Source organism: Anser brachyrhynchus, assembly GCF_964034855.1.
Source record: "Anser brachyrhynchus genome assembly, chromosome: 8".
NCBI lineage: Eukaryota > Metazoa > Chordata > Aves > Anseriformes > Anatidae > Anser > Anser brachyrhynchus.
In genome coordinates, this window is record NC_137702.1 from 13,055,086 (window position 1) to 13,127,174 (window position 72,089).

A 72,089-nucleotide genomic window follows, 5' to 3' on the forward strand; every position below is an offset into this window, starting at 1 on the left:
ACAAAAACTTTTAACCTGGTATTTGTTCCAGGTGAAGAACTGGAAAGGATCACAGAGGAATTAATTTATGAGAACTGATGGATTGTAAAGCATCTCACTGGAGCTGGCTTGAGTTTGCTGAATTCAGGCTAGCATTACTGATTGACTTTTTCCACATACTAAATTGGGAAAAAAAGGATGAAGTAAAATTAATCTGGACTTCAGCAAGATGTTTTGATCTAGTTGCAATCAGGAAAACCACTGAGATAATGGAGATGAATTGCTGGCTCAAGACGATGATATGCTGGATGGTGATTAGTTTTCAGATAGAGTATTATCAGGTTGAGTCATGGCTCAGCTCAGCCAGCACTGTACTACATAATCTCTAATGATTTTAAGGCAGTGATTAATTTGGCCTTGATCAAATCTGCCATTGGAATTAGAAGCAGCAATAAATAATTATTTACTTAGAGTTGATGTTATATACATTAAATGCTTCTGAGGAGAACTCTGGATCTGAACTGAGCAGCCGTTATAAGCTCTTTTGTCAAGGAATGGAAGAAAAGGGTGGTGAGTAACAATTTATAAATCCATTTTTAAGTGTTATTTAGAAAATAATTGCAAAGATAGTGATGGAGGGAAAAGCAGTGGATAAAGTAGGGGAAGATTACACATAAAAAGGCCATTGAAAAGTCAGTTTTCTCCTGGGAAGAATACATGGGGACATATCTTATGTTTATAGCATAGCAATCCATACCTGTGTGAGCTGAGTACAAAATGCTACCAAGCAGGAGCAGCTGCAGTTTCTAAACACTTTCTGGAGTGTGACAGACCGCTAGTGATATGGAGTGGGAGAATCAGATCAGCAGCATTCCTGATCAAGAGGGAAGCTTCAAAGCAGTTCTGAATTGCCTCAATTATGTTTAGAATACCACAGACTATGAATTTTGTCCAAGTGGAATTTGTTGTAAATGACATCACAAGAGGAGAAGCATTTCATGAAATGCAAATTTAACATGAAATGCAGATTTCCCTAGTCTAGATGGAATTGAGCCTTCCTTCTCCACAGCAGCTCTACAAAAGCTGTACTGTGCCTGCCAACAACACCATTCCACATAGTCCTATCCTTTATCCTCCATTGCAATGCCCAGGCTAGGATTTCATGATGACCAAAGTGTATAACTACTTGGAGAATCAAATAATTAATTTACACTTGTATAGCGGGAAGGTTCAACATTGCCTTTTGCAATTCCCTGCTGCTGTCTCTGCTTCTGTGGATTCCAGGTGCTTCTCTCTAGGTAAAGAACAGCCTTCTGGCCTGTTGGTCTCATTCTTTCCCATACTGGCCACTGTTCTGGTGTGCCGGGTACCCCTAGAGGAGCAGATAGCAGCTCACAGGAGTCACTGATTATTATATGAATATTCAGAACTGGCCCTGCTGCCTTACAATTGGATCAGTTTGGTGGAGGAAGAGCCTTTCAAAACCAGAAATGTTGTTAGGAGCAAAATCATGCTGATGTGCCTCGATATGGTCATACAAATCTCAATCATTCTAGCTCCAGTGCAGATCTGCTGGAACTAGAATACTAATTTTTGTTTTATGTTACCTTGATTTTTTTTCTTTGTATATACAGAATTTTTTATTCCTATCCCTCTAACAGGATATGGTTTTACTTTTTTTCCAGTCTCCTCTGCATGGCAGGAAACCACAACAACCTCTGTATATTTAGTGTAAAAAGAGATTAAAGGGTAAACACTGTGGCTTTGGCCAATATTTTGCCATGACTTATATTCTCAGAGGTTGCTACTCAACTGTAGGTACCATTTCCAGAGTATTTCTCCCTGTTCTCTTTAGTGTCTTTTCTCCAGGACAATGAAAAGGAATAAAAACATTTCCTTTTGGAGTATCTGCCATCCTGACAACAAAAGAGAAAGAAACCAAGCTGAGTTTATTTTAGAAAATTAACCATATGCCTGACATCAGTGGGAGATGTACCCCGTTGAGAGAAAAGAATAGCCCCTGATTTTATGGAGATTTTTGCCAGGCTACAGGCTTGGCTTCTGATTTGCTCACGAAGTTTTATCGACACTTACAGATTTGTCTGAACATTTCCTCTATGCTTATGCTCATAAATACCATGACAGCTCAGAAGAGGAAGAAACATTAGCTTATCCATACCTACACAGAAGGGACCTATAGTATAATACACTGTTAAAAATCGAGTAGCATTATAAACATGATGTTACAAGAGAATAGATTATGTCATGGTTAATAAGTTCCAAAATATGGTAATGTTCCACATTTCTTGACACAGCTGAAAGACAGAAACATCTCCTTCTCCTACCCTTGAGGACAGATAGTCCAAAGATTTTGACCCCAAAAGCACTTGTGCATGTATTCAACTCCTTCTACTAATAGTGATCACTCCTTTCCATTGGCCTCATCACATATTTAAAGTTGAGTACAAGTCCAAAGAATTCACAAGGCCAGAAATATGAGTCAGGGTTTACACAGAGAGAACTGAGGTCCAGAGGGATTAAGTGAGTTGCCAGGAAGTGACTATATATCATAAGTAAAATTGAATTCAGACTGCTGAGACCCAGTCATCCAACTAAATCACAAGAGCACATTTCCTCTATTTAATCATTAGATTAAAAGTGAGAATGGAGAAAAACTTAACTGCAATTTGTTTGGAAAGATTTTTTTTGCCTCCAATTTTTGGGCCAACTTTCAAAAGTAGTATATTTTTTTCTGTACCTAGACCTATCAAATTCAGAAGGGTAAATGTGCATGGCAAGTGTCAGTGGAAGACTGTAATTTTCTTTCTTATTTCTTCTTCCCTTAAAAAAAATCATAAAAAACCAAAAATTTCTGTTGTTTATATCTGAAGTAGACAATGGTTTGAAATATGCATACATGTTTCTAGCTAGTTGGTATCACAATGTAGCTATGATTTTATTACCATATCTTTTGTTCTCTGTGTTTCTATTTCAAGGGGTTGATCAAAATTAATGTGGTCTCTCTACCCAATGGCATTTATTTTGGTTATAAGATTAGAAATGTAAATTTGCAATAAAAGAAGAAAATAGGAAGCTGTTTTTAATGAATATTTTACACATGACTAATTAACAGAATCCCCTACAGGAATTTGGAAGTAATAAGGAATTGACTGAAAATAAATTAAAAATTAATAAAGGGGTCTCCAAACAACTTTGTTTATGAGCATTACCAGTTGCATTCTTAGTTATGAATATTTCAAGCTGCTTTGCTATTCAGGATGTTTTATTCTTGGAGTGTTCATAATTTTAGAGGTGATTAGACAAAAAAAGAACAACACAAAACAAAATGTCTTGAAATGATAAAACCTACCTGGGGAAAACTTGCTAATGTACAAATAATGGCTTAATATCCATTGTTTTTGTCTAATAATACCTGCAGTATGATGCTCCTCTTAATCTTCAGCTTCTAAAGGGAGTGAACAGAAATGCTCACTAATTCATTGAGAAAAATGAAAAACTTTTCCAAGACACTATCTTAAGAACTGCAGACACTCAGCTTAGCAAAGCCATTAATACTTGTTAGCTGAGCCCAGAAAGGGGCTTTGGGGCATATATGGATGGCTGCAGCAATCAGAGCTCTTCCAACAGCAGGTTGTGGATGGGGTGCAGAATCAGAGCTTAGATGCCAGGCAGCCATGGATGAAACCTGCATGAATATGCTTTGCTAATGGCAGAAATTGTGGCTACCACGTAATTAGCAATTCTATTCCCATTTTTTTTTTTTGGTAAGTCAATACATCAAAGTACCTTCAAAAGGCAATGAGACTAAAAAAGTATAAATATATATATATATATCTTCTCTTGTTTACAGCATATCTTTAATTATATCAGTGTAGCAGAAATGCTACACAGGGGAAAAAAACACATGAATTCCAGTTGTTTTCATATGTCTATAAAATTTTATCTTGCTAAAAATCTGAAGTAAAAGTGAGGTGAGTAGAATTCACAGGTATTGCCTCTGATATAAAAAATGATATAACATTTTCTTGGAGAACTTAAGCTAAACCAATACTATACCAACATTAGTTGTGGAAGATCAGAACATGAAGAATAGAAGAGGAAACAAATGACCACTTCAAACTAACTAAAGGTCCACTTACCCATTAGACGATCTGAGTGCAGAGAATTGAGTTTCAAAAAAGCAACACAGAGGATATTGTTTTTCCTAAAGTAATGATACTTCCTGAAGTTATCACATGTTTATAGTAAAAATAGTTGGGGACATATTTTAAGAAGTAAAAAGCCAATACATTTTAAGGTGATCTGTGAAGACCACATGTATTAAGTACCCTTAATGACAATGTGAAGCTCACTGCCTAGAATAAAATGGTTGGCATAGTATTTGTGTGAACTTATATCTCCAGAGTAAGTATTAGTAAAAACTGTAGTAGTAGTGGTAATGACAGTACGGATACAGATGTAGTCCCATATGAAAAAGAAAAAAGTCACTCATCTTAAAATAAGAAAATTTCACTCCTCATATCAGTGGCACGGTTTCTCTGTAAAACAGAACTAGAATATCTTTCCCAGCTAAACCTCTGTAAAATATTTGGGCATATACCAGTCCAATTCCACTTCAGAATTCTAGGCAACTACAGCTGCCAGAGGGTGCATGTCACTAATGTTTGATGGCTCTCTTCGAAAGATGTATCAGACAAGATGTATATGTCATCTCAGCTTTTTCTGCCCACCCAGGTATATAGATGAATAGCAAGAGGATGCTGCTACCTCCCATGAGAAAATTACTTTGACAGAAAACAGGATTAAAATATATATGTACAGGAAAAAGCAATTCCACCTTCTTTCAATTCACTAATTGCTTTTACATTTTCACTGCCACCTGAGAAGTTTAAGGTAGCTTAAAATCATGAATTAAAACAAAGGGTATGAGTTCTTTTCTTAAAGAAATCTGCAGATCTCTTGAGAATAAAGAAAATGATGACTCCATTGTGGCTGAATGCAAAACTTCCATAAAAGTCAATAAGACCCCATTACATTTCAGGCACGGCAGTACTCATCAAATTGCAAGTTTCTGGTCCAATGCACGGAGGCATTAGAACTTCTCTGTCACATAGAAGACCATATATTTCCCTGATCAACAGCACAGACTAATTAATTTTGTTTAAGCTTTCTAAAATAGACCTAGAACTTGCCTGTGCCTTTCAGGATGAAGCATACAATAATCATGGACATTTTACAACAAGATTTAGCTTTAGGTGAAACCTAGAAAAGCTCCTTAGACTCTGAATTCCTACCTGAGCATCATGATCTTTGGATATCATGTATTAGTAGCTGGAAATAACACTATGTATACTTGAAAAAGCCAAGGAATTCTCTCCACATGTGAGGACACAGATTAATCTCTGGTCTCTTTTTCCACTGTCCTCTTCTAACAAAGAACCAACTAGGAAGTAAGTGTTTGAACAGTTTTCACCAATCTAGAAATGCAATAAGGCTGATAAGGTCTTTTATTAAGGACTTCTGAGTTGATTTGCTATTTTCGTTTAAAAATAAGCTCCAGAACAATACTTTTGGATATTCTTTATATTTTCCACGGCCTCTAAATCATTTTTGCCCTTCCTAATGCAAATACTCCCTTTTTTCTTATCATGATTTATTTTATTAAAGGTAGGAAATCACCTTGAGTGTTTCTGACTGCTTTGCAAAGACAAAAAAAAAAAATGGTTGACATATAAACATGGATGCTTGCCAGTGAAACATTGGCAGGAATTCCAATCATTGGCAAGTTTTTATTGAAGAAATAATACTCATCTCCTTGTTGGGAATTAAGGCCTGTAGCTGTAGTAAGAGAGGAGTGGTGTGGCAGGAGCACACCAGGAGCACAGTGTAACCATCAGTGTTAATAGGGATGTGGTGCTAGAGGAGACGGCAGGTAGTGAATGAACAGCTGGGGAACAGTTTGATTCACAGATGCTTCAATATTGCTAGAAAGGCCTGCGGTGAAATTCATGGATGTTTTACAAACAACAAACCCATAGCTATTCCAGCTGTGAATAGTCAAGTTGCAAATAATAGTTTGAGGGTCTAGGCCAATTTTCCCCAGAGCTACAAGATATTGGAGTGGATCACTATGGGGCTCTACAGTACATTTTCCTCAACAGGAGAGGTGGAAATAGGGAGGTGCAGTCTCTCCTCCTCTCCAGTTAGCACCCCAGACCATGAACAGTCCCTGTTGCATGGCAGGTAAGTGCTGAAATCAACTATATGTTTACACAGCTAAATGTCAAACAATAAACATGTTGAACATCAAACATTTCAAGCCATTTTACTAAAGAAATAATTTTTCTTTTAACTAAAAGAAAAGCCAAATGAAAAGATCAAATACAGTTCCCGATTTACACTTTGTGAATGGCCATTTTTCAAAACAAAAGAGCAAATTGTATATATTTTCTTAGGTTTTGATGTATAAATTCTTGAGAAAACTCTGGCAAAACTTTCTCAGAAGAAAGGTGTAACAGAGAAGTGAACACAAACCAGACTTCCCAGGCAAAATTGCTTAACCCAAGAAGACAGGAAATACACAGAATAAACACTGAAAAGTAAATGACATTTTTGAAATCTCCTAGGTATTATTTCCTCAGGTTCTCATCTTACAATAAGTCTGCTTAGCAGATATTAAGGAGTCAGCCTCCATAATTTGTATGTATAAAACAGGAGCAAGTAGGTGATCAGTAGAGGTAGTAGTAATTTCCACTAGCCATTGTGGTAATATTTACAAAACATAACTGTGATGTTCTTTTGAGCAAATTATTAAATGCTGGAAAATGGCATGCAAAGCAGGCTTATAAGAACATGCTAACCATATATACACCAAGTCATGCTCTATAGAAACAACATAATTCTTTGCCTAAAAAAATAAAAATAAGGAGTAATAGTGATTTGAAAAGCAGAAACCTGCCTGTGTATAAAGAGCTAGAGAGTATCAAAAACAGATTGAAAAATGTGTTTAATTGACATTTCTAGCATCTGTTTTATTTTTGTCTTCATTTAGGAGCCAAATCCAAAGAAAAGAAGTATTTGGCTTTGAGTCAAGTTAGATTTTTCTGGCTTTAGTTCATTTTTATCAAATGTAAGTTTACTGATTTCTATTTATTTATTTATTTTTATAGCCCACTGTTTTAGTAGCACATTTTTATCTTCCATATGTGGGTGAATTTTTTATACGTATTATGCATTAATATTTCCAGCTATAGAAATGACATGAAACCCTGACATTCCTTTCACCCGTTCCTCCTCAAACCCCAAAGAGCAGTAATTTATTGCAATTATTTGGATCTGTTCTTTCTCCAAAGCATAAAAAGTCTTCAGTGCTGGCAAGAGTGACAATAAGAAATAATTAAGTAGCCCTTTACTTAGTTGCCCAGCAGAGCTCTCCCTACAACAAAATGAACATGATTTCCTTCCATATTATGAATCTAGCCCATAATAAGCTGATATCTCTGCAAACACAATCCATCCTATCTTCCGTTCTTTCCCCAGAAGTCAAGATCAACCATTCAGGCTATTTCTGACCCAGGGGTGATTTAATCTTCTAGCTAGTTTTCTTAAGCTTTGGTCCACTCACAGACTTCTCTCCCTAAACTTTTGGGGATTCAGGTGGTGAACTGCCACTGATCAGGGTGGTGGCTGTGATGGAGAAGCGAGCCTGACAGCTCTCATTTCAAAACTCTCTGGAACTCTACAGATCAAAATTCAAACCTTGAATGAATTGAGGAGCCAGTAAGAAGCCAGCAGCTATTATCTCATTAGTACCTGGAAACCTTGCTAGATAGGCAGCCTCCTGTACACAGCAGCTTGTATATGAGTTAACTAAGACAGATGTATGATGGTTCCTTGCAGAAACTAAGGTTGGGATCTCAGAAACAGGATCTTTATTTGAAAAGAAAAGGTCATAAGTTATGAGAAGGTGCCAAGCAATTTTTGTCTTTAATCACAGTATAGTGACAAGGACAGAGCTCTTAAACCAAAACCAACCATTCAGTGTAGCAGTGAGTTCAAACAACCTGTATTTTGTTGATTATTTTCCTTGTTGCATTACTGTAATGTAATTTGCTAGTGTCACCCGTCCTATTCAAATACATTAAAACAAGGATTCTTTGCTGTTTTACAAAGAACATAGCCACTTTGTCCTTTGATCTCAAACTTTTATTAAAAATCATGTTTGGGTATTGGAATTGTTTTTACAATGAGTAGGCAGGCAGTGTTTTCCAGTGGGTTTCCATAATCAGATATTCACTTCTATCATTCACTTTTAAATAAAGGATAAAGTGTTGGCATGGAGGGAAAGTATAAAGCTATTTTAAAATGAAACACTGATTAAAAATGAATAAATATGTTCAAATAATGAATCTGACTACAAAAGAAGCTGAAATCTACATTCCAGTACAGTAACAGAAACGTTCACCTTAAGTTTCTATTTAACTCTACTAACAGCTTTTCTCAGTACTATTGAAATAATGATAAACCCCTTTAATTCTTTTTCCCTTATACATGTGCATATCTATATATACACATACATACATACATATATATATATATATAATGGAAAGATAGATACAAGTAGTGGTATCTCTTATAAAACCTTAACTGAGATTCAAACCTCAACCCAGTAGCCTGGGAAACTGAATTATCTCACATCAATGTTTCCAATGAACATTACTTGTGCACTCACAGGAGCTGAATCCCAGGAATTAAACTGAGCACGAGGTTAAGTGCTTACACCTGTCTTGCCTGGGACCATACCTCTTTGGTACTATATTTAGCTCCTTATAAGAGAGAATTAAGACCCAAAGGTATTTTCATGGGAGACCTTCAAGCATTCACGTACATCAGATCAGGTCTGGAATATCTGGCTGGCTGATTGAGTCTCTTCCTTTATCTCATAACATTATTATGATTATTTTTTTCATGAGCAGTTCTTGAAACTGCTCCTCTATTGCCTAAAAACTATAGCAGAGTCCATTAGATTGTCATATGAAATTGATTGGGCATTAAACTGAAAAATATACTTTTAAAGTCTTCAATTTGTGCTGGTTAGCTTTACACCTGGACTGACCTATAGCAATAGTCAAGACCCTAAGAAATGGTATAATGGACCATTGTATAAATAGAAACTTGCAATCAAGCAGAAGAATTTGCACTTCATTGATCAGCTAAAATGAGAAAAAAGATCTGTAAGTGCAGTGATGAAAGTCAGAGGAATGCTCCCATGTCTTGTTTACCTGAAGTAGAACTTAAAACGCCTAGATCCCTCAACACTGTAGAGCTGAATTTAAACATTCAGCTAACCAATGAAATACTGCCCTAAAGCAATCTGTAGCAAAAAAAAACTCAGACAAAAGAAATAGTTAAGCATCTGACTGTCCTGAGCATTTCTAAACTGTTACGTGTTGAAGAAAACACAGCTTGCATTTCACACCAAAAACTGAATTACTTTTTGCATAAATATTGGCAATTCTAAAACTCTAGAATAGATACAACTGCTATATACTTGCCAGCATGAATTATGCTTTCAAACATATATAGCAGTTAAAATATATCTACCAGAGGAAACAGGAGAATTTGTTAGAAATCCTGTATAAATGATAAGACTGGGGTTTGGCCAGTAGCATCTCTTATCCAGCACCTCATCAAGTAGAAAGCTCTCCTTCCTGGTGACTGACACATTCTGGGAGGAAGGATGGTAGGAAAGCTGAGCCCTGTAAATACATTGAATGGTTTATTTTATAATGGTGTGTTGCTAATATTTCCTGAATTAAGATTGGGTTGAGATTTGCATTTAAATCAAGGCTGAAATCCCCTTTTTTCATATTTTAATAGTTGAGTAGTCTCTAAATTTGACACAGCAAACTGCAGAGGAGAATTTTCCTTGTTATTTTCTTTAGTAAATATTTACTACACAGTTATTAAATATTTGCAAAGGAAAGTCGCAAAGGAAACAGCTTTTCTTTTGTGTCTTGTTTTCTTAGCCTTACAGTCTTCAAGCCCAGCAAACTACAAAAATACATGGGTGCATTTATGCATACATCCCTTCATGTCTCTTTTACCTTGTAGCTTACTGTCTATACAGACCATTCTGAATATGAACAGCTGTTTTGCTAAACCAAGCAACCTACTGGAGCTGTACTTACAGCAGACCCTTCATCCTGCTCTTGTTCAGGTAAAAATAACTCCTGTATCCTCTGGGTTTGCTATTTTTGTTTTGCCTTTTTTTTTTTTTTTCCCCTCTGTGTGGAGCTGAGCAGCTCATCATATTTATAATATTATTTTTGCATTAAAGTTTGCTGTTATAATCATGCATTTTTACGATTGCTTACTTTGATCTATAAAAATGGAGCAATCCTAACTGTCACGGGAAAATAACAATGTTTTCTTATACAGACGCATATCAGGGTGACAGAATTAAGAGAACTGACCCACAGCTGATCACAAGGACTGTAAAAGTTGGTTCTAAAATTGGATAAAATCTGAATCAATTATGTAGTTCTTTCATTCCTGAAGTTGTTTTTGCAGACCTGCTGTTAACCTCATAACTCCTTAACTTATTTTTCTTCTTTATTCTAATGGGCAGATTCCCCACTGCAGGACAGTTCCTGCCCAATGGGTTTTGTCACTGTGATGTGAGTTGAGTTTCCTTTGTACTAAACTGGAAGAGATTCTCTAGGCTCAAGCCAGGCAAGAGCTGAGGAGAAGAGTTAGACTAGGTTAAGAAAGGTGGGGAGGGTTAAGGATGAGACCAGGGAGAGAAATAATGAATAAAATGCCAGCAGAATATTAGGTAACTTCCAAGCTTATTTGCCTTTCACAGCTTGCATTAGTGGGATGTACAATCTAATAACCCCATTCATGGCGATATATATATGTGTGTGTGTGTGTGTGTGTACTCTATATAGTATAGCAAATATTTGGCTTAATGTATAATGCTATAATTGGATTATGAATGAAGAGTGGAATTTCTCTTTGATTAAGTAGAGCTGGATTAGTAAAGGAATAGACTCGGATCAAAGAGCTTGTGGAAAGACTTAACACAGTTCTTGAGAAGCATAGCAACTAGCAAAAAATGAGAGAGGAACATTTAAAGAGCACAACAAACAGTTCCTGACTTCAGAGGGAGACAGCCAGCCTCCAAACAGCAGTGAACCCGGGGTGCAAGAAAGAGGTTGCCACATCCTGCCCCCTGAGAAGAAGCACTGAAAAGCTATGCACTGGAGGGATTTTCCCCTGAGTCCATTACATTTCCTGCAGTTCTTCCAGTGTTCTTCTGTGTCAAAGACCCTTTTTTTCAATTACATAAAAGGACAAGAGGAGATAAAAGCTGGGTTCAGGAAGTTATGCTGCCCAGATAATGACCCTTTCTTTGTTAATTCCTAAACGTGAAATCTCAAAGAGAACAAATTCAGACTCTCATCTTCTATTTCCCTTCCTCCTTTTGTTCATGTTGCTGTCAGTCTCTTTGACACGTTCTCCTTCAAACACTCCCTGTCAACTGCAATATTTCCCAAGAAGGAGGCTCTTTTATGTTCTTCATCATCATGGAGTCACCATACATTTCTTCAGGTCAATGAACAACTTTCTTTCTGACCATTCAACCTGACTAATAAATTATACTTAGACTTCAGAAGAAAATAATACATCTATGACCAAGATCAAACAAAAAAACATACTAACAGTATATAATTCACCATGAGACCTTTACTCATTTCAGTGTTACTGGGAATATAACTTATTAATGTTAACTAAACTAAACATTTTTGTGCTTTTTAAATCAAAGAAATTTTAAGATATCTGTTATCTCTAGTCTACAAAGCCTTTGATTTTTCATTACAGCTTCCACTGATATAACATTAAAAAAAAGCTGCCAGGCTAAGCATAAAGCAAATGAGTAACATATACTTATCCATCCAGGAGCCTTAACTGACCGTGTAAGAGACACCACCAGTGCATGTTATTTGTGTCCAAGTGGCAATGAAGAGCTGCAGATCATGGAAGGGAAGGCTGGTGACTCTCAGAGAAGAGACTGATGATATAGCATAGGCAAAGTGGTAGACAATGGAAGCAGTGAATATTTAGACACAGGACTGTAAATAAATATTTCCATGGTAATTTAAAAAATCTTTTAAAAACATTTTTTTTAACTATTTTTTTTTAATGGAAACATTTCAAAATTATTACGTTTGCAACAAAAATTGCACTGCAGGTTTTTCTTGAAGCCTTTATTTAGGCTCACAGTTAAATTCCTATCCTGTATCATATAACAAACAGACAGCTAAAGCAAATGTGTTGCATGCTTGTCTTAATATTTGAAGGATTAGGGCTATAAATGGTGTGGCATACATCCTTTCGGTGGGAAATAATATGAACTTAAAAGGGTAAGGCTAGTTGTATGTGGGATTTTTACAGCCCGAATAACATTTCACTGAGACGTGTATAGTTTACCCAGTTATTCTACAGTATTAAAAAACTAACCAAATTTTCAGATACCATTTTTCATAGTCTTGTACAATCCTACTGATAATGAAACATTTTGTTTGGTTTACAAGAACAACTGTGTTAACCTGTTACCTGAAAATAGTTTCTATGAAATAATCAATGTAATATCATATAAAAACATAGAATGGTTTGGATTGGAAAGGACCTTAAAGACCATCTAGTTCCAACCTTGCTGTCATGGTCAGAGACACCTTCCTCTAGACCAGGTTGTTCAAAGCCCCATCCAACCTGGCCTCTTACACAATTTGTAAACTGAACCAAAAAAAACCAACACCCTGTCAGTTAAATACAGATATTTGCATACAGCTAAAACAGGCAAGTGGAATTCACAAGATACTAGCAAGGACTTAACATTAGATTTTACATCTTCTTCCACAACAACAATCATAATGAAACAATACTAGTGGTCCATACAATCACTCAGAGAGATACTCAGCTACTGGGATTTCACTGCTAACGTTTTCCCTATGAAGATTCTGAAGATGTGAATCTTCATGAAACATTTTAACTCCTGGGGATTTTCAGCAAATTGTACTAAAAAAAAAAAAAGTTTCTGTTCATACTTTGATAATCAAAACATTCATTTAGCGTATCTCACCTATTGTCTTTTTCAGATCAAGCTTACTAACTCTTGATAGCATGTTTTACCTTGTTAAGTAAAATAATATTTTCCATACTAAACGTCACATACATGGAATCAAATCTGGAGTTGAAAAGAAGTGTTGTATAATAAATTTGCTAAAAGACAACAACAAAAAAAACCCCTTCCTGAGTAGGAAAAGAGAACCCGTTAGCAAATTCAGGCTGAATTATGCAAATAGTTTTAGCCAAATAATGATACATTTTATTTTGACATCTTTTGAAACTGAGATGTTCCATTTTGGAAATGCCAAAAGCTTTCACTTTGACATTTTCTAAATGAACCTCTCTGAATTTTTATTTTGAAGTTCATTTTTCATTTGAAACTAATTAAAATACAGCATGGATTAAATAACTTGGAAGGGGGAGCAGAATATTTTGCTGACGGTAAAAGAAAAGTAATTTTTTTCTTACTCAACAGAAAAAAATAAAGGAAATATTTTTCATTTTTCAGCTTTCCTGGTCTTATACTTTTTCTACTTTTTTACATTTACTATGAAATTTACATTGTAATCAGTTATATTCAGAATCTAAAATTAATACTACAGTTCAGGACCAGTGACTTTTACTGGGCTCTGTTTTTTACTTCAGCTGAAGCTCTGGACCATGCTGTTTTTCAAATGAGCAAAAATTAGGATCCTCTCTATTCTCTGTTTAAAAAAGAGAAGAATTCAGAGAGAAAAAGACTGCAGAGAAAAAGGATATGTTGTCATGTGTGTGTGTCCAACTGTCCATCCATTCCTCTCTCATAGCTGATTCCCCATTTTCCATCTGTTTAATTTGCTTAAGCAGCTAATTATGTTATAGACAGCTTCTGTCAATACACTTAGTTAGCAAGTAGTTGTCACAGGAGTATCCCATCTTTCTAAAAATGCCAAGGCAGCCACAGATTAGTGGGAAGCTGATTTTTGTTCAACAGATGAGGTGAGAATTTAGTGATGTAAAAGTTGGTATTTTGTCAGAAATCTTCCTTTGAATTGTGGTAAGAAGCACAAGATATTCTATCTAACTTTTGTTTATAGGAAATGGATAGATAGTCATATCCCCACGGGAGCTGCCTGCCAGACAGGTGAAGTGCTCTTTTCTCAGTTGGAAGGCCTCCTCAAAGACATACCTGGGCAGGTTTGTTGCTGTTTATACTTTTTAGAGAACAGTCCTAGAAACTGTCAATGTCCTTTGTGAACTGAGAGTTGTTTCCTTTATGTTTTTACAGCAAAAGAGAAATTCCCTCACTGATTCTCTTAAGACCTTTCCTCCCACTGAACTCTGCCCCCATTTGATATTCCATACTTTCCTATTTCACAAGTATTTTTTATTCTCTCACTAGAGTGGGCCATTCATGCATGGAGACATTTATTGCCAAATCAGGCTTGAAATGCCACTGCGCTTTTGCTTTTATTAGCTGCCTTTACATGATGATCATCATCTTGCTCGCTGTGACTCAGCACTGCGCATTAGAGATCTATGTGCAGCAGTTCACCGCAGTTGGTGAAAGATCTGGGCTTTTTCCTTTCCTGCCTAATAATTGCGGCTTCACTGAGATAGAGAGAGAGAAAATATTAACACCTGGAACCGAGGAAAAAACAAACAGAGCATTGTTGAGCTTCACTGTAACTAAGAGCTTTAGTAAAGGGAACATCAGTGCAATTAGGGTGAAATCCAAAGCCCATTAAAGTCATTGGGAATCAGTCCACTGACTTAAATGGGCTTTGGATCAGGCCCATATTGCATATCAGAAGGCAGAGCTATCTGAGAAATATTGCATTTCGACGTGTGAATAACACTGCTGCACACAGCTTTGCTGTCAGAAATTCCAGTTCTGTTACATTTTCTGTTGCTGGCATCCTCCTTTCATCAACATTTGTCTTGTAGCAGATTGTGGTTATTATTCTCAATCCAAAATGCTTTTTGAAAAAACACCATCATCAAGGCAGATTTGCTGAACAGTTATATAACACAGTGGGCATGGCCATGGTTGACACAGCGTAGTAATAAAAAGACACCTTGGAAACACGTCACTTTAATGTCCTATCAATTGTATAGACTTCTAAAATGTTTTGTAGATCTGACCAAAACCAACCCTGTATGCAGAAAAACAGGATGATTGTGGTTAATTGTTGAAAATGCCTTAATGTTTTGTAGAAGTGCAGTGTCAAAAGGCCTCTAAATAACCACATATTTCTCCCCATGATGCTGCCAGGAGAGGAAAGGTGGCAGAAAGTATTCTAATCAATAGTAACAACTTTGTCCCTAAAATCATTACTAGTATTGATTACTGGCCCAGCTAATTATGGTGTGTCAAGACAGGACGGAACATTGCATTTGCCAAATTTAGGACAAAAGAAAAGGGAGATTGCTAAGGGAGTTAGTGGTAAACATAACCCCTTTACCAACTTCTAGCACACACCAGGGTGGCAGCTTTCTTCTTTCTGTTTCCAGGTAGAACCTATAGGAATTATGTTCTCTGCTAGCTACACTTACCACCATCCACGGGTAGGAGACCTGTGCCGAACTATCATGGCCAAGGAGATACTCAAGGCACCCCTTCAAGTTGTGGTAGGGAACTTTGATTTCTGTTATACACCTTTATGGCTAATCCTACTTTGAACATGGGAGTCACTGTGGGGAAGAAAATATGAGTCTAGATGGAACAAGTAACTTCAGAACAAATTGAGGACAGTTTTTTCCCCTCACTGGGCACATTTCCAGGAGGGGTCAAAACCAAGAAGTGGTATTTGTAGGAGAGGTGCCATAAAAGTAAGAAAGCAATGCTTATTGTATGTCTGATAAGGGACTAGGGGATGCATGAAGGAACACTTATGAAAGAGAAGCAAATATGGTATCGGAATAACTAAGGAAATTCATGCAGCTCACACGATGAGGAAGTCCTCAGATAGGGGATGTTATACAAGTCTTCAACAAATTAACTTTGATATTTCAGGCCAAATGAGGCTATGTTAATATTACTACCTAATTTTCATTGTTGTAATTATTTATTCATAACTTTAAAACAGATTTACAAAGGAGATCAGTATCAATATCTAACATACACACAAAGCAATGAAACAGTACATGAACTACACTTGAAGAGCCTGAACACAGTTTGAACAACCAGGAATAAAAGAGAGAAATAATGGGAAATATGTATTTTTTTTCTTTTCTTTTTTTTTTCCCCCCACCCATTTATGACACAATTCAAAATAATTATTAAATAATTATTAAATTCATTTTAAAAGCAGGGAATATTGCTTTATCAATTCCATGATTGCAGTATTAACTCTAGTAATATGACAGCTTAAAAAAAAAAAAAAGAAAACCTTTGGAAACGCTGCTACTGAGAGCACGAAGTACTTGTAGCAAGCAATAAAAAATGGGAGGCCAGCATGTAGAGAGTTTGGTATTTGTGTTATAAATATGCATCTTCCTTCACCCAACAGAGGAGACAAATTTAAATTCTTAGTTCTTCAATCCAGCTGCATTATTTGGAATTAATTTCCCCAAAGAAAAAGCAAGGGATCATACAAGGTTGATCTCTGTTACAGTCACTGAATAAAATTGAACTTGATGCCAAATATCAATAATCCTTGGGCATAACCAATGGTAGCAACAGTACATTTCTGACTCAAGGCAAAATGTGTTAGCCCTTATAAAAAGTCTTGGATTAAGACTATGATCTGATTTGCATATGAAACATCTAACTCAATTATATTCTGATGATCTCACATGCAGAAATAAGCTATCTTTTCTGTTATCAGATTGTTTTGTCATGGTACCCTCTGTCCTTCTTGGAAGAAGATAAGAGTTTGTACTTCTGTAGCTACTTTGTTTTGAGAACACCAGTATGCCTTATTTATTCAAACAAATGAAGAATGGAAAATTCCAAACTGAAATAAAGCTGTACCTGGTGTGAAAATCAGAAACACACCACTAAATGTGAACGGGGGGAAGGTTATTCTCCAGTGGAAACAGAAATTGCAGTTAGAAAACACAGTCCAGACATGCTTACTTTTATGCAAAGTGGTCAAGACCTCAATTTCCCATTTTACATTAAGATTCACATTCAATAGCTTATTATCCTGAATACTTTCCTGTATCTTTAATTTAATGATAACCAAATACCAAAATGATGCTCATTGAATAACCAGTACCACTTCCAACAGCATATTTCTATGCCCATTTAGAGGGCCTGATAGAATTACAGTAGAACTAGCATAACAAAGTGTTATCTTATTGTGAAGTGAAGGAACAAATTAATGCCAATAAAATTTTGAATACAAGTGTCCACAATAGGTTCTTAAAGTGATTTAGCTCCACTATTTTAATGGATAATTCAGACTAATTTTCTGGTAATTGTATAGATAAGCTCTTATCCAGTAGTATTTCAAGGACAATTTAAAAACAAGAAAGGTGTTCATTAAAATGTGATGTATGAAGAAAATTTGGTTATGCCTATGGCAAAGCTCTGGAGAGAACTGATTTTTGTTACTGATAACAACAACAAAAAATCAGAAATCCTAATTTCATTGGTCAAAGACATGTATTTGTGATGAAAAAAGACAAATAAATTGTCAGAGGATGAACAAAACATTTTGGTTCTATTGAAATGGCATTTATAACTCTGAATTTTCTCTTTTAATAAAGAAATTTTCCCCTCAAGGACACTGACATTTTATTTTTAAAGTCAAAGTAAAATGATACAGCTTTCTTGGAATTATTCTTTTCTCTGAACATGGAAAATTTGTTTGCCAAACATTTGGGTTGAATATGGAATTCTGTAAGAAAAAAGCTGCAGCTAAATAGAAAAGTCTACAGTTCCAGGTTGTGCAAGAAGTGTTGATGAGAGTGAGCAAGGCTTGCACCAGTTACCTGTTTTATCTATTAACTGAATAGTTTATCTAGAACGAGGCAACAAGGAGACTAGTCCAGCTTACTTTAAACTAATGGTAAGTTCCCCAGTCACAGGCAATAGAAAAAGTGGGTGAATTATCACGAGCTTCTCTAACTTGGAATAATAATAAAGGCAGGGAGTAAATATGTCAACATCTTTGAAGTATGGTTGAGTCAGAGAGATCATTTTGCAATTTTAAACAATTTTGGTTTCCATTAGGGGCAGCTTTCGTCTTTTATTTTATCTACTCTGAAATGAGCTATTTGTATCACTGTCAGGCATTGCCCTTTTAGAAATTTTATCTGTCAGATATTCGTGGAGCATTAGAATGTACCCACATTCTCACACCACATGCATACTGACATCTCAAAATGGTTTCACGAAGAAAATAATTTAAGCCATACTTAAACAGAATAAAATAAAGTGATCTTGTATCTATTCTGTGTATAACACAAATTCATTTTAATGTTACTTTGAAGCACGTACATCACTTCCGTGTAGTGCTTCCTTTGGATTTTCACCTCCAGCAAAATCAACAAAGACAGAATAGTGCTACCCATGGGTGATAAAAAGTTGTGTATAATAGACATAGGATTCATTTTCAATGACTAAATTGTCATACTTTAAAGATATTTTTGGTGAATACTTTTAATCACTGTGCTGTGCTATTAACATCTTTTGAGTTTTCTGTCCTCCCAGCATTTTGTTTTTAATATTAACAGACCTGAAATAAATTACCTATACTTATCTCCATAAAGACGTGGTAAAGGGACTAAGGTGGAGGTAAAAGAAAAACAAACCAGGCAACTTTCATTTGCTGTTCACGAGCATTTCAATTTAAGAGGCCTTCACTGTATTTCAAAAAGGCAGTACTCTTGCAAGAATGTATAAAAAGAAAACTTCATCTTCTTTCTTTCTTAAAATGTTTTCCCAAGGCAGCTGAAGGAAACCAGTGAAGATAGAAATATAATTGTTTTGATTTCAATAAAAGTAACCAATTTCACCTCTCAGGTCAGGTGTTATGGTGTGATAATGTCATTTAGATGCAGAGTCATTTGTAAAGCAACAAGCATTTTTATAGCCTAAGGAACAGTGGTCCAGCTCTTTAGCTGGCATAAATCAACACAGTTTCACCGAAGCAAATGGAGCAACTCTGATTTACATAAGCTGAAGACATGGTCCTTTATTTCTCAGAACCACATTTCATAATATCCTGAGGATATGGGCTGAAATAAATAAATAATTGAATGCTGTGTTATTCACCTGGCAAACTCCACTCTCTTTGCTGAGCTAACTCTTGAACACGTCACCCCTTAGAGCAGGCAGGTGCTCTTAGCTGATGATTTCACTGCAATATCAATAAATCTTCAGTTTGACTCACAAATATTATGGATACCATTTCTCCACCCCAAATTTCTCTTATGGAAGAAAATCAAATGAGTACTTAACGTGAGGGTTTCTTCTGAAGACATTAGACAGTGGATCGACATCATTTCATGGTTGCAGAGAGCACAAGAGTCAAAATCCTACTGCAATTAGTGTTTGATGAAGACCGTATCCCCAAAACAGGGCAAAACCAAGGGAAAACACAACAACAATTTTATAAATAAAACTAGTTTATCCTTGTTATCACATGCTACATTTTAACAATGTGAGAATTTTTTATACATAACACCAGGAAGTATATAGGAACCCTTAGCAATTCCCCTCAGGCCCACCTGTATCCCATACTTTAAATTAAAGAGAGAGAAAAATACATTGGTTTAAATTTTACAACAATTTTGGCCTGAAGCAAACCACACATTTTCCCCAACACAAATCAGCTGCATTTAATTCCCCAGACAGCTGGCATGAACACAGCCTCTCCACAGGACACCTGAATTACAAAATTAGCACATTCAGAACTCTAAATCACATTCCATTACATTAAGCCCTAAGGTCCAACATTACAGAGAACGAGAATAAATTGCAGAACTTCTCCTGAATTAACCCTCTTAGCACACTCTCGAAGTTATATTGCCCTTTCCTCCCCTTTAAAGAGACATGGAAACTTAAACATTCCCTCCTGCCCTTTCTAATCTATTTCTCTTCTTGCCAAGTGGCACAGTTTATGGAATACAAATTGAACACTTTGTCAGAAACTCACATTTGTAAATTAGACCATCACAAGCTGTTTTGAGTCACTTAGAAAATTTACAGTTTAATGTTTATGTCTGGTCCTTCAAACAACACTGACCCATCTACTTCTCTCTAGCAGCACACTATATTGCATTGTGATGGCATGCCTCGCTAGAGAAAATGTACTGGTCGGTTTTTGTGGTGTGCAACCTGCTGCCAACAAAGTAGTAATTCCTGGGAGAAGTGATGCAAATTTACATGACAGTTTTGCTTACAACTATATAGCAGTGACTTGATCTGATTAATGCAAATTTGCCAGTTTTTACTATTTTATTATTATGTTATAGTTCTGTTGCAATTAGTAGGAATTCTGAAGTTAGATATTACACACTTAAAGAACACAGTGTTTAAAAGCTCAGCTCTTAAACCCATAGATACTGATGATTAAAAAGACAATGAAATAGTAACAGCAGACCTTCAAAGAGGAAGCATAGCATCAAAAAAAAAAAGAAAAAAAGTCAGCTGTAGTTTTGAACAAGCAGAGTATTGTATTTTGAAAAGAATAAAAGATTTTTTTTCCTAATTTTAGAGATTCTTCCAAACATTAATTACAGAATATCAATACAATGCTAAGATATTTCAAACTAGTATAAAATCGTGTGCTGTCTACTCTAAGTATGCATTACCAAAATGCTGCTGCGTGATTGAATGTGCCTTGAGCCAGCAGCATAATCAGGATTTACTGGTATTTGCAGGGATGTTTTGTCATTTGTCTGTTCCCTTCTTCCAAAGAACTCAATTTGCAGTGTGATAGGGACAGGACCAAGCTGAATCATTACTGGCACACCCGATACTTGTTGCTTGAATGACCTTACATCAAAACATTGGACATATCTGCACAGAAATGCTACTCTGCTCTTGAATCTGCTCTCCTCCATTTTTATTGCATTGAATTTCCATTCATACTTGACTGTGACACACAAGATAATTTTTAATGGTGGCATTCATTATTTATCTGCCTGATATGACTTGTGCTAACCTCAGTCAGTCAATGCCGTCTCTGCTCTGAAGCAAGATAACATTATGTATGCATTTCTACAGTACTCTTTCAACTTCTTTAATCACTTAAACCAATCATTTCTGAGGAGCTTTTGACTAAATAGGCATACAATGCATCTTTTCTTCTTATTTCTTGCTGCAGATTTTAAATTGTTGTTATATGACATTCCAGAAATTCACGACAGCTATGGCAATGGACACTACCTTGAAGAAACTTTCAGTGCTTGGTGAACGAGAATAAGCAATAACCCAGTATTTATCACCAGAGTCTCTCTGGATACATCTTTGTAGAATGCATTTAGAAGCAAATAGCCTGTGTATTTTAAATTCTGTTTTAAATAGTAGATGCAAAGCTTGTGATAAACAGACTGAAAAGAATTGTTTATGCTAAGAAAAAATCCTGGCAGGTCAGCAAGGAATTTTGATCTTTTGTAAGATTGGAAAGGGAGCTGCAACAGTTAACTGAGTCATTTCTTTATAGATGTCTGATTCAGGAACCAACTCTTATGTAAATGCCGGCTGTTCAGAAGAGACTCCTGCTTGAGGAGGTCTTGAGTTGCAGCTACATTTTACAAGGCAGGTGGGATGCCAGGAGCCTTGTATTACACTTGTTCAAGAAGGTCACTAGTTCATCAAGCTCTGGAAATCAGGGTTTTTTGAGACGAAGAGTTTTGCAAGTAGGCAGCAGGTGTATAAAGGCCCATTATTTCAACAGAAGATGGAAGAGACTGTATAGACATTTATTTTACACAGGCAGACAGTGATAGGACAGGGGGGAACGGTTTTAAACTATAAGAGGAGAGATATAGATTAAACGTTAAGAAGAAATTCTTCACTCAGAGGGTGGTGAGGCCCTGGCACAGGCTGCCCAGAGAAGCAGTGGATGCCCCATCCTTGGAGGTGCTCAAGGCCAGGTTGGATGGGGCTTTGAGCAACCTGGTCTGGTGGGAGGTGTCCCTGCCCATGGCAGGGGGGTTGGAACTAGATGGTCTTTAAGGTCCCTTCCAATCCAATCCATTCTGTGATTCTACGATTCTATGACATAGCCATTTTGGTACCAGCACTCAGAAAGTCACACAACAGAAGATGATGACAGCCACAGAAGTTTATGAATCTGACAAGCCTGGGGAAAAATGGAAGATCCCTGGCTGTTTCTACATTGTTGGACATGTCATGTGGTGGGCTCAGAGGGGATATTACTTTGCTTGAGGAACTCGTATTGCCTTTTGCACAGGGTTAATGCTCCAAAAGGCACATGACCTCATGACTACATTTTCCTACTAAGGGAACCACATGAATTGCTTCAGGCTCAAGACACATTGTAAGCAAGAGGTAAGTAATGCACATGCAAATTTTGTATGAGAAGGGTTAAAAAGAAAGCATAGTCTCCAATTTTAAAAAGTCATATTTTAGCAAAGGAGAAGAAAAAAAAATTATGGTGCAATAGTTGCATGAGGAATGTAGGCAACTGTCCCCACCCTCACTCCCCCTTGCAACCCAGATGTTTAAGGAAAATAGTTACTGGATATTAATTTATAGAATAGAGGGATTAAACCATGTTGTCATTTGGGCTTTTTTTTTTTTTTCAGTGAAAACTAAAGGCATAGAAAAACTAGTGAAAACAGACTTAGTTTAAATATGTTCATTACTGTGTATTTCAAGAAAGGATTCATAGAATTCAAAGAGCTTAATGGAAAATAATAACAACCACAGAGAACAATTTGCAATAAGTTGAACAAACAGGAAATAATGAAAGCAAACTGGATTCAATCTAATCTACTGAAACTAAACTCTTAGCTGAGTACTTGATAATGGAAATAATTAAAATTACTGATTGTATGGAGGACAAGAAAATAGCTATGAAGAATACTGAGCTGAAGGATAGGAAAAACAGATGTTTTTACAAATACCGTGTGTGTTGGACTTACCGAGAGTACAAAAATGGCAGCATATTTGAATATACACAAAATATCTATCATAAGCAGTGTTTCTACTTTTATTTTCTGTGTCTTCTGCTGTCCTGTTAGTCAATTTAGCGAGACATTTTTCCTTGGGCCTTCTTTTTGCCTTCTCTGTCACAGTGCGTCAATTATGCTTCACACTGTACAGTGACACTGGACTGAAACATTGTTTTATGCCCTATTCTAGAATGTATAAACAAAACCCCATAGAACATATTTTATAAAAGTAACTTTAACACATTTAACCACGAGTTCTCACTCATGGTGAATTTTAATGTCCTATGTTAGTCACTGCTAAGGACAGTGATAGATTATAGAATTCCAACATCTTTTCTCTCCACTCTGCACTGAGTCATTCATTGCATCTTCAAAGTCCATGGTGTGTGTCAGCTCATGCTCAAGAAGCCAGCAGTGACAGAGAATTGAGATGCGCTGCCTTTTTGCATTCTTTATCAGCCTTGCCTGGGAGAAAGAATTTTCTTTACTGCAGTCCAGTAGCTATGAAAACATAATTGAGTATTCAGTAGGCATCTAACTAACATTATTTATGAAAAAAGAATTCAAAGAATGTCTACAAGAGGACAGTGTTCAGCACTAAGTCTGAGGGTCAGAAAGCTTATGATGTGTAACTGATTCTGCCATCTACTGTTGTTTTCATACTTTCCTTTTCTGTGCTAGGTTCCTGACGTCTGGGTGAGTATAGAGGGAAATTACTCTGAAGACATGTGTTGTGACAGGTCATTATTGCCATCATTATATCACTTGGATAGGAACGCTGCAAACCAACTTTTGTCAGCTGAAACGTATTTTACCCCTGCATCCTGACTTAACGATCCAGCTCTTCATTCTTCTACTGTTGGAAGTACATTCTTACATCTAAAGTATAATCAAATAAGGCATTGGTAAAAATATTACCTAATCTGTGTCTCTTTACTCTGGGGGAAGCATGGGTGAATTCACTTATCAAAGTGTAGATCATAGCTCTCCAAGAATAACATTTACATGGAAATTGTTAGGAGAAAAGGCTTCACCATGCCAATGAAAAAAGTCCATCCTCTGCAACCCCAGAAAGCTCCAGGGATGTCCCATTCTCCTCAGGGAAAGGCATAAATTTGCCTGGGATGTGGTCGTAACTGGTCTCTAATTTGCTAACATAACTATCCCTCACTTTAATAAATATCAGCAAATGGTTGTAAAGATGATTGATGGACTGGGACATCTGCTGTATGAGGAGAGGTTGAAAGAGCTGGTAACATTCAGACTGAAGAAGAGATGGCAAAGGGGGATCTTATCCATGTGTATGGATATTTCCTCCCATCCTCCTGAGCCAGACTCTTCTCAGTGGTGCCTTGTGACAGGATAAGAGACCATGGACACAAAATGTAATTTTTAGTGTGCAGGTGATAAAATGCTGGAACAGCTCATCCAGAGAGATTGATGAAAATCCATTGTTGGAGATATTCAAAGTCCAGTTGTCCATGACAATGAGAAACCTGCTCTAGCTGGCCCTCCTTTTAGTAGGAGGTTGCACAGGATGATCTCCAGAGGTCCCTGCCCACCTCAACTATTCTGTAATCTGGAGATCAGAATTTACCATGTATTTTTGAAAACTTTCCAGAAATTTCCTAGGTGAAAGAATTAGATTTATTGAGGCTGTAAACTCTGCTGATGCTTGATGATCTTTACCCTGAAATCATAGATCCTCAAATTCATAATGAGAAACAAAGACAGCACATTAATATCCTTCCCTTAGAGAAAATAGCATATATTAAAAAACAGAATATCAAATACTCTTTTGGGGATACCAAGTGAGTTCAGTGGAAACATTTACAAAAACTGTCTGAAGATAATTTTTGCTGATGATACATAAATAGATATATTGCCTTTTTAATATTAAAATGGGGGACAAAACAAAAACAAAACAAAACCAAAACTAATTTATTCTTCTGTTGCCAGAGAACTCCCATAAGCTGTCTTGAGGGAGCCTCTCAGAGATCTGCTGTGATCTGCTCAGAGACATAAGATGGAAAGTTTCTTCTCTATTTCAACAAGGCAAGAAAGGAGGACAGTGAGAGAGACACTAAAAGACAAGGTGTCAAAATCCCCCAAAATTTCCTATCATAAGAGCAGGAGATAACTGAACAGTATGAAACCTGACACCCTAATGTGTCAGCTGCTATGGGGTGTGTAACAAATTCAGCTTGCAGAAAGATGTGCATCCCATTATTTTAAAACACTGCGACAGTAGCTGCAAGGTTAATTCACCACTCTGGTGGCTGGCATTTACATAAGGCATCAAAAGAGAGCAATGTTGCTGGGAAAGTGGTTGTACCAGTCTGAAGTATTCAGGTAACCAGTGGTTGTCGGAGCAGTGGCTGTGCTGTCTGGAAGACCATACAAATTCCCTGGCAAGAACAGACTTCTAAGAGAACCCTGCTTTGACCTCAGGCAGCACCTAGTTGCATCAAATTGAGTCAAGACCTGAAACTAAAACAGTTTGTTTCAGTCTTTTTTATTTTTATTTTTTTCCCTCAAAATCATCTAAGGTCCTCAGAGATAAAAGCTGCTGTACTTGTGTAAGCTGAGCATTGGTGTGACAATATTCTTCTACACAGCATTGAAATTTGACCCTGTTTGTCTCCTTTGTACTGTGCCATCAGTGCCAAGAGAATGAAGAGCTATTTTAACAGGACAGCTGGATATTTCTTTGATGTAGACAGTGCTATACCTACCACTTTTCCCACAGTCATTGGGAACATTGCAGGGTGGGCCCAAAAGAAAGGCTTTAGGTAGGTGCAGAGTGAACTGTGCTGATATAGCACAGCAGGCCTGGAAGGATCTCTCCCATGTAGCGTAATTTAAAAGATCCCTTAAATTTCCTATGTATTTTAGGGATCATCTTCATTTGAAGCAAGGGTCACAGGGAAAGTCAGCACAAAGCCCACTTTTTTTCCTTCATTGATTTAACACATTATGACGAGATCATTCTTATAAGCTTTCTATGCAGGTGTTGTGCAAGATAATTAAAGAACAATACTGATACTACTGTTAGAAAACCAAGAGTACCTCAGATGTTCAGAGATCATATCCTCATTTTATAACATGTTCAGATGATTTTTTTTCTTATAAGTGTAAAACAGAACAAATCATTCATGATCATGGTTTTACAAAATGTACAATTGTACCTTAGCCATAGGAAACACTGGAAGCAGCTAGTGGTAAAAATCTCATCCAAGACTTTTTATTTTTGCTAAACTTTGAGACAGGAGCTCCACTCTTCCTCTTTCAATAAATGAGTCTCACAAGACTATTGGGTAAAGCAGTTCAACCAGCATGATGTAATATGCAGGATGTTTGCAGGCACAGGTTCAATATGACTACATTGTTCCTTATTATAAACATGTCACTTTTTACTGGCACAGCTTCACACATTTTTGATGATGAGAGCTGCTCTTTCCTTGGCAAAGCAATGCAAATTCATCAGAACACAAGGAACCAACATCACAAGATTTCAATGAATTGAACCATCATTGCATGACTCAAAGCTCTTACTCAGAGATAGGGCAGATTGAAGAGATAAAGCAAGGAGAAACTTCCCTGAAATACAGGAAACTAAGAAAGACACGGATTTAGGAGGAAATGAAAAATGTATGTTTTCTGTGGTGCATCATCTTATTTTGGAAAGAGTCATAGTTCTCTTGTGGGTTTGTCTCTGATCCATTCAAATTATTTTGATGTATACTTGTATGCTTAAAATTATTTCTCCTCCCTTTTATTGTGCTGTCATATTAATGGATTCATGTGTCACTTTCTATTTTCATTACAATTTCTGTCATGAACATGAAAAATCCAAATGTCTTAGTAATTTGTAAACTACCACAATGTACTCTCTTTGGCCTGACCTTGTCATTATTGTATAACTTAATTGGCCAACTATTCCACTTCTTTTCCTTTTCATAGCCTTATTATAGTGGAAAATGAGAAGATACTTGTCATTGACCAGTCAATCAAAAATACACACCATTTAGAGATGAAAATAACAACCTCTCAATTAATTTCATAGAATTAACACTCATTATGATAAAAGTCTCCTGAGATAAAGATTGAGATGAGGACTAATAAGCAGACATTTAGCCATTCCTCTGACAAAGCTTGTGATAAAATTAGGAAATGGAACAGTTTAATTCAATCACAAAATTGCAGTTCCATAGTTTCTCCCTCAGACTAGAAGGTGTTTAAGAGACCTTCATTTTTCTCTGCACAAAGAGTCAGAGTACATCTCGTTTTGCTAGTTCTGCTGGCTGAAGTGTAGATCTGGCTGCAATTTTAAAAAATGTCTTTCCCAAGATACTTGATGACATTTTCACATTTTGGACTAGCTCTCTGATGGGAAGCATAACCATTTAACTATTACGTTGTTATTTCTCACAATGGTTTTACCTCATACAGTTTCTATCTTCAGATGGAGTCATTTTAAACTTGCTAAGGAAAGGATGGTCTTTTTTTTAACTGGTGGGTTCACAACATGACATGTTGTGCTGTATCACAAAAGTAACAATAATATAAGAGAAATAAAATAAGTAATAGACATGACCGAAATCCATGCTCTAGAACTGTCCATAAATCAGTGAGATTTGGGGAGGAGTGAGCCCCTGGGAAAGGTTGCTTTACTATTACTGTGGGAAAATCAGACACTAGTCGTTTAATACCTGATTTAAGGTAACACAGGCTTCAAAATGAAAAACTGTTTGAGACAGAAGCTTTTTATTTCTGTGAAAAGAAGCACTGTTATCGCAGCATCAGTAGGTGTCACAGAAAAGTATAGTCAGATATAGCTATGAATATTTGTTGCTCCTGTATCCCAGACAAATATTTAAAATGAAATATTGTGGTTCATCATATAAAGACTATGTATCTATTTAAAAGTAATGATTAAAAACATCACTGTCATTCAGTTAAGTGTTTCACTAGGAAATTTAAGCAAGACAGTTTTCTCTCCTGCCTTGAAAAAAAATCTTCCTAGAGATACTTCCCAAGATATTTCACCAACACTTCGTGTATCTTTCTGTTGTCTTTACAGGCTACCTCTGCAGAAAGCCATGAGCAAGAAACAGAAAATGGATGCGGTTTTGAAAAAAAGTCAGCTGACCATGCCAATTGCCTGATGGATATGAGATTAGAGGACCCCGGATAGGGAAACCGTGATCAGGTAGAAATTACCTTTCGTTCCCCCTCTTTTTTATTTCGGGTCAAAGAGCAGAGATTTGAAATGAGAGCATGGCCTTTGGAAAATAAGCACCTAAACCTTTCTGTAGTAGACTACAGTAGTTCAAGATTATTAGGTTGCACATTATTCTCTTTCTCAGTCGAACAAATCAATTTACTGCTTGACAAATAAGCACATAATGCAAAATGCCAACTTACAGATTGGTATCATTAAAGAGAGAGCATGGTTTTATTGGCGAGGGAAAATATTTCGCCTACATTGCAGATCTCATGGTAGAAAGCTTTGTTTATACAGGGTATATGACCCATTACATCTTGTACACTATAAAGAAACGAAAGATATGTTCAAATAGGACTGAAATGAAAGTGCAAGCATTTGGATTGTCATACCCATACCACAAACAAAACTGCCTGTTTCTTTACAGGCATGTTAGAATTGGGAATTGATTTGTTATGATAGATGCATAACGGAAAAACTGAAAGATATTTTGTATAGAGAAGGTTTTTAATATCTTATAATGCAAAAGTATCTGGTGCTATATGTCTAGAAGTTTTAAATAATTAGCTAATTTTCGTTATGGTTCTGAAGACTCATTGATTAAACTTGCTAAGGTAGCACTGCATAAACCTAACCATAATTTAATAGGAAGATAAGGAAAATCTGCCTTTAATACAGAGGCTCTCTAGCTGTTTTCAAGATTGTAATCAAAGCCTGGGAAGAGAAGGATTAAGTTAAGCTGTATCTTGAGTGTTGTCCCTTTTGCTGTATTGGTATAGTATGGTTCTAATAAAAAAAAAAAAATGCAGTCTACATTTAAATTATTCATGCTCTTTTTCATTAGGAAACCAAAAAGTCAATTTAAAAACTTGGTAAAATTTTTATGAAAGACAGAGCCTTACAATAACTTTGACTTTGCATTCCAAGGTAACAACCTTTTCCTCACAGTTCCTTTTCCCAATAAAAGCAAATTTAAAATTTACATCTTTCAGGAGTGATGAGGCCCTGTAAACAAACATAAGTATGCATAGCACTGTTCCAGGTTGGACGTCTGTCACTCAAATCACTGTCATGCCGCAAGCTATCCTGATACAATCACAAGGGAAAATGGAGTTAGTTAGATGGGTTTACAGGATGATGTCTGCATGAGTGGCAGATGTTTGTGCTCTAGCAACATTATGTTTTATTATAGAACAATTGCTTCTAATAGCTCTTATGTTTATGTTCAATGTATTGCAAGTTCACCTCTATATAAGAAAAGAAGAGAGAAAAGAAAGAGGAGAGTTATAAATTTGTTCCCTCCTCCTCCATATATATATATATTTTATATATATATATATATGTAATTATATATATATATATATATTTTTTTTCAGTAGAAAGTAATTTGGGCAGCTGGTGAACTGTGGAGCTCACCAATCTAAGAGTTCTCAAACACACACAAACTGTGTCTTCATGGTTCAAGGAAGAACCGACATTAGGCCCGAAAGGATTATCAATCACCGACTGCACAATATCATCTGTTATAAATTGGGAGCCTGATTAATAACAGTGATTCAAGCATGTTACTTGAAAACTGTGATCTTTATTGACTAACTGGACTGGTGACTTTCTCTTTTCATATTGTTTGCACTCAATTTGTGCTGCTTTCAGTTACTGATACTGTATATCACTATTTCTGTTATGATTGTTTTCCACATTAGATAAAGTCAATAGTAAAGTATCAGGTGAAGCAAGTAAATTTTTCATCGCGTATAAGACAGTGCCCTACTTTTGGTTTTCTTTTCTCATTCCTCAGTGACTGTATTGCATGCACATCTGTTTTCTTATACCATTGTAAGAATACCTAGAAAACAAGTTTTAACCCCATTGGTTAAAAAATACCCTTTGAAGTTGTTTACCTCTTTAGAATTCTTTATTTTTCCCATAGTAGTGACTTGATTTATATATTTTTTTTAAGAAAAATAAGAAGAATAGACTCAGAAAGCTTGATTTCCATATTAACATATGAACATTATTTATTTTTAACCTGGATCCATTTGAACTGAACTTTGTATATTTTTCCAGTCATAAAGTCAATCTATGGCTGAAGAAAGGGACTTTGGATTTCTATCAATTACCCATTACATTTTAGGAGCTCTGTGAAAAAGAATAGGTCCAACTTAATCTGAGTTTTTTGGTCTTGTTGATTTCAACTTGATAAATTCTGCTTTAGCTCTTTCATCTTCATCCTGTTAGTCTAGTCCTGAGAGTGTACCAAATAGCTCTTTTGACTGGCATAGATGAACTAGAGCTTGTGTCCACGTGATTCCCAACAAATGTCTTTCACAAAACTGGCAGAGCTGACCTTTTGCTCCCAAGATAACATGCTCAATCCTGCATACTAACCAAGTTAGTTCTGACAGATTGGAATAGGCTGAAGAATAAACCATTTCCTGCAATTTACTCAGTACTATGATCCTGAAAAATTAAGATATAATATTAACAGACATGTAAGCCATTTAACCTACAATGGAAGTCACATGCTCTGCAGAATCTCCTGTAAGTATGAAAAGTGCAAGCCCATTTATTAGTTAGTGAACAACAGTAAATATATCCTGCAAGTACTTTACTGAGCTAGTGTGAAGCTGATCTAGACAGTAAACAACCCACTAGAAACAAATAAACAAGCAAATCTATTTTAGCATCATAATTGTTAAATGAATACTTATAAATTTGGGACACTGGAAATCAGATTTCATGAATGATAATCATTATTGGTCCCTTGAAAATCTTTAAAAATCAGGATGTTGAAACAAGGCATGTACCCCAAAAGAAATAAAGCAGATAGTGGAGCAGAAGCCAAAAGTCCATGCTCATTTTTTTTTGCTGGAAGGTTAATGACAAATGTCAATGATTGGCTCTTAAGAACAGAAAACTGATTTATTTATTTTTTTTTAAAAGCATTTTAGTTCTTTTTTATGTTCAATTTCTAGGTATTTTCTTACTTATAGGAACCAAAAGTCTCAGAATACATTACAATAACTTACAAATGAGATCTGTCTTTTCCTATTTAAGCAACTTCTGTTTATCGCTGAGTTGGTCTGAGAATGGAGACTGCTGGAAAGCATAGTTCTCAAGTTGAGAGTGTAATGCAATAACCTCTATTTTGCAAACATTACCACTTTCTGCACAGCCTGTGGGGCTGCAGGGTGGGATGAGCTAGGATCTCTGCATGGCATCAGCATCACAAAGCTGATTATCCCGCCTGTTTGGCCAGGTACAGAACACACCCTGAGGCCCTGTCCTGGCATCCTATTTCTGTCTTCCTCCTGTGATTACTCTGCATCCACTGTAGAGATGTTAGTACTGCTTTTGAGAGTGTTTGCTTTACATGCATTCCTGTGCAAGAAAAAGGGTGTTGTGCAGGGTGCTATGCTGCCAGAGAAGGCAGATCCCAAAAAGTACTGTTGGAAGAGCTTTCCAGAGAGATGAGGAGGGGAAGGACTTGAACTTACGAGGATAAAAAGATACACTTGAGCTGGACACAAAAAACTTCATCTGCCTTCTTCTGTAAGCTGAGGAAAATAAGAGTTATACCAACATAACAGACCAGAAAAATAGTTTTGTTATATTCCTTCCTGCATCATGAGGTATTGTGTGAATAGGAAAGAGTTAACCCAAGGAGCCTTGACAGGACACTTCCCAACAGCTCCAAGGCTGGTGTTATGGTGGATTAACCTTGGTCATATGTTCTTTTCTTTATTGAAATAGAAAACAAATACCTAAATCTGCATGATGTCTCTGTTGCTGTCCTCTTCTAACCTACTCACAGCTAACTCATTACACTGAAGTTTTAGAAACATGTTTCTTGATTAAAATGCCTGTCAGTTTTCAGATGGTGTCTAATAGCTTAGTGTTAAACCTCTCCTAAAGCCATGGGTAGAAGACAAACGTTGACATTCTGCTAATTAAAGCAGAAAGAATTTCACAAGACCACTATGAAGTCACATATGGTACAAGATCACATAATCAAATCCTATGATTATTTAAGCAATACTTTCTTTAAGCAATACTTTCAGCTGACCTTTGCCCACCCTGGGATGCAGTTGGGAGCAGGCTCTCCCAGTAACTCAAGCTCCTCTGTGGCACACTGAAATAAAGACAAGAAAGTGAAAAATGCTGAGTGCCTCATTGATCAGTTTTTATCTGCTACTTGGGAGACAGACAGGAGTCCCAGAGGAGTCTGGAAACTCCAGTGATTCTTTCAAAAGGTCCAATAGAGAAGTTTGCTCTTTCAGAAATACAGATGCATTCCCACGGGAGACTAAAGGAAAGATGTCTTCCTTGGAAGAATGTTTTCTTCAGCAACAGAAAACCCTTTGCACCAGAAAAACAGCAAAATGAAATGCAGACCAAGACACTTTGAGGAGGAACATTCATCAGGCTGAAATTATGAAAGACGTTCTCACGAATTGTACTTTAAAGAAAAGATGAAGTCTACAAGCAGAAATGTTGAGAAACCTCAATATTCCATGGAGCAGGAACCTCTCTAGAAAAATGTAATTTATTGGACACTATTCCCAGAAGTGTGGTATTCTGAGCACAGAGCTAAACTCTTTGGCATACCCTGTAGCATCAGTGATTTAGGATATGATTCAGTGTCCCATTGAAGTCAGCAGGAGATTTCAGCTGTTTTCAACAGGCTTTGCTTTGCACTCTTGTGAAACAGAAAATTCAGAGTGCAATTTGTAGCCTAAGGTATGCTGTCAGGGGAGGAAAAGCACTGCATGCAACAAATCAACCTACAACCAGGCCAGCTGCCACAGAAGAGAGAAAAGATATAGCCAGAGTGACAGCAGGCAAAATATCAGTCATCTACGGACAAACAAGCAGGTGGGCAACATCCAGGCAGCATTACAACGGCTGCCTGAGGAGCACCAGCCAACATCACAGAGCTCCAGAAGCAAAGCAGCTGAGGCAGAGACACATGAACCAGCTAATACACTTTAATGCAAGCAGCCATACCACTAGCTAGCGTGGCCAACCAAGGGAGTCAGGGGCTATTCCAGCAAGATAAAGGTTCGAGGGGACTGGGCCCACCCTGCTCCAGGAGTCGGACTTGAATCCGCTGCTCAAGGAGAAACAGGGTCCCTGTCACAGGGTGTGGGGCCTGGTGCAGAGCAGCTTGACTCGAGGCACAGCAGCAGGAACATGGCAGGGTTCCCCCAGTTGTTGGTTCACCCACGGATGCACCTCCTGCAGGCAGTCCTGCCCACCCTGTTTTGTCACCACCACCACCAGACAACACCAGTTCTGGCTTACAAAAGGAATGTAAAGCAGAGGGAGCTGCCTGTCACAGTGAAAGACATTCATTGCTGTATAGACAATGTGAGTAGTATCATTAAAATATACTGACACTGAAATTTGCATCTGTCTAGGGGCCTAGCTCACAGCAATAGGCTTAAATGGGACTGAAGTGACACCCCACCTGAAGTTCCAGAGTTTTACAGGAACACACACGGCCAACTTTCATTTCCATTGCTATTTGTATCATGTGGGGAGCTATCATTGCCCATATTTCTGGACAGGTTTAATTTATTTAGGATATGCAGTAGGAAATATTCAGCTTGGCACTTCTAATATGCAGTCCCCTACAGTCCATGCAATTCATTTTTTCTAACTGGCTGGTGTTGCCCTCCTACTGTATTAACCTGATACTGCCCTCCTGCTGCTCTGTCCACCTGCTTCAAATTTATTTCCAAAATGTTTCTCTACTGTAGGATCTTCTCCCTAAAGGGGAACGAGTTAATAGGTTTACTCTTCTTGATGTACTCTTAGATCCCTTCTGCACTGAGATTTGACTACCGACTATGCAATTTCTTCATTTTCTATTTCTAAGCTGAAGATAAAAATCCCCTAGCCAACGAAAGATGTCTTAATGGAAGATACTTTAATTTGAACCCTGAAATGGGCATATATGAATGACTTGCATGCTATTACAATCTGTGTTGTAGCTCTTGTTTCTTTTCAAAATAGTAAGAAATGGAAGAAATATACGAGGTAATTCTTTGAAGTAGGATCCCAAAGCTGATTAATGTTCTGAACACATGAGATCAACTCCCCTTTTCAACTCCTGGAGAAGACCTGTAAATTTAGCAAGAGAATGACAACCTCCATATAAAATATTTAAACCATCCCAGAGAATATAAGAGTCAATAATATCCCTGTTACAGAATTCCACTGAATGGTTTAAGCAATTTGTAGATGGGAATTCTATCTATAGTAAACCTTATACAGGAATTTCTATACAATGTTATTGGTTTCATCCCTGTTAAATTGTATTCCAGTCTTCAATATGAGACTATAATAATAACAGTTCCAACTGTGCAGATATCCTTTCATAGATTACGGAAGTAAATTTGTTACTACTTTCTCTTTTCTTCCATTATGTGAATTATTATATAACATTTTGCAAACTCTTATAGATTTGCTGAGGAAAAATTCTCACTATGTCAAACTGACCATTTTTCCTTGTAATGCAGACCTGTGTACAGATAATGGAGGGAAAGTTTCGTATTTTCAAATGTAATTGAATAAGCTCTTACTGGAAAATTAAGGATTTCTGGAGAGAATTCGGCAGAACAGATGTATGCTTTCCCCAAATGAAAAACATGCATCTGTTTCCTAGAAATCTAAACAACAACAGCAAAGCAGTCACACAAACAAGTTGTGTTTTTCCCCCCTACAGATGGTTCTTATTTTTATACAAATCGGGGGAAAAAAAGCCACAATGGAAGTTTCTAAATGAGGCAATGAAGTGCATTCTTATCAATGAAATTTAAATGGTCTCCAGGATGAGATTGTTTTATACAAATCTGCCCAATTGTACCTGAAAGCCATGCAAAAGTCTTTCTTATTAAAATGCTGCCTTTCAGACTCCCTGCTTCCATTTAGTCACAGTCTGATCTCCCTATCAATTCATTTTTTCCATTTCTGTTACCTGTAGATCATTCTGCTGTGCTCCTATAACGTGGATTTAGAGTTTGTGGTCAGGAAGTGATATGATCCAGAGAAAACCCTTTTGATTAGATATTCCTGTCCCATGTTCAGAGCTGACAGGAAGGATATGCTTTTTGATGTCATGAGCAGCGTTTCCCCCATCTCCCCAGTAATCATGTTTTGCAGCCACAAAAATGAATTGATAGGAGAGTTGCCCAGAGTATCAGAAAGCCCCATCCAGAATGACAAAATATCTTAATGTAATTAAGTATTAGGATTAATTTCTTAATCCTTACATTTCTCACTTGTCCATTTGAGAGATGGGTCTCTAATTAAATTTTCCTTTGGTCACAGTAATAAAAACAATATTATCTAGAAGTCCAGCCTGTGTGGATAGCAATGATAAGGCTGGATAATTGCAGGATTAATAACTGGCATTTTATTGTGTCTGAAAGCAATGTAACACTATATAGACTTTGAGCAATAGACTTTGAGCAACTTGAAAACATAGCCACGTTGTACAATATTGCTACCCTGACCACTTTTTCCTTTCACTTTTTTTTTTTTTTTTTCCCCATGCATGGGAACAATTGGACTACAGAGGTATGATTGTTCCTGGGTCATATTCTCCTCTAGGGTTTCCAAAAAGCAAGCAATGAAGCTCAGGCAGCTCCAGTAGCTCTGTAACAAAGTAAAACAAGTTTCAATAACTGCCGTTATTCCTCTTCATTTACAGTGCAGACCACAGGGTAACTATTTAACGTGGTAGCCAGTTCCCTGAACCTCTTGTGCATTTGCTGAAACATGAAGCATTTTCCTAATACTTTGAGCTTCTTGAATAAGTGCAGGATTTCAAAGTTAAAAAATAAAAAAAATCTAGGGGCTAAAGCTCTACTGAATAATCTGGCTCTGGAGAGAGAGTCTGCACAGTAGTGTGCTTCCTTTGTGGCTGGGACACTTCACCCTCAATTAGGGAAAGTTACCTTTTAATAGAACCGTTCTCCCTTTGTCGCTAGATTGTGACGCTGGGCAAGTGGTGGAAACTAGGAGCCAGGCAACCACCATGCCAAGCAAAGCAACTATGGATCTTAATTAATGTGCAGAACAGGATGTAGGCTTGGACAGTTTATCCATGCCATCTGGATACAGTACGGATGCAAGCGAAACTTGAACCTAATCTAATAGGCATGTAAGTTGTATGAAAGGAGCTGGTAAGAATCCCCATGTAAAACAATCTTGCATTAAACAGACAGGCTGGCAAAAGAGGTTGCAGAAGTTGCTCAGGCTGACTTGGAAGCCCCTTCCACTTTCATGGGACGTGCAGGCAACTTGGCACTGACTGCAAAACATCTTGCCTCTGTCTGCAGCCACGCTCCCTGCCCCACCTCCTGTGTGCAACTCCCACAAAAGATTTGTTTTCACACATTCTGCTGGAGAAAACATTACTTTATCCCCTTCTTTCTTGTGAAATGAGGGCTCTTTTCCCTCCTGCAAGGGCTTTCTGTAGCTATTCCACATACACTACTCAGCCTAAAGAACTTTGTCATAATAGATGCTCAGATAAAATGGCCCAAATGCGGTTATCCTGTCTATCCTATCCAGTGCATTTTGACAGATATCATCATAATTTGGTTTAATCACCTTGATAAAAAACATTTTCACCAAATAAGTATTATTTCAGTAGCACAGATCTGTTTGCATCAATGTAGCAAGTTTATTAATCCACAGAAAGAATCATTATATTTTCACAGAATGTACTTTCTAAGTGTGCTTAAAATAATTGTTTCACTTTCTTGGGTCTCAAGCATAGTTTACATCATCCTGAATTTCCTTCCCCTCATCCTTCTGCACAGCCATTCCCACACTAGGTGGCTTTCTACCCTTTTCTCACAGATCTTTTAGGTTAACTGGAGACAAATTAACACCACTGCTTTTCATGTAACCTTCAAGATGCATTTCTTCTTGTTTCTTAAAAAGAATATTTTGGTACATGTATTTCCTATATGAACATATACCTACCCTGGCCAGATCTGGAAATTATACCGCCTATTCTATATCTTGACTATAAAGGCTTAAATCTCTTTAGGACATAATTTGTGACATTTTTGATTGACTCCTGAATATTTAAAAAATTGACCTACACAAAAGTTTCTGAGCCACTCTATATTATACCATTTTAAATATGGAGAAGCACAACCATTTCTTCCATGTGCATTCACCCTGTACACTTACTGTAGATTCACTTGGGTTCAGACAGCCTTTGTAGGTGGATGCTCTTGTTAAATCCTGAACAGAGTTAGCTTTTAGCATTCGGAAACACAAAATGAGTACTAGGATTATGCCTCTTTAATGTGGCTTTTTGTATTTGTTTAGAAAAACTCTTAAATATAAAGCTATGAAAGACATGCCATGAGGGATGGTTTGAGGCAATACTTAATTTTTTTTCCCCTTTTTACAAATTTTGTATTTTCATGAAATCAGATCAAAACCGTGTTTCACTTTTAAATAGTTTCCTCTTTCAAAACAGAAAATCATGAATGGCAGCTTTTCTGGTTATGGCAGTTCTAAGGCATAACTGCTCCTCTGAATGAAAACACAGAGATGCTGGAAGACTTTGCTGAAGTGACATCCAGTAATTTAAGAGTGAAGCATTTTAATTGTATAGTACGTGATACATGAGCACCTGTGAGGGAACTGTGTACATGTACTTGTGTCTATGCACACCCATGCATACAACTGATAGATGGAGAGAAGAGTCCTTTCTATTCCCAGATAACAAAAACAAAATGCTTTAGTGAGAGATACTACTTGGAACACTTTCCTTATCCAGAAGCCTCCTACAAAATAGGTAGTATTTCTTTGCTAGTGCTTGTATATCCCTGTCACTCAGAGAAACTGAGATTGCTCACAATCATGCCATGGAAATAACAGCAAAGGACTCTTCTGCTGGAGCATGGAAATGGTTACATTGTGAGAACACTGAACGTTTGACTAATTTCTACTGATAATCTCTGTCTTGACATCTTTCACTGCTGTTCCACCCCCCACCCATCTGCAGTGAAATAAGATTATAGAAAAGAACCAGGAAAGACACGTGAGCATCAAGGCCTGAAATTGTTGCCTAGTTATGGAAGATTTTGCCATGCTTTTTAATCTATAAACCCTTAAGCAACCATTTTATTTCTCCCCTTTAAATGTTCAGAAATCAGTCAAGCTGCACAGCAGCAAGGTTGTATGCTGGTAGAAAACACACATCTAAAATTCTTTTGTTGTCCAAATATATACATACACACACACTGCAGTACATTGCATTATTGTGGGTGGGAGATTTTTATTTATTTATTTTTTTTTATTAAAGCTGAAGTTCACAAACACCATATATGATGTGCAAGGATTAGAAAAAAATACTGCAGCACTTCAGCTTCTCTACGGAGGGACAAAAGCATCTTTTCTCTGCTCCTGTAAAAGTGACATGATAGCTTGCTTATGTTTCCTACCTTAGCGGTCCAGCTGTGAGATCTGGAAAGCAACCATTGAATCTCTCGCCTCTTTTTCTTTAGGAGTGTCACAATGTGCAGCTTTCTTTGTGTTGCCCATGTGCCAGCAGTCTTTTTAAAAGCTACTCTTGCTCTGCTGCTGATCATCTTTGCAACAGACAGTAAGTTGATTTCAGGAGAACTGATTTCCATTGCTTTTAGTGAGAGCAGAAACAGGTTTTCTCCCCTCTACCCCACCCCCCCTCTAAAAAGTACTTGGCATTAGCAACAGACAAGTTTTTAAACTCCTATCAACAGTTCTTGGAACTAATATAAGTGCTGATCAAATTCTCCCAATTAAAATCTGACAGTGTGAAGCAGTATAACATTTTGCTGCAAAGTGATTTGGTGAGAAGTATAGAAAATGAAGAAATGTTAAATACAGTGAATGCGATTTCTCCAGCATGTCTACCAGAATTTTGTCACTTGCTTTAGCTAGCATAGGATTTTTTCTTTGCTGTGTTCAGTACCACGCACAATAAAGACAATCAGTGGCCCAAATTCTCATTTTCTTTCCATAACCATTACATTGAGTTGGATCTGTGCATATATCCTTGACAAGACTTGAAATTCAGAACAGTTTCATTTGTTGCCAATAGTTTCCTGAAAGTTATTTTAGGGACACTAATTCATATTCCAGTGACCTAAGTAATCCTGATCCATCCCACTGCATAAAAGTCTCTCTCCAAAATAACCAGACGAACTGAATATCCTCATTCTTCCTGTTCAGCATCATTGCAAAAAAAGTCAAAAAATCCTATTCTCCGGATAAGGCATTCTTAAATGTTCCAGTCCCTCTTAGCCATCATGTACAGAAGAAGCAAAAGTACTTCTGCAGTTGTTCTTTTGTGCCCAAAGAGGAAAGGAGCAGGATTTCAGCATATATTAATACCTCCATAAGGAAAATGTGTTATATACTTAGCCTCACCCTTTTAGCATCGGTCTAAAGGAGGAGCACTTTATGAGCAGTAGTTAGTGGAGCTACTTAGGTGAACAAAGTAAAAGAGAATGAGACTGCTACACTTGAGCCAGATGAATCTATTCATATCCAGATGCCTCCATAGCAATGACTGCAAGTAAAAATTGAGTCTAGGCAAGAACTAGGTGCTCATCTAAAAGACCTTTTTCTGCAGTAATGTGTAAATAGAGACAAGCATTACAGACCAAAGAAATAAACACTGGTGGAAAGAAAAAAGCTCAGTCATGAATATCCCAGGGCAGTATGAATTTCCAGGGCTGTGGAGGGAGAGAGAGTGGATGCTGTGACCACCCTGTGTGACACAGGCATCTGTCAGAAGGGGCAGAGCAGACAGATCTGGTGGTTCACTGGCTTCCTGCCCTGTCACAGGGGAGCAGGAGGAAGCTGAAACCCCACGTCAGAAGCACAGGCATCCTTCTCTCCTGTAACTAGACCAGAAATCAGTTTAGAAACCAAAGCTCTTCACACTGTACCCCTTCTTTGAGGTGCACAAGGCTACAGCCCAGCTCAAAGAAGTTAATATGTTACAGAAGTGAGTTTTGAAGTGTGGAGGGCCTAGAGAGAATTAATAATAAAGTACACCTCAGAGGGAAAACTTTGAGTTTCTCCTGAGTTACATGTCGTTATTTGAAGTCAGTAGGCATAGTTCCTTATTGGCAGTGAGCAGAAAGCCCTGCGCGCCCAGGCATTATCAGCTCTTTATACAGGAACACAATATCTGCTTGATAATGCATACACTGTTTTGTCATTAGTTGTCAGCGCACCTCCCAAAACAAATTGTCCCTCTGTGGTTTTATAATCATGGGAATATTCTCGGCGGCCCTATCAGCCTGGTTGCATTCTGGCTCCAGACGTCTCTGGAAAATAGCCTATTGAATCGCATCGGAAACCAGGGCAGAGTTGACATCCTGGTGGACTCCAAACAATTAAAAGGCTCTCCTTGGAAAGCACAGCCTGTACTCTGTTATTTGTGCAGTGCCACACTGCCCTGCAGCCGGCATAATCAGCTCCATCTCGGTGACTCCACCCCCACCAAAACGGGTAAGGAAATAGCGATCTCTCTATTGTTCCAGAAGTTTATGCAAGAACTATTATTACTTTCTTCTTAGTTTATTTTAGCCACCACACTTAAGAGACTGCACTGACCTGGTCACTGAAATGCCTCCTTATTTCCCTATTTACCTCCTGTTAACTAGAACACCAAATCACCGCTGTGTTTGCCTGACAACTAAAAGGTGAAAAAAATATCCATATGGAACGATTTCTTACTGCTGTGAAGTGTCCCCTAGACATTAAAAAGGAAAAAAACAAACAAACAAACAAAAAAACCAAGAACCCCAACAAAATCGCCCTTTTCCTATTATCATACGAAGAAAAACATTTCCAACTCTGAAGCAGTGCCAAATGGTTCAGCAGATTTTAGATGCTTCAAGACACTGACAGACTGCAACTCCTGCTGTTTACCAGAGGGATTTAAGAGGTTCTCTCTCTTAAAATAGCCGTATTTTTTCTTCCTGAGGGCCAAAACTTGCCACTTTCACACTGCTTTCAGTAGATATTTTAACCACGCCACACTTGGCCATGTCATGGGATTCTGAAGAGACACTTGAGATTCTTCTGTCTGAGGCTGAACAGGAAGAATTGGTAGCACTCCTGCAAACATTCCCACCAGATGCACAAAAATACAGGGGGAAAACACTTCACATGGGGTATTCTACTGCATAAAAAACCCTTCAGCATATTTTAATGGCAACGTATCAAACTGGATTACATGAGTCATATTTACCTTATGTGATGTGACATTATGACACATGAAAGACTACCTAAAAATCATTATGCCTCAAGAGCTTATAACCCAAATGGCATTTTAAGGCATATTAATCAGCCAAACCCACCCCCACTCCGCTATTATCCATAGCAGCGGGGGACGTGCTGCGGTGAATCAGAGCTTAGCGATTCTTTCCATGTGCATAGGAAACACCGATTAATTGGAACAGTGACAAAAAAAGTCTCTTTACCTGGTAAACAGAATTCAGCAGTGGGATTTTACTTAATGAATAGTATACAGCTAAGTACTTCAATCTGTGGAGGTGAGAGGTGTAGAAAACTGATTAGGTAGCTCATATGCTATTGCTTTTTCACATGCTGGAGGTTTGATATTTTTAGCAGTCTTCTCACACAGTAGTCACCACAACTGCCAAATTTTCTGTCACATGGTAATGTAGAGAGAGAGAGACTTCCCCAAATTAAGAGAGAAGCAAGAGAGGAACAGACATCCTCGCTCCATCTGGTTTCTCAATAAATATTCCGTTTCCTGACACTGGACACCTGCCACCTCCAAGTCCCTCACCGGTTTTCCCTGTCCTGCTTCGGCAAGCTCCTCACTCAGCCCCTCTCCCTGCATTACGATATCCCGACAGGTCTTGCACATCTGGCAGTAAATCAGCAGAGGCCCTGACTACTTCTGCATTAAGCATGATCTAGGTCTTAGCACACAGTGCACTCTGGGGCATAGTTCCACTACAAAGCATGCTGGATTTAAATTGTTTATCTATCTAAGCCTTAATTTATGATCTCTACAAAGTCCTCTACAATGAAAGAACCTTTCATTTGTACAATCTTTGTTTAAGAAATAGGGAAAAATTGTTGAGGGCACAAAACACTTCTGGCACCCACCATTCCCACTGAAAACCAAATGGGATTTGGACATTAAGTCTGGTTTATGCCTTTGAAAATCTCCATAATCTTATCAAAACTAAAAAACTACAGAACAACCTCTGAATTCAAATATTATCACTAATGAGAAAGTCTTTTATAGGTTATGTGGTGACAGAAGGCTAGATTTGACTGCACGAGCAGCCTGCAATCCCTGGCAGATATTGACTGGCATATATGACCTTGTAATGGTGTTTAAAACTTAAGAAATCTCAGCATAGGCTTGAAAAAAAAAAAAAAAGGTGTGTGTGTGTGGGGGGGATGGGAGAGATCTATGAGAGGAAGATACACTACCTCAGAGTACACTGGCCAGATTTAGAGAGAAAATTCCACCAGTAGCATTCACTCCGTGCTTTAAGGAAAGCAAGGCCACTTTGTTTTGTCCCACCTGGTGACACAGGGACATTGTGGAGTCAGAGACAGGCCATTGCCTGAGGGCAGGAACACAACCAAGAGGCCCCTCAGCAAATTCTCTCTAATCTTTAAGGGGGTACCAAAATATAAGCCTTATTTATGACAAAGGCCAAAGGCAGATGAGGAGAGTGACACCAGTCATATGAGTGTTTATGGAGAAAGGAACTGGCCAATTGCAAAATTAAGCCAGTGTAGTTTTTGTGGAATTTCAATCAAATTAAAGAAAAAATATTTTGTTTTCACCAATTGGTGGAATCCAATTAAAAAAAGACCATCTCATCCCTATTTTTCTGAACTTAAATTAACATTAGTCACGGAGTTCTCATGTAAAACTAATAATAATCCAGCCATCTGGGCTTCTGTCAAACTCATCTTAATTCAAGCTACACCAAAAAAAATATATATATTGCCTGCCTAAGGTATCATTTGTAAAAGTGTTATGGTCTGCAAAACTGTCATGCACTGTCAGCAAACAGCAAACTTTAGAGCACCTTTAATGTTACACCACAGTGCTGTTGTAGTTGACAATTAAAATAGTTAATGTGCAAGCTGGCCTTTAAGTGTTACACTGCTCAAAATAATGGATTGCCTTTGTATGATGACCCCATAGCTACGTCTTAGTGCTCACTGGACAAAAAGAGAATTTTAACAGCGCATGGCTGCGGCACTTGCAATCGTGTTTTCCTGCGGCAGTAATGAAGAAAGACGTGACTTACAACAAGGCTCACTGAGGACCAGAGTACATCAGTGATCTGTGTGGATCACTTCTGAGTAATTGTGGCTCCCACAGTATCATATGCAGCACCATGGTCTTCCAAACCGAGACAGCGTGAGGGATTCAGTCTTTTACTATTTGTATATTGCTCCCATAGGCACACAGTGTTTTCAAGCCCTCTAGCTATTAATATTTCTCGGCTATTTGAGAAAGAAGTCCTCCCCGGTGCCTACCTTTGTGTAGATTTATGGGGCATAAGGAATTGTAGGGCTGACCTGTTTGGCCGACTGTTCAAGGGCAAGGGGGAATTCATGTTTCCACCCCCTGCTTACCTGTTTTGCGCTACACATTCAGCAGCACAAACAAATTCAGCATACTCATCTTGCCAAGAAAGATTAGTACCTCAGAGTTGAAATCAGGGCAGATTGTATTTCAAGCCATTTTCCCCTTCCCCCCATTATCCCTCTGCCTCCATTTTTTTTTTCTTTTTTAATTTTTTAGGTTAGAAATAAAATGCAGTGGTTAAATTATGCTAATATCAAACTCATTAATGTTAGGAAGAAAAAATATGGAAGGTAGCCTGCCAAAAGCTAAACCTTCGCTTTCACATTCATCCAGTAAAGTTCATTGAAATGGGAATTCATCCCTTTACTCTGGATTAGAATTAAACTCTCTTGGCTTATTTAAAGAGCTATATAAGGGATACTGGCTCAGAAGATGGCCCTAGAAAAGTGCTATTCAATATTACAGCCTCCTATTACAATTTTAGTTCTGTGACCTTATGCAGAAAATGCTTCATTCAGGCTCATCGAAGACCTAACCAGGTGCTTTGTCATGTGTATCAATAGCTGGGAAGGTGTGCTCCATCTGCCAGTGTCTAGCATTACAGACCTTAAACTTGTTAAGAGCTACGTTATTACCCTTAAATACAAGCACACTAGAAATATAAAAGCATAGATTTGCTCCTCATTTCCAATTCCTTTTCCATGACGAGTCTCATGGATTCCCTTGCTTGCATCCAGAGTTTTGTCAGAAAATAAGACTCATTCCATTCTGAATCAGAGCAAAGGAGCCTTTCTTTTACAAAATGCAATAACCTTCTAAAGGTACTTTTTCATGCAAATTTCTCATTCTAGAGTTTAGGACTATTTTTTGTAGATTAAAACAAGTAGGCAGGAAGTGGCTCTCAATTCCAGTATTTAATTACAGGGATAAACACTTCCATAAATTATTAATTCTTCTCTTGGAACAATTTTTGACCCTGTGGACAGAAGTACTAGCATTCCAGTTATTTCATTATATCAGTCTATATTATCGCCACGCTATTTTCCTTCCAAAATATTTATATAAAATTTATAATGTGATGAAAAGATCTTCCTCCTAATTTTTGTATGCAAATGTAAAATCTTGTCCATTTCCTCACAGTATTTGTTCTGTTTAATTGCATTTTAAATGAACATAAAGTAACTACCCCAAAGATATTAGCATGCTTCTGCCAGGGCTCTGCAGATCCTCCTGGCATGTGTTGAGAAGCTGCCGCATCTCAGAAATAAACTGATCTTCACAGATAGCCCGTGATGGGGGCGGAGGAAAAGCAGTCCTAGAAAATGGCTTTGGGGTGCTCCCTCCCTCCCCTTTTCTGATCTGAGTCCAGTGTTAGAAATTTTAAAACCCAGTATCAGCTTAGAGAGAAAGAGGCTTTTTCTACAATCACTGGTTCCTTCCTTCAGCCTAAACAACTTCAAAATATACTGAAGACAGAGTTAGACAGGGCTGGTTGGCTAAAGTGGCTGTAGGCTCCAAGAGACGGTAATAAAGAGAGCACTGGCAGCCATTCAGCTGAAATAAATCTCAGAAAGAAATAGAATAGAAAAAGAATACAAGTCCGAATTGATTTTCAGAGGTGTTGTGTCTGCAGCAATGCTACAAGCACTCATCTCACTGAAACCACCTGTATTTACTCCCCCAGCATTTGGCCAGGCTGTCCTCAGGTGAACATCAAGCATCAGTCATTCCTGACGTCTGCCTGTGACAAGGGCTGCATATCCCACAGACTCTCCCCTTTAATGATTATGAAATTGTTTACATTTGCCATTTGCAAGAGCTTTACATTTGTGACAATTTCAGAAAAATAAGTCAATGTTTCCTTTTAAGATCTTTAAAGTATCTTGAATAAATTCCTTGTTTATAAACAAACATATAACGATTATAGGCCTTAGAGGAGGAGGATGGTTAGAAATCAATTTGCCATGAGCAGATAGATCTTTTGAGGCTGAAGGTGAATTTCTTGGGGTTTCTATCCAAACCCTCCTGAATCTGTCAAAAATCAGATCAAGTTCTCTGAACATTTTTAGAAGACTAAACACCTGGAGGGCTCTAATAATTGATGGTAAGAAGAAAGCTGGATACTTTTGAAGTTAGTTTTCTATGTGAAACATATCCAGTGTTATTTAAATAAAAGATAAATCTCCTTTAGTGAAAGAGAAGAATAAGAAAAGTATTGAGGAGAATTAGAAAAGTATCAAGGAGATTTTCCAGTGGCTTCTTATCCTGAAAGGGACACTTCTAGTTCTACTCAAGAAATTAATTTGATCTATAGAGCCTTTAAAACTAATTTTAATTCTTCAGAACTTGCAATATATTCAGTTATTTAAAATATTAATAAATGTTCACTTTTAACCACATTTGAGATGGTTATCAGCTCCTCTTCTTCAAACTTCCTGGCTTTCTTTTAAAGGAATGTAAAAAGATTTCAGGCTGAATGTACAGTGAAGTTAGAGGTAGAAGAATAAAAAAAAGTATTCTATAATGCACAATTTATAGGATATATATTCTGTGTTGGTCTCAAGAAAAGACATATCACAATCTTACACCCTTCCAGAATAAACTTTCTCTAAGGTTTGATTCAGTCATACTCAGTTAAAATGCACAAAAATGTCAAGTATTATCATTTATACTTAAAACAAAACAAAAAGTACACAACACTGAGTAAAAACAAACCACCCCAAACCCCCAAATCACTTTATAATGAGCCTCCACTATGTAAAAGCAATGACAATATTTATCCACTGTATTATCTTGCAAGAATTGTATCTTGACTCAAGCTACTCAAAGACAAATAAAAAATTGAATTTCTACTCCATGGAAAACCGATTTTTCTCCACGAATCAGGATGAAGAGTTGTTTTCTTTCTTATAGCATATTTCCATTTGAATGGAAAACAAAAATTCAGGGTTTTGATTTTTTTCTCTTAAAAAACAAATGTGACATTCCTGTATTGAAATGGTATGATTCAATGAAGCTAAGTGGAATGGGGTAATTTCAGTGCAAATCTGTGTCACACTCAAGTGCTATGAGACATCAGCAAACTAATGCATTATGACTCCCATTTTCCTTTCTCAGGATGATGCACCAAATACCAATATAGAAAAATTGAAACAAACTGTTGCACCTTAACAAGGCACTATGGTGGTTCAAGCCAACAGATGTGCTAAGTTAACCAAAACAACCAAGTGCTTTACTCCTGATTTTTGATAAATCAGAATTATTAGTTTGAAATTGCTAGAATCTTGATTTACCGTTAGAGAGCTTGATAAATTGTTCCAAATAAAAATCCCTGGCTACTTCTTTGCATTCACTGCACTTCAGTCCTAATCCTCCTTTCTGCTTTTAATTGTATTTGCCATCGCACACTAGTAAAAAGCAGTTAATAATTCTGCCTTCATTTCTGGATAACACAGAAGGAAAAGTGTTAAAGCAGTACCTACTCTAGTTTTACTTTTAGATACTAACAATATTCTAGATTTTTCTTTCTCTTGGGACCATTTATTTCTTTATAAAATTAATGATATTTTTGCACCTCTTTTCTAGAGGAGGGTTTTCAGCCTGCTCATTGTAGAAATACTTTCCTAGCTCTTAAACCCACGCACTAACCCCAGGGAGTAAGCCTGGTGACATCCTGGTGACATATAGGCTGCTTAGAATTTACTCACCTTGATAACACATCAATTTCAGTAGGGACTGGAGCTGTGCATCAGCATCACAGGAGGTTTAGGCAATAACATGAAAAATCAAGGCAGGTATATTTCAATAACCCAATCCTTCACATAGCCCTAATGATATATTTTTTTTTATGTTACTCCAGACATCGATGTCACATCCTCAGCAGAGCTCAGTTAACATGCAAAGGGAAGTGTCAGATTGTTCACATTAAATGGACACATTTTCATCAGCCTGTTTTCATAATGAAGTGTCCAGTCCTCTGCACAGAGGGTAATTTAAAATACCTACCTACAAAAGGAGGTGGTAAAGTCAGAAGCAGAATGCATGCCTTTTTGTTGTAAAAACATCCTCTGAATGTGAGCTCCCTAAAACACAGACTCATGTTTTAAATGTCAGGCGATGTGTTAGTGAAATGTCTGATACTGTTTCCAGAGTTGATGGCAGAGTTTCTGCTTGCTCAGGAGAGAAGCAAACACAAGGCAGACAGGGAAAATATTTGCTGAATGAAGGACAGAAGTGCTAAGAAAGAAATTGCATTTTCTAGCTCAAGACAAGCTTTGTAAATGCAAGAGAAAAAAAATAAATTAGCTCTATTGTTCTCAGTTCTGCTCTTTGCTGTCATGACTGGGTCCCTCTTCTCTTTCAGGCTTCTACTTTCTATATTCAGGGACATGCTATTTTGCTTGCTTCCAGACTGATGTTTCTTGGCTCCAGAGCTGCCAAGTCACTGTGTATTAGCTAATATTTCACTCTTAGGTTTCTTCTAGACCACTCCCCTCTCCCCCTCCACACACATTTTTTTCCTTCTCACTGACAGTTATAAAACCTGAATGTCTGAAAGCAGAAAAGTTTGAAGAAGAAATGGCTAGAAGAGAAACCACAGAAGATAAGTCTAATGAGATTGGGCTGACTTTTCTGTGGGAATTACAAACCTATAGACTTTACCCATACAATCAGTAAAAATGAAATGTTTGTAAGCATCTTTAAAGTCTTCAAAAGAGAAACTTCTTCCCTAATGGCTAAATTTGTATAACTGCTAAGTGATTTTTCCCTATAAAGCACAGCCACCTATATCTGAACTATTTACCTAGACTTAATTGCTGCCAAAGGACAGAAATTAGCAGTTCAGTAACTGCTTTATGTCCTGACATGCTCTCAAGACAAGATCAATTTTATCTTAAAACTAGAATAAATAAGCACTTCTAAGTGGAGCCTTGTTAGTTAACAGATATCAACATTTTGGAATTGAAAAATTAGGCTTGAAAATTAGATCTCTTCTGGAGAGAACTGTTCAGGCTACAGCTGTAACAAAAAGCTCCTAATTCTGCAAGGTGTTTTGAAAACAAGGGAGGGAAGGACAGACAGGACCCTCCAGAGAGTACTCAATAAAATATACGCAATGCAATAAACCCAGGAGAGAGAGCTCCTGCGGGAGTCAAAAGGTAAAGCTGTTGGGACGGTAGATTCATATTGACTTCTGCTTAATATTTTATTAAGTATATGGTTTTTGCCATCTGTTTTTAAAATAGGATTTGGCTTCCTCTGTCCCCAGGCCAGCACATGTGAGGGAATAACACGCTGTAAGCAGGCTGGAGGTGAAGATTAATGGCCATACGCCGGTGAGGAAATGAGAAATCATTTCTGATTTCTTCTCTTCTTATGTGTTTATTTCACTAGATGTATGAAATGAACTGACAGTAATATTTGCCCCCCAGATCATTTGGAAAAATCTAGCAATGCATAAAATCTCCAAGACAGGAGATGCAACAGGAGCTTTCCTGGGGCTTCAAACACAAGGCACAAGCTTTCGTTATAAGATGGTACTTCACAATTCCGAAAGCAACCAAACTAAAATCTACAGGATAACTCACCTTAAACAACTGGAAAGAGCAATAATTTCCTCCTAGCTGCATGTAACATTGTGGTTACTAATATCAAGTCATAACGGTTTGTCTTATCAAAAAGATTTAGTTCTCAGTTTATTTTTTATTATAACTATGATTGGAATACATTAAAAAATCTCACTGATTTCATTTTTTTCCTCCTCTTATTAATCTATAAACTATATGGCAAACTGTGGTAAATCTCACTGGAAGTGGGTGGACTGTAAGTAGTGCAATAACTTTGGGATTTGGTTGTCTAGTAGATTCACTCATATCCTCACTTCATAAGGCAAAGGTGGTTTTTTTTTATGTTTTTGTTTTTAATTCATTTTTCCTGTCATAAACCCTTCAGCTGCACTGAGCAGTACAGAAAACCTGTGCAATCAACATTGGCAGCTTGTTAAGGTTAAACAGGATAACCTTTAACTTATTCTACAAGACCGTCTTGCAGTACCATCAATGAAACATTAAAGTAGAGCCTGTTTTTACACTTCATCTCACTGAGGTGCAAGCCAGGCCAGTATTTATGGAGGCACCAGTGCACATATATACAGTTGTCATGAATCCAAGCATAAGCAGTAGATTTTTGTTATAATCATTCTTCACTGAAAATATAAGCCACTACGTATTGTATTATTTACTATATTTTTCAGTTCAAGCATACTGAGCTTATGTGTTCCCCATAATGTTATGACAGTTAGCAGTACATCACATATAACATTGATTGCTATAAGTGTTCAATGTGAATTTTGTCATACCAAATAGCAAATCACAAGGCGTGCATGTAGCAATGGGAATCAGGGAAATAAACTTCTATGCTTCTGTGAAGATTGAAGACAACACCTTAACTTTCTTTCCTACTTATTTAGACTATTTCTTGTTTTCTGAATGAAAGATCAGGAGCTTCCACATCTTGAAAAAGGCAATTCTTACCCTTGAGTTTAGTCAAACCCAGAGTGAATAGTTTGAGAAAATGTAGTTCTCTTCAGCCAGGAACCTCATCCCTGTGGACATCAGGGAACTTTCATTGCCTCTAGAAGGCTATTTCTTTGTAGTTGCTGCCATTTGCAAAACTTTGCACGGGTGCTTGGGGTGGAACACACAATTGCTATTCTCACTGACTTCCCTGTGCTTGTCCTGCTGACAACCAGCTGAGGTTGTTGGTTGCTGTACCATCATGCCCTGTTTGATAGTGGTAGACGGGTCTGTGCCAATCTAAAGATCTTTAATATTTGAACTTTCTGCCATTTCTGCCATTTTCAGAAAAAAGCCATTTCTAACATTAATTTTCATATTCAGTGGAATATTCACTTCTGTTGAAAGAGTCTGATAAATACTGATAAGTAATTAAAGAATGTTTGGAGGAGATAATTCAATAGAAATGCTTCTCCTACAGACATACAGATGAATCAACTAAACTAACCATTGATGAATAAAAACATTAACTGCATTCGTTACCTAATTAAAAAAGTCAATCATTTTCTTGATAAAGCATGTGGGCATTTGGCAGAGGTCTAGAAGTAGCCTTGTGATTAAACTACTAACTTCTAAATAGGATTGGCTCAAAGAAGTCTGAACATTCTTAATAAACAACACTTCACATTTACAGAAGTTTCAGAGGTGAGCAAATAATTCATAATGATTTGTTTACCCGACCAATTTAGTTTACTTTTTTCTCTCCCTCTCACATTCTGAGACCAAGTGAGTTTCCCTTGATTTATTCAAGTTGTTTTTCCTATTTCTATGGTCCAATAGTAAACTATTTACTCAAAAATGTGACAATATATATTGAATCTCGGCAGTACTGGTTAGCTGTGGTTGCTCAGCTTGTCAGGGGGAGTCTGCTCGGTTCAGTGGGGAAGGGAGCAAATCTGTACTCTCCCTAAAAACACTCTCCCCTTTGATTTATAAACTTCCTTTCCATGAACATTTAGCCTTAAAATTGGCTTTCTAATAGGATAACACAAAGAAAGGTGTTAGCCCAAAGAGACTTCATGCACTATTGATACAGATACCCAAAGATTTCTCTTTTGGAGTGTTCTCTTGTGTTTAGAAAGAACAGTTCTTCTATTGACCAGATACACTGTGAAAGTAGAAGAATAAACTGCAAAAAACCATAGGAGGTAGAAGCTTTCATCAAAAGAATATAAAATGGCAGGAGAGAGACTCTTGCTGAGCTATTGGACTGCATAATTGTCCAGGGATTTTTCTACTGAAGCTTGCAGAAGTTTTTCCAGTGCAACAGTTTTTTTTTTTTTCCCCAACAAAAAATGATGATTTGATAAAACTGAAACTTTTCACAGCTGTACATTGATTCCTTCTAAATTTCTGATGGAACACTATCAAAACAACTCGTTGAAGAAGTATTTCAACTTGTTTTAATGTAACAGGAAATAATAAAAAAGTTTGTTTTTCTTTTTTTTAAAAAAAACTTTTGCAGTGAACCCAAACAAACATTTCAGGGAAATCTTACCTAGTATCAGCATCTTCTGTAGACAGGGCATTCCACTATGCCATGAGGCCTCCTTGTGCTCCGTCACCTGTTGGAGGCCAACAGTTTCCTCAACAGTTGCCACCCTATCACCTGTGCTTGTGAGGGAGGTTGAGAAACACGGATGCTTGGAGTAGGCTACAGCTGTTATTTCATCCTGTCCAAGCTAGCAATGCATACTTTCACTTGGCTACCCTGTTCCCTAACATACCTCTGAGTATAAGAAATATTTAAAATTCTGAGGCTTCATAAAGACACAAGTAAGTCATTTCCTTCTAATTTCTAATTTATCCCTCCACAAATGCTAAAGTATCCTATTCCCATAGTCTCTTAAAAAAAAAAGTATTATTGACTTTTCTGTAATCTCTAGATTCCTCCTTCCTCTTTTCTCTCCCAGGTTTTCTGGCTTTCAGACTTGGCAAGTAGCTTACCAAAACAAACACTGCATGACTAGTCTGATTAAACGTTGGGTGATAATCGTATTTTATTTCTGTTTTCAAACAGTAGAACAGAATAAGCACCATTAAAAGTTCGACCTTTGAAAGCCACAATACTCAACTTATCTTAAGGGAACACTTCCTCCGTAGCAAGGCTTCTTTGTCAGTATAAGACGCTGCCTGACCTGAGTGATGAAATGGGGTGTTCCAAGCATTTTAAGAACATTTCAATAAAAAAAATCTTAAAAAAAAAATCTATCTTAACTCACATTTTGAAGTAGTTTTCTCAAATATTCCAGGGGACTTGAATTCAACTTTTCAAAATAATTTTTATAACTGAAAGTTTAAAATCAGCTGGTGGGTGCCAAATACTCTATTAAAACACTCAATAAGAGAAACAAGCTCTATACTGCTGACCATCACCAGGGAGCAAATTAGTTGTGCTCTAGATTAAAATTAAAAAAAAAATTAAGTCAAAGATGAGCAGTTTACAGTAAGGATTAGGGTGCGTTAAGAACTACAGCTTAAATCAACACAAGGTTTGTTAAGCCTCATTTTTCTTTGGCATTGCTATCTCTGCTTTCTTCCAAAATTGAAAGCTGAAATATTGAAATGCTGTGGAACTGGCTGTGTGCTGTGTACTTCCACAATCTGCTCAGAAAACATACACAAACATCCTTGATCCAGATGGGATCCACCCATGAGTGCTGAAGGAGCTGGTAGAAGTGCTCACTCAGCCACTTTCCATCATTTACCAACACTCTTGGCTAACCAAGGAGGTCCCAGTTGACGGGAAGCTGGCAAATACAACCCCCTATCTACAATATGGGCAGGAAGGAGGACCTAGGGAATTAAAGGCCCGTGGGTCTGATCTCAGTGCTAGGGAAGGCCATAGAGCAGATCATCATGGCAGAGTGCTATCACACAACACACACAGGACAATCTGGTGATCAGACACAGACAGCATGGGTTTATGAAAGGCTGATCCTGCCTGATTAACCCGATCTCCTTCTATGACAAGATGACCCATTTAGTGGACAAGGGAATGGCTCTGAATATTGTTTACTTGGACTTTAGCAAGGAATTCCATAGTGTTCCCCATATCATGGAGAAAATAGCTCCTCATGGCTTAGATGGATGTATTGTTCACTGAGTAAAAAACTGGCTGGATCCAAAGGGTCACAGTGAATGGAGTTAAATCCAGTTGGTAACCAGTCACAAGTAGTGTTCCTCAGGGCTGAGTACTGGTGTCAGTTTTAATATCTTTATCAATTATTTTGATGGGGGGATTGAACGTATACTCAGTAAGACACCAAGGTGCAGATGATACCAAGCTGAATGAGAATGTTGATCTGCATGAGGGAAGGAAGGCCCTTCAGAATAATCTAGATGGGCTGGATCAACAGGCCTTGTCCAGTCACATGACATCCAACAAGGCTAAGTGCTGGATGTTGCACTTGGGCCATAACAACCCCACACAGTGGTATAGGCTCAGGGAAGAGTGTCTGAAAAGCTGCCTGGCAAAAAAGAACTTAAGTATGCTGAACATGAGCCAGCAGTGTGCCCAGGTGGCCAAGAAAGCCATGGCATCCTGGCTAGTATTGGCAATAGTGGGGCCACCAGGATCAGGCAAATGATCTTCCCTCTGTACTCAGCACTTGTGAGACTGCAACCTCTAGGAGAGCATTCAGTTTTGCGCCCCTCAACAGAAGAACGATATTGAGTTACTAGCGCATCTCCAGATAACAGCAGCAAAGCTGGTGAAGGGACTAAAAAACAAGACACATGAGGAATGGCTGAGGGAACTAGGGCTGTTTAGTCTGGAGAAGAGCCTGAGGGGAGATCTCATTACTCTATACAACTACCTGAAAGGTTGCAGTAAGGTCAGGCGAGAAGAGAGACTCACATGCAAATGATAAGACACAAAGCAAGGATCTCAAGTTCCACCAGGGAGGTTTAGATTGGACATCAGGAAGAATTTCTTCATGGAAAAGGTGGTTAGGAACCAGAACAGGCCGCCCAGGGAGGTGGTGGAGTCCCCATCCCTGAAGGTGTTTAGGAGACATTGGATGTGGCGCTTGGGAATGTTGGTTAGTAGTAGACTTGCAATGTTAGGTGGATGGTTAGACTTGATGATCTTGGAAGTCTTTTCCAACCTGGATGTTTCTATATTATATGCCTTATAAAATTTCAGGCTTTAAAACTTACTGCATACATTTCTGAAGTTTTTGATATGGCTTATGTGGTCTATGACTAATTTACACGTTATATTTTTACCCTCAGTTTACCCGAGTAGTGGTAAGGAAAGTAACACACCGTATCACTGCAGAGATCTTGTCAATTAAATGCAGAGAGCACTGCAGTGTCTGTATACACAATTGTGCTGTTGAACTGAAAGTACACAGAAGCTGTTAGGAATATGCCATGCTGCCTGTATGTACCATTACTCTGTAAAATACTTCAATATTGCAATAATATCTGCCAGCTGCAACTCACTGTGCTTCACATCAAATCAAATAGCATAAATGTGTGGAGCTGGGACCAGTGTCAGCTATTATGTGGCAGTTTTTCCTAAGGGGACACGCTGACACACAATCAAAACTTTTCTTTAATATTTCTTATTGTGTTTCTGCTAGTAAGACTACCTGTCATGTAGCAATCATTTTCTGCTTGTGACAGAGAAATAAAAACAGAAAACAAAAAACTTGGATACCCATCTCAAATGCTTAGATTTAACAAAGTTTGTTCATGTTTGGGTTTGGCTTTGAACAGAGGAATGCAATGGTACGGTTGTGAGCTCAGGTCAGCCATTCTAGGGAATGTCAGCTACCCTTAACCAAAAATTCAAGATTCCCTTGCAAAAACCTGGCTCTTCTCATATACACATTAACTCTCCCAACAATTCACACTGACTATGGTGGAAGAGTATCACAGATGGAAATGTTCAGCCTGGATGGGCTAAGCATGGAAAGTCTGGATTTCATTTGAACTACCATTGCAGGGCAGTGAAATGTGATAATACTTGTCATACCACATTGCTCAAAGTCTCAGCTTCTCTGTTATAACAGCAAAAGAAAATGTGAAATAACAAACAAAACTCCCAAGCTCAAAGGTATTCTTCCTAAATGGCAAGTGTTTGTATCATGTTGCAGTTCAGAGGATTTAGCATTACAGTGTCAGCATTACAAACTGACTGCTTTCGTCCTGAGCATTGGCTAGGGTAAGATTTATATCATTACAATGATTAATTCTGCCTTGTGTAGAGAATTTGGTCAGTGTAAGTCAGGATTTTTTTTTTTTTTTAGTTTGAGAACCTCAGATCTATTTTTTGCTCTGACAAAATTCTCCCTGCAAATCCTGCTACCTGAGTTGCTTGTTTTTAACAGAACTGCTAACAATTTAATTCAAAGTAAATCCAAATAAAAAAATGGAAAGAATTGTCCACCATGGCCTGCATTTTACACTGCATAATTAATCCACTTATAGTTCAGACAGTACAAGTGCCTATTCTTGCTGACACTTCTTGGCCATTCTTTTGTTCCCTGTGCCTCTTAACTATTTTTCCTACACATCTTACACATCTTTTTATACAGCCATAATTTTCTGTATCTAGTCTTAAGTAGAATTTCCTTTCAATTTTCTAAATCTATTCACTTTTCACTCCTCTCAGCCAATGTTTTCCACCCAAAACATTTATGTCTTAGTGCACGTCTCTTTCCTTGAACCATAATCTTTACTAACTGTAACACCTTGCTTTGCTTGGGAATTAACAAGGAGATAGATAGGAAGACCAGGCCAGACCCTTTGAAAACACCATGCAAAAGACCAAAAGAAAGAAAAAAGAAGTGTAGGTGGGAGCAACAAATGGAGATCACTGCCTGGTTTAGAAATGTAGGTGGGCAGATAATGCTTGCTGTAAGAAGCTGGAAATGATGAGACTGATGGACGGGAGGATTAGGCCAGATGAGCATAAAGAAGGGACGAAGCCTCAGATTTGTAGAGGGCATTGCACAGAAATGGACAGAAGAGAAAACACATCAAAGGATTCAAGCAAGCAGCGAGATATTTTAGGATTAAGCTTTGCTGATCCAAACCTCTAAACTATTGGAAGTTCACCCATCACTAATCTTTCCCCACTTCATTTATGAAAAAACATGACCAAATATAATCAGTTACAGGATTCTGGGATATGGTTATATTGAATTATATCTCCTGTAACAAGATGCAGTGCAGTGGCATGGCCTGCATTTCAGCTGTAGTAGCAGTCAGCTTTTTCCTTTAGATGTCACATCTTATTATAATTTACTATCTGGAAAACTTCTAATTAAAACCATGTGCTACGCTTTCCTTGTGCGCACAACGGGTTCCATGATATCTATAAACTTTGCCAATTTTAAGCTCATCTCTCTCCCCAGTAACCTGTAGCCCAACTGCATTTAATAAGAGTAATTTGGAGAATGGTATTTGGTTACACACTATTGCTGTAAATTGCTGCTTTCCTCTAATGGCCTGAAGAGTAAAGCTAAACCAGTTAATCTGAAATAAGCTAAAACTGAAAGCTATGTTTTAGGACCAGGTTATTATATTCTTTTAATACAACATCATTACGCAGTAAATTATTTGCCTTTTTTAACAGCAACAGCATGTTTTAGGACAGATACTGGTCTCTTCAGAGGTGCAGAGTGGATGTGAACATATCACACCTGGGAAACTTTAATTCAGAGAAATCCACGGTGGGAATAGTGCTGGCATACTTGTCTCCATGTCACCCCCCTGCTCACAGGTACATCATTTGCAGAACTGCTACTGGAACATAGACCACAGGTGTATCTGAATAACTGCCTCTTGTTTGCTGTCAGCTACCCTCCTTGGTGCCCAGATCTCACTCACTCCTGAGCAGCTGCCTTGCACAGGTGATGAGTATAGGGTCTTCCACCCTGGTTCAAAGCACTGGGACCAGAAACAGATCTTCATAGTTTTTGCTAAGGAGTGAAATCTCTTCTGAAGGCACCATACTTTGTCACTGATCAGGCCATTCTCATAATTTGGGCATTTTTTTTTTCCCCCATGTCAAATAACAGCCTGGATAGCTGAACTGATAGCTGGTTCAGCCTGCTGACCAGTTCCAGTTCTGGCTCTGTGGCTTTGCCTCCTGTCCCCATTAACAGGAAGAGAAAGCTGCCAGGCAGGGCAGCACAGGACATATTGCAGGAATGAAGGTTAGACAACATGATTCAATGCATTTTGATTCATTGCTGTGGCTAACTCCATCTCTCATCTTCAGACAGCTTTCTGAGATATCTCAATAAAGACAGGGCACAGTACAGAGATTTTTATGCTGTACAGAGATTTTACGCTGTCTTTCTCAATCTTTCTCATCAATAGATACATGAGATGATAGCCCTACAAATATCACAACTAAACCTTCCTGTTATGGCACGAGGGTCAATTGTTCAGATAACATAATCAAACTTCATTGACTTCAGTTGAAAGACACCCATATATCACTGGGCAATTTCTTTCCTTGCTTTTTTCCTTTTCCAGTCCAAAAAACCCAAAACACATGCACAAACAGTACAATTCTTCAAGAGTACCCTATGCACAAGTATATTTACTGGAAACATTCATTTTTCAAGAAATTTTAAGTATTAGCATTACTGCCAACATCACTATACATACCTTTACTGAACTTTCACTCAGAAATACAAGATGCTTTAGAAGAAAGTGTTGTATCTCTGTTACTCTTTTCTTTATTTCACCACAGCAACTACCCACACTGCACCCTCTTCCTCCTTTTTCCCCCCTCAATACCAATGGCACATTAACATGAGTTTAATAGTTCAATAATGGGAAAAAACATCATGGGATTTTCTATCCTCTCAAAACATATTGCAGGTTTTACATGTATTTCTACTAAACTGTTGGGCCTACAGATATCAAATAAATCCTTCTGCATCATAAGAAAGTTCTCTACCTTGACACAGAAAGAATCACTTTATATACTGTTTATAATTTATATTGTTGATTCTTGTTATGCAATAAATGCAAACATGAGGGATGAAAAAGTGTGTAAGTTCTATGAAGTACATTAACAAAAAGCATTGGGAGAAAAATTAAGGAGTGTCAATTCGCTTTGTCAGGTTATTTAAATAATGATTTCCATTTTCAAAATGTCAATTTTATTGCTTATAAAAAGATATAAATTAAAATTTCAAAGGTAAAACACAAAAGTATGTAGTGTCCAACCAGAAAAACTTTTTTTGGGGGGGGGGGGGGGGGGGGGGGGGGGGGTGATGGTAGGGAGGGAGATGGGTATTTCTCTGTTACTCCTGCCCTACAACCCTTGAAAGAGAAAAGCCAATTTTGCTCTCACTACAACATTCCTCCCTTTCCACTCCCCATCCCTCCATCTTCAGGACCACCTGATATGTCCGTATTTATTCAGCATTATTTTAAAACACCTCTAAGAGTCACTGCTAATGCTGACATTAGGAATGCACTAACCTGTGATGGTATTTGTATGACAGTTGAATTTACATGAGTGATGAACAAAGACAATTAAAAAAATGCAATTACTAGAGATTACTAGCACCAAGAAAAAAGTCATAACATGATTATGTAAAACTAAAATAAAAACAGGTTGATTTACAGACATTTTTTAAATAAGAAAAAAGATCAAGAAAAAGTATTAAAAAGTTGTGTAAATCAGGGTGAGATGTGCAGTAATATCCTTCATAACTCCAAACAAAACAGTTCCTGTTTATGATTCCTCATCTCATTCCATCTTCTTTCTGACTGGGAGGAACATACTGCAAGAGGGCACCAACCAGTCAGGAGGGCTTTTGAGAAGACAGAAACAGAAATCAGCATTTAACACGTACACACACACACTGCAGTATCATAGATAACTGTGTTTGATCCACATTTCATGTCCGCCTAAATCCAGAAACTATAATCCACATTCTATGACTAAAATTCAAGTACCATTCTGGTATTACAATCCATTGCAAACACATATTCTGTCTTGAACGGAGTGTGAATCCAGACAAAAATTGTGAAATATGGTACAGTTTTGGGGAATATTCCCCACAGACAGGTTTCTACGTTGTACAGGTAAACGTTTATGCGGAGCATTACTGCTGATGGACATTGACTCTCATCAGCCATGACAGAATCTGGAAAACTGTTATCCTCCTTGCCTTACTGAAAAGATAATATACGTTGATCTGTTTCAGAGATCTATGCTGTTGCACTCTGCTGTCCAATCTTGCCAAAAAAGTCCTGCACAACAGCAAATTACCTTTACCAAGAGAATTTCACCTCAGAAATGTCTTCTAAGTGTGATGACAGCAGTTTGGCATTTTATTTATTTTTTTAAGAGCACAGCATCTCATAGCCATGATGGTAAGAGCCTACTGTGAAGTTAGACTACATTCCTGGATTTTTAAAATGTATTGTTTAAAGCAAATCTGCACAAAGTTCCCCAAACAAAAGCATCACCCAAGAAAGGAAGGTTGAACAACAGGTTAAAAACAGACTTCCACAGGCATCCAGAGGACAAGTTTTACCCTCTTCTTTGCCTTTTATAATACCTCTCGTATAGCAATGGTTGTATCTTGTATTCACCTGCATTTTTAAATTATGACAAGAGAAGCCCAGCTTACAATTTCAGTGAACCAATCTGATGACAATTAGGTCCTTCTTTTACCCTTTTTCCCTCCCAGATATTCATCTTACATTGCATTGCAACTTTGGACCTGCATTCAGATGGGAACAGCAATATTATTTTAAAGTTATTGATTCAAAGGATAGCAAGGGAGAAATTCTGGGTTGTTACACTGAAAGCACCTGAAATGAGAAACCTGTCACAAGGAAAAGGATTATCTTGTGTTTAAGAGGGACTGGAGCCTGAGAGAGTCATGCACCAGATGCGCAAAAACTATAGCCAGAGACATTGCCTACAACTGTGTCACATTAAAAGGCGTCTTTGCAGCGTGAGGATCTGTCTTAATTCTGTAAGTTCCAGAGAAATGGAAATACACAGAGCCAGGTGTACAATCAAGAGTCTTTAAAGCAGATGTTGACTAATTCCTGCTATTTAAGTTGTCTTATATGTCACAATATGTACACAACCTTGTACTTCTTGGAGTGTGGCACTGAAAGCATGATGTGCTTGATGTTACATAGTGGGTCTTGAAAAATCACTTGGCTAATACACAGTCAAAGCAGTCAGCTTGGTTAAGGAGCCCTGAGGAAGTAACTTGCTCCTGTATGTAATGCACTCCTTCAGAGGACAGAAGATGGGGGTTCCTTTCTTTTTTTTGGAGCAGACATCTGGGATTCCCAGAACACCTGTCTGCCACCAACACCTTCTTCTGGGCAATCTTGTTTCTGAGCTTAGCAGTTATATTGCATTTTACATCCTCTTGAGGATAGTGTTAGTTCTCATATTGTATTAGATGATATCCATATATGTGGAGAAAAGACAAAAACAATGCAAGTCTTAGCCCACCATGAAGACATATACCAGAAACTCTGCCCTGCCACAGTTCAATTCCGTAAGCTCTTAAAGAGGACAGCAAAAAAAAACAACTCATTACAGGGCAGGACTCAGCTCTGTGCCCTGAAACACATACATCTATGTTTACTACTTTGGAATAAAAGTTGTTTTAAAATAGAAAAGCTATCAGAGTCAGAAGATTATGTTATTTGAAATATTCACCGCACAAATAGAACACAAATCTTGTTGCAAATAATAATCACTGGCTTTCTGACAAGGTTTGTCATTTTGTATCAAATTATATAAGTTTTCAGTTGGTATCAATAAATGTAATTTGTTATGAAATTGCATTATCTTACCATGCTTAAATTAAAAATATTTAGAGCAAGTGTTTTTTATATTTGTCGGTTTATGACAGGCTATGCATCGTAAAGACATTTTACTGTAATTGTGTTGAACATGATATTTTAAAGTTTCTTGAAAGCCCACAACATCTATAAGGCAAAACAAACAAAAACAACAACAACAAACAACCTTCGCTCCCACAGCTCTCTGTCCCCAGGATAATTTCAGAAATAGTAGAAGTGAAAAAAGCTTAAAAGGCCTTGAACTACCTGGAAAGAGAAAACATGAAGGTACAGATAGGTTTTTAATTGCTTGGGTAGCTGGTAATGAGCTGCTCAAGTGCCAATCTAGCATGACCTCAATGTACGAGGCCCAACAGAATTGCTCTGCTGCCTGAGAGGAGTACACCAAGTTTTATATTACCCCCAAATTCTCTTACATTATCAACATTGTCCCATGATAGAGAAACACTAACTGCCCATTATACTAAAGATCTATTATTTCTTAGCTCCTGTAGAAATTTCATTAGAGCAACATGTCTGGTTCCAGACGTGATGAAACGACATAAGTCACACAGGGAAATTTCCCCTCTAGATTCTTCTCATTAACACCATCTTAAGATCTAGTATTGAAACTTCCTTCATTCCTGAAAAGCAACTTTCACACGCTTCAGAACAAATTAGTGGCAAACAGAGTAAATGGCACAAGCATGTCCTTTGGTGCAGTTATGTAACAAACATTTCACAATCTTTTAAATCACAATCTTTTAAAAAGAAGTTTCCAAAAATTGCCTAGAGGAATTCAGTGTCCAAAATGCAACATTTAAATACTGAATGTGGGAAAACACCTAGAAAATTAAGAACACATACATTAATGGATATTTTTTGTTTATTTTGATGTTTATGATGTGTAGTAGAAGTTCACAGTATGAAACTGAAAAGCATGTAGATGCAAGCCAGATAAAAACTATCCTCTTTACAAACCACTGTCCTTACATTACAATGAAAATTGAGAAGTGTCCATGCTATTCCCACCTGTCCTTGTGGTTCTTGCTGGGTAAACCAGGAGGTTACAAATGTCCATTTATGTCAGAGCAGAAGAAAATCACACAACTTTGGGTGAGGTAGTAATCAGTATACTCTAGAAGTAGTTTAGGATTTCAAAAGAGGAAAATTTTGAAGACTGTCCTAGTACCTAAAATAACACATTTTAAGGGGATCTAGGTTTCTGGAAAGGGATGTTTTATAGTTTCCATAATAACCCTTAAGTAAAATATTGCAAAAATAAGGTATTTTATATATAATTCTTGAAAATTAAAGGTTACCAAGAACATACGTTTAAGAACAACTTTACTGTAAATTCAGCTTGTCTTAATAGATAGAGATTATTTCAGGTCACCATAATAGCAAGAACAACATTCTGACTCAGATATCATATCAGGGAAAAGTTACCTTTCCATCAGAGTCATCATAGCATGCTAGTAGATATACTAAATGTATGTTCGCAGGAAGGATTCCTGAATAAGCATTTACTATTAATATTGCTGATAAAACACGGCTAAATTATTTTATAGCTGAAGAAACACCTGGGGACACAGGGAAAACTGTCTTTTAAGTCTCCTGTGGCACGTTAATTTGGCTTATTTAAGCCAAGTGAAATGCTGAGTGGCGATAGAAAGAATTTTGATGAAGCGCTCAAGATCTATGTCCCCTTTTTCACTGGGGAGAACAGAACTTCCCACAGAAAATCAACTATTAAGGGTATGAGTAGAAGCAGTATCATGCCTGGAATATTTTGTAAATAAACACATCACTCAGCTTGGTAAGTATTAACTGCCTCTTTCTATACCTCCCATCTGCATTATCTCGTTCTCATCTGCAAAGAACACTAGATGCATGTATCTTAATTGTTTTTAACAGCAAGATTTTGTTCACATGTTTAAACAGTTAATGTTCTTTCTCACATTTCTTTCTTCCCAAAAGGAAGTTCAGCACTGAGAGTTTCCTTGATGGTAATCCGCTTACATACATCATACACATACAAGACCACTTTTTCACCTCTTCTGAGCAAATTAACTCAACCTGAATATATGAAATTTTCATTGAATACCTCCACCTCAAGAAGTAATAGGAGCCAGATTATTATTCTGGATATAGAGTTAAGAATTTATCTTATTCAATTTAAGTCCTATTCAACACAAGTAAAAGCATCAGGATCAGGCCTTGCATATTAAAAAAAGCTTTATAATTTAAATATACCTTTTAAAATTAATACATCTTTTCATACTGAAAAGATGGACTAAGAGAAAGTGTAAATGGGCATTGATATTGTGATTGCTTTTACTCTAGCTAAAATAAGCCTAAATTCTAATCTTCAGCTAACAGAGTGCACATAAAGAAGCAGCATGGTTCAACAGCTCATCAAAAGCAAACTGGAAAAGGCAGTGTCTACAATAACACACAGGTATTTTGGGGAATCCCAGCGGAACAGCAAGGAAGACAAAGGTTGCACCATGGGAGTGGCTTCTGAAAGGTTTCAGTTTAATGCCAATCTACTGCCCTCAGAAGTGTCCAGAGAAATAACTCATTGTCACTACGTAAACTTGGTACCCGTACTTCTTTTTTGCTGGTCGCTTCCAGCAGCACAGGGATCTGATAGCCAACGTGCAGTGTTTAAAACCCTGTAAGCCTCCTTCAGGGACATATGCTTAATATTGACAAGACTGAAAAAAAAACAAAACCAAAACAACACAAAATCCCACCAAACTTTGCATTTTGGGGTCCTGTTCTTAAATGCCATTATATCTGGTAAGCGTCCTTTTTTTGGGGGAACAAGAACACTGACACTTGGAAAAATCTTTTATAGATTATATAAACTGATTTAATGAGTTTCTAGAGAGCAGCCAACACTATTAACATCAACCTAAATCTGTACCTTGTAAAACCTAAAGACCTGTTTGACTTCAATTTTAGCAAATAAAAGCTGAAAATATTTCAGAAGTGATTGTACAAAAGTGAAAACTGTAATTCTCTAGTATACAGTGATGGACAATTCAAAAATTCTTTAGAAAGCTTCATCTAAGTCCATTCACTTATAGAAAGCTTTTTCCAAAGAGAAAAAACTTCAGAGTGGACCATTAGCTACAGAACTTACAATTCTCAGAATTGTAGCTTATCAATTTGTTGCATACCTTTCAGGTACAGAAAGATAGTAAGATCTTCAGGGCTGAAAAAAAATCTCATCTAGTTGAAAGCCAAATTTCTACATTTTATAACATGAAGATTGTTATAACCATACACTGTAATTAAGTTTTTTTTTTAATAATGAGAGCTGTTACACAGCTGTGAGATTATAGCCTGATGTAGTTTACTACTCTGTTACAAGATGTGTTGACCTATATTTGAAATCCCATAGAACTTGTGTTTAGCTACAAGTCTTTATGCAATGGCAATACTCTTAGCAAGGGACCAGGAAGTGCTACCTGAGCTTGTCTCGGGTCTGTTCTCTTTGCTCTTGTCATATGGCTCAAAGAAATCAAGCCTGATCACCATCACCTTGCTCTATTATTTACTCCATTAGAAAGCAGTGTGCTGGACAGTCTATATCAATGAAATTCTGCAATGGTAAAGCATTAATAAAAGCTACCAAGCTTCCCATTCAATGGCATAGATTTGATCACACCCATGGGATTGTGGAATATCCCTCTTGCAAACTGCTGAAGGGAGAGAGCACTTCATTGCCTTCCTGCAGCGAGAAGGAAACATGAAGTTGCCACCCAAAGCAATGGGCTGCAGGAGCTGCTGAGGTGGTTGGAGAGCTCCATACCAAAATGATGGCAGGGAAGGACACTCAGGCAGGCTGAATGCGACTGGAAGAGAAACCGTCAAGGAGACAAGCCACTGAGTGAATAAACCAGAGAGCACAGAGACTGAGCTCCACTTCAGAGGCCTGGCAGTGGATTTGTTTCTGTTGCATTCAAGGAACTGACTGTGTAAATTTTCTTCCACCTAGAGCTGGGTTGCGCTAGTACACATGGCTGCCTACACACACCATTCCCCTCCTAATGCATTTAAGCCTACAAGGCTACAAACACTGACTAATTGTTTGGGCTAAAGGGGCAAAGATACAAATGAGCTATAGCTTGTTACACTGTTAGAAAATATTGATTACACAGACACAGATGGCAACAACTAGTCATCCTGGTATTCTCAAAGCTCTACACTGAACCTATCTCGTATACATTCATTATTTTACAAGTTCAAATTAAGACCATTTTCCCTATTGACAAACATGGGTTAAAAACATAATAAACAGAGTGGATTTGTGTTGCTATTATTAATGAATTGGCAACAACTGTCTCTGTGCTGTTCATCTCTCAACAGCTGTTTATATTTTATTTTAAATCTGTAAAAACATTGCTTTGTAATCCCTTGATCTGTACAATAATTTCCTTTTGTTCCAAGCAGTTAAAGGTGTCTTTGAACTACTCAGGAAAAAGATTAAAAAAAGGAGACTACTCATCTGTTCCTTCAAGACAAGACCACTTTAATCATAAAAAATGAACATCATAAAAAATGAACACACAAATAAAAGAAAAAAACAAAGGTGGGTGAACTCTGTACTGCAATAGGATAAAAGTCAGGACAGTTGTGGAAAACTATCAGTCATTATTGCTTCAAATTGCTCTTGATTTGTGCAAAGGAACAGACCAAGTCAGCTGCACCTAATCTTTCTTCAGAGTTATCTGGTGCATTTATTCACTGCTCTCTGGCACACTAAGCATTCTGCTCACCACTTGTCACAGCCAGGAACAAGACTGTTAAGCTCACCCCTTGTTGATAAGTAGGCGTTGTAACTTATGGATATCCTGTTGTGTTGGCCTCCCGGAGTTCTGAATTTTCGTATTGTTCAAGCCACAGTGATTTCAGGGCAGTGCTCTTTATGAAATACAATGTCTACTTGAAAATTTGTCAATATGGGTTCTAAAAATAGCTGAGGTATGAGCAAGTACAAATAACATTCTATTTGCTTCTCTGTAACAACTGCGTAACCAGGAAAAAAAAATCTTTAAAAACTGGAATGAGAAGGCAATGCCCTCAGCTTGTGATTTATTGTTATCACTGAGAAGATTAGAGCAAATGTCCACTTTAGAAACAATGTGCATAGGCAAATGATCTATTCATTACACTACTGGAAGAGCAAAAAGCTACGACCAATGAGAAAAGTATTGTCAGGAAAAAGAAAAACAAAGGACTTCTTGGCCAGACAGTTCAAAAAAGAATAGCTCAAATGAAGCAAAATAAGTAACCAAGATTTACACCAGCATTATTCTGTTTTCTAAAGTTACAAAATATCATAAACTTATGTTATGTGGAGAACATGTGGCATTAGGGGAGCTGCTTAGAGGTGACTATTAAAACACCTACTTAGACTGTACTATATTAATGCACGTATTTAATTTTAACATAACTTTGGAGATTTAATGGCCAATTCTTAGTCCAAACAGGAAAGTAATATTGCATAACCCCCACACTATTTTGCACCCAGCAAATTCCATGAATACCAAATTTACCAAATTATACAAAAAAAAATCCACCAACCGGAGCCCTTTTATAGATGGATACCCTCCATATTACCCTGCTCTGTGAAGTGTATGACATTCAAGAGAAGTCAGGACAGATAGAGACAGATAGAATAAACTAAAAGGGACAAAAGAAAGCCAAATAGCATTGTTGAGGGAAAGAGAGAAAGAAATATGAGAGGCTCTCATCTAAACAAAAACAGAGAAAAAGACTTGGAAAGAATTTCAGAGAAGTATGTTTAATTGCCCACAGCCCCAGGAGAGGTAATTTATGTGCCAACAAGTTATGGAGGTTTTATGTGCCTATTAGTCTGCTATTCAATTAAAAAATGTGTACTTACCATGGCAACCTCTGTGTCTCATGATACACATGCTAATTCTAAGATATCTCTATAGAGCACCTTCTTAAAGAAACATATACCACAACACCAGCCACAGTCTCTAGATTTCCAGTCACTAAAGGGCCATAAAAGGGTCCATGTAAGAATTATGAATGATAGGCTTGGAAGTGGGGCAGGTAACCTTACTGTACTGCTAGCAGCTCTATATGGGAACCTAGCAGTGTAATTCACACACACAGTGCAGACAACATTGCTGCACCTTAGGACAGCTCACCGTACCTGAGGATGGTGTTGCCAGCACCCCCCCCCGCCACGTTCCCTTTCCTGCTCACTGAGATAATACTCATATTCTTTGAGAGGATACTGCTTTCCCTCATGGATCCATTTTATTTGTAACGTTACACCAGACCTGTCTCACTAACTCCCAAGGTGCTGCTTCCACAGAAGCACTGTAAGCCTTCCAGCATGCTCTCCTTTACTTAAAGCCTGCCAGGATGCTCACCTTCCCTTTGGCTCAGCCCTTGCTGCCTGGAAATTCCCTTTCTCTGCAGCCTGTGCCAGGCTGCCAGCTCTAGGAGGCACTGTCCTTCATCATCCTTATTTGAGTTTCCCATAACAACAGCTATTGGTAAAGCTGATTTTCCACTCACTGGTACACTCCTCTCTAGATAAGGAGTATCAGTTACTAACCAATGCCATAATTCTATATCGGCTGCATATAGTTAATGGATCAAAGCACTTGTCACACACAGCCTCTGAGGAAAGAACCTCCTTCAGCAAATATATACCACCCTACCCCCTAACTTCTAAGCATTAAGCAGAAGTCAGGCATGATCGTTATGAAGACAAGAAGACATTGAAACAATAGCCTACATTTCTAATGGCTTTCTTATCATTACTTGCTCCTCATTATCATCTTCCTTCTCTTTAATAACCACTGAAAATGTTTCAGATTACTCTTCCTGTGGATGTGAAACAAGGTATTCCACTTGCCTGCAGCCCTTTTAGTGTTAAAGAATGCAGAATATGAAAAAAAAAAAAAAGTGAAAATATCACCTTGCAGAAAGTTTTGGATTTGCTGGGGATTAAGCGTTAAACACATTTTAATGATCCTTGGCTTTTTTCCTTGCTTTCCCTGATGACAAGGAACCTAGTCATATTAGTTACTAACTGTCTTTAAACGGTCAACATTTATACTAAGGTGTTGGAATTTCCATAACGCTTTCTACTTATAAGCACTTCAGAGGCACGTCCTATGAAAAAATGAGCATTGTCACCAGATCAAACCTTTTACAGTAATAAATAACATCACAGAAGCCTTTTTTTCCAAGAGATTTGCAGCACACCCAGTCTCACTCCTGATGGTGGGAAAATACATCTTAGGGTTAAGGAAGCACAAGCTGACACTGACCTATAAGGAGCAGCTAATTCAAACACAACACCCAATGAATAGGTGCATTTGATACTTTCACCTGACACCAACAAGAGCAAGATGAAATGTCAGCAAGCTACAATCTCAAATGTAACTCCTTCATCTAGACTTTGTTTTTCTAATGCTGCAAGATGGTGTAAAGCTTTACTCACATTTATGAAGCAGGAAAGTATCAGGCTTTAATTCCTCACAACAGCAATGAAAACACACCCAAGTTACAAGGCTTACTCAAAGCTTGGGAGCGAGGAAATAATCCCACTTAAATGTTCTCTGTTCTGAAAGCTCCCCCAGATTTGTGTGAACAGCAGGCTGCATTGTTTCTCTGGTAGGTAATGAGCCTTACTGGCCACCTGACAGTGTATCACCAGCATATTGGCATCAGCTGAGAGAAATCTTGCACTCAAACTGGCGTGAAGATAAGCTCACCTGATATTAAAAAGTTTTCTACCCGCCCCCCCCCCCCCATCCCCCATGCAGTTTTTCCCCCACATCAGACTAGTTTGCATAAAACATGGAATGGAAATGTGAAGTCTGGGTTGAATTGACAGTAAATGCTGTTGAAAGCTTCCTTCCTACAAGATCTACCTCTCCGCAGCACTGGTACTGATGCTGTAAGGGCATCTTTGGAGGAAAGAAAAACATTTTCCTGGGAGATGAGAAATACATGATTCAGTAAATAATGCAAACAGTGCATTTGGAAGTGTAATCTCTGTCAAGCTTAGGAAAGTTTTGATGATATTTGGTATGAATGTGCTGTACTGAAGGTATATTGCAACTCTTCCCACTCAAGGGAGGAACAGATCTCAGCTGCTTTTTCACATGATGGATGTGAGTGATTTTCATGGGCAAGCTACATTGTCCTTTTTGTATTACATCTCTACGATCCTGGGAGGGGAAAGTAGCTAAAAACATCAATTTTGATACAAATACTTTATAGTCTTTAAATTGGGCACTGCCACTTTAATAAGCCACACCTGGTTAAGATTCGTGTTCTGCTGAATTCCTCCCACTGTAATGAGCCCTGAACATCAGGCTGAGACTGTGATCAAGACAATACAATTAATCACCAGACCGTGCACAATTTCAGTAACATGAAAATTGCACGCAGTTAGATTTTCTAAGTAAAACTAATATTTCATGCAGTGGAAAGGGTGAAGTTTCAGTGCATAACAAAAAAGAATTTCAGAGGTTTAAAAAAACCTGGCAGTCAGCAGGGCCACGTGAAGGTGAATGCATAAATCAAATAACTATGCCATCTGTTATACAAAACTTAACGGGAATTAAGTGGCCCATATTTTCTAAAAATATCTTTCTTCACAGTATGCAGAAGCACTGAATATCTAAGGAGGAATACTGGAATTGGACTTTAATTAGGAAACTTTGAGTTTTGAATACATGAGCTTAGTCAAACTATCAGTAAGATAAGCTTATTAGGAGAAAAATAGAAACGAATATTAGTGCAGTAAAAAAAATAGATCTTTTTGGTGGGAGCAAGAAGGGGGATTAAAAACATATATTGGCCCCATTTTCTGTGTTTTTTCAGCTGCAGCATGAGGTCTCATAGACACAAACAATGACAGGCAGGCCATGGCCAGCTTCAGGGAGACTTTCTATTCTGATGTGACCTGAAACGTGGTGGTCACCTAAATGACTTGAAAATTCACAAGCAAAAGAGGTTTCCTGCGTATTTGAAAGTATATTTCAATGCAGCAGTTGTTTCTATGCAAATGCAGCATTCACTAGAAAACCCATTCAAAGCGCAGATACACAATGCAATTGTCACCTCTTTCCAGGCTCACCTCCAACGCCAGCTGGTGGGAAGGAACAACTGCTGGAGAACGCTGGTGGCTCCATTCTTCACTTTGCCCTTTAAAAGAAAAGCATGGTAATTTGTTTTATGCACTACTGGGTTATAAAATCTTCAGGGATCTTTTCTTTCTGCCCCCAAGAATTTTCACATCTCTAATCAATGCATCTGAAAGTCCCATCTGAACACAAACAATAAAGGTAGAAAAAACTGAAAACTTTATATAGGAAGGGAATAACAAAGGCAGACTTCCTTAGAGAGGAGATATATATACAGGTCTGAGAATTGATGTAAAATCCTAAACTGGATAGGTAAAATGAGATGGCACAACTAAATGTTTTAGGAAAACTATTTTCAGACTAAATAACAGAGAAGAAAGGAGGGAGAGAGGAAAAGAAGGAGGCACACAGAAAAAGGCAGAGTGACACTCAGAAAGACAATAAGCAAAATGTATTTTAAAAGAGAGGCAAAAAGGCTGATTTTGAGGGAATAAAAAATTGAGGTTTGTTTGAAAATAAAAATAAAATAAATCTTTCCTATTTAACCTATAGAATGTCCCATTGGACTTCTTCAGTCTTCACTTTCTCCTGCTACTCTTCCTCAATCTTTATCTTATGTACCAATTTTCTAAACTCAAATTTGAGTATTTGGGATTTTAGATGGAGCAGCAGATTTTTAATTGCCATTGCTGAGGAACAGTTTCAAGATATCAACAATAACCTCACAGTGTGACAGTGACAGGGAGTGACCACCAGTGATGGAACGGAGGAAGCAACTCTTCAGACATTAGAAAATGGTGTTGGAAAGTGCTAAAAATCATGTTGCCATGGAAAACAAAAGACAAGTGAAGTGGTTTTGGATGCAGTTCAATGGTGTAAAGAGTAATCAAAAGATATTTTGAATATGCACACTTCTAGAAATGACTAAAAAATACTTTTTTGTGTGTTTCTGGAAATGGGAAATTGCAGGAGTAGAGATGTGCTGTAATTGAAATGACTCCCATTACATAAAGCATGTGAGGGCAGGGAGAAAAGGATTGTATTGTTCTTTAGTGTGCATGGAGAAAGCCAGTATTCTCATGTAAAATCTGATACAATGCATGGAATTATACATTGAAAAAGTAATATAAGAAAACTAACATATACAGAACAGTAATTGCAAGAATAAACATTTTAGTTTTTTGGTTCTTTTTTGGAGGAAGAACTTGGTTTTCTTGGAGCAACTCTTTGTGGTTTAATGCCTTGCTCAGGGAGTGCTAACACACATTTAAATGCTCAAAAATTGTTCATCATTAATTAATTAATTAATTAGTTATGATTAAAGCTAGTTTCGGTCATGTATTTCCCTAGTTATGAATGGCTGGAAGATCAACAGAGGTAATGCAGTCATTCATTAAGTGAAATCTACAGCTAGCCCTTGGGACTATCTACACGGGGGCTGTGTGCAGGTGTTCAGATACATGACTGCCAGCCCTGAAGTAACAAACTCAGGT

General features: G+C 37.6%; 1 long non-coding RNA gene across 1 annotated transcript; it reads left to right on the forward strand.

Annotated features, from left to right (window-relative positions):
* The first annotated feature begins 281 nt into the window (after positions 1–281).
* On the forward strand, positions 282–12,810 carry LOC308199236. Its single transcript, XR_013954526.1, has 4 exons — positions 282–549; positions 7,052–7,129; positions 10,114–10,219; positions 11,965–12,810. It is a non-coding gene; the product is annotated as an uncharacterized lncRNA (long non-coding RNA).
* Positions 12,811–72,089: the final 59,279 nt, after the last annotated feature.